The sequence below is a fragment of the Benincasa hispida genome, chromosome 12, assembly GCF_027475165.1.
Source record: "Benincasa hispida cultivar pf3 chromosome 12, pf3_genome.v1.1, whole genome shotgun sequence".
Classification (NCBI taxonomy): domain Eukaryota; kingdom Viridiplantae; phylum Streptophyta; class Magnoliopsida; order Cucurbitales; family Cucurbitaceae; genus Benincasa; species Benincasa hispida.
The window spans coordinates 78,870,357-78,931,304 of record NC_143489.1 but is presented as its reverse complement, the minus strand read 5'-3'; the positions used below and the strand labels follow the sequence as shown (position 1 = coordinate 78,931,304).

Sequence of the window (60,948 nt, the reverse complement as noted above, 5' to 3'; positions counted from 1 at the left end):
TTTTCGATTTTATGCACACCTCCATTGTTTTCAGATATCTTAACTTTAGAGTTCTTATGATTGGACCACAAAAATGAAAGGTACACATTTTTCATATAGATGGTAACTTTGATTTCTTTTAAGCTTTTCTTAACCATACTTTCATATACTCATGATCCTTCTCATTAGGATGTAAGCTCAGTTTATTCATGTCCACAATTAAACTCGGGGCGTTACATCACAAAGTGGGTAACATGTTAATTTGGAGGGAAAAGTGCTCTCACAAACTTTAAATGGAAAAACTATATTCACATTGGATGATTAAATTATTACTTCAACTGCATAACTATGGATTCTAAAAAGTGATCTACTGTGAGAATATAGAAGTTTTTTCTGGTTTCACAAAGGGACATGAGAGTACTTGCAGCATCACATTCCTTTTCTCTCAGTCTTCTTTTTGCAGGTCCCCAGTCTTCATCTTTACTAACTTCTTCTTGTTCATGTGGTGGAGCATCCTTTCCAACATTTAGGGAAGAATTGAAACCTCAACTAACAGAAGATATCCTTAAAATTGATTCTGGAGGATTCCACATGACAGTATTATTATTATTATTATTAGTTGTAGTTTGATAATTACATGACCATATTTAACACCACGAACCATCCTTCTTTCATTTTCTTCCCAATTAAAACAGAATTTTGGTTAAAGATTAATCTGGGAATCACTTAATAAAGAAATTACCAGGTTGAAGATATGAAACAAGTGCAATACCATTCAACTAGTAAAGAAAAAATGTCTCCAAACAAGGCCACAAGACATTTTCCAAGGTAGAAGAATGATACTCAAACCCTTGATCTTAAAATATTGCAAGCTTAGTGAAATCATAGATTACTTTAATCATTAGGTCTTTACATTAGAACTTGTGTTTGCCATTGACAACTTTTATCTCCAAGTTTCTGTTTGACTGCTAATATCAAAATTCTAGTGTTCAAATTGACAGTTCAACATTTTCTTGAACATTCATAAATTCTAATGTGCAAGATGCTTATCTGTTAGTTCAACAGTAATGACTATCATCGATAGTCGTAACTATCACGGATAGATTCCAATAATAAACGATAAAGTTATCATAAATAAATTTCAACAATAAGCAACAAAAGAATAAAACAATAATAAGCTATCACTAAAGCTTTCTACAGACAATTAACAATAAGCAATAAAGCTTCTCTTACAATAAAAAATTGACAAACATTAGTGACAAAACTTCAATATATTATACATCGTTAAACAATTGGTGAAAATTCCATGTTCTATGATCAACACAATGACATCAACTACACTTCATGTGGCTTCTCTCTTCACCCATTGACAATATTCTTTGTTTACGAGGTCGTCCGACTTGACGTTTAACAATTGGAGGTAATACATTCCCATCAACATCCACAGAACTCCAGTCAGAATGATTTCCAATAGGATGAATTGATCTTTTATAGGTTGATGAGAATGTATTTGAAAAATAATAGTCAGACACAAAAGCATAAGAATCTAAATTTAGCTCACTAAGAACAGCACAAGCATGAGCACATGGAATCTCCTCCAAATCCCAAAAACAACAACTACACGATTTGGAGATCACATTTACCACATAATGATTGTCTCCATCAACTACTTTATATTCTTCATTGTTAATAGAATCAACCTAGAAAACAAAACATAATCAATAAAACATAATCAACCATGTGATCAATAATTATAAATAATAACTTGTGACTATTTTTTACCTTGAAGTTTCTTGACTGATTGTGTTGATCTCGCAACTCGTTCTCAGCCCAACTAGTTAAAACAGTCTTCATAGAAGATGCTAATTTACTTCTTTCATAAAACCAATCTTGAAGTAGTTGTCTAATCGAATCAAGTAATGATGCAATAGGGAATTCTCTAGACTCTTCCAAAACAGAACTCAAGTACTCTGAAATATTTGTAGTCATCATTCTATACCTTTTTCTCCTAGAATATGCACGAGCCCACTTCTCAAAACCAACTTCACTGAGATATTCTCGTATACTGGGATATATCGACTCCATCCATTTCATATTCAACTCAAAGTTATCGATTGTATAAGCTTCTGCACAACTATAAAATATCTTATCGATTAAAGAATCTTTATATGTCGTCTTCATATTTTGCAAAAGGTGTCGTATACAAATACAATACTCAGCAGTTGGACAAACACTCATAATACCTTGCGGAATGCTCAAATGTCGATTAGAAATAATGACTAATCCCTCTCGTTCTCCAAAACTGTTCTTTATATTCTCAAAAAACCATTTCCATGATGCATCATTTTCTGAGTCAACAATACTAAAAGCAAGAGGAAAATTTTCATTGTTACCGTCAACCGTTGAAGCCGTCAAAAGAGTCCCAGCATATTTACATTTCAGAAACGTGCCATCAACAAATATATTAGGTCTACAATGCTTCCAACCCTCAATTGATGAACCAATAGCCATATAACAATATTTAAAATGTCCATCTATGTCAGTTTCATAAGCTGTGAATGTACCTAAAATAAGATAAATATGAAAATAAACAAGTAAGCAAACTTATAAAAGGTATATAACTTAATGATGTCTATCAATGATAGAATCTATCACTGATAGACTCCTATCAACGATTAATGTCTATTATTGATAGAATCTATCATATGAGCTCATTTCCTTTAAAACATAAGTTTGAAACAAAAAATAAACCTGGATTCAATTCTTCTAACTTCATCAAAAACTTTGGAATCAAAGCATATGATTCACATGCATCGCCTTTCAATGACTTCATTATGTGCTCTTTTGCCCTCCATGCTTTATAATAGCTGATATTTACTCCAAGTTCTTTACGGACTTTATTTACAATATCTTTAGGAGTTAAGCTATCAGAAGAACTAGACCTAAATTCATTTTTCAAACAATCACCTATTAAGGATGCAGAAGCTTGCCTATGAGAAGTTTGAACATTATTCATAGAACAATCATGAATATCAATAAACTTCCTAAGCATCCACAAATCACTAGCCTTGTAACGAGATGCTCTGACATACCATTGACAACCATCTTGGACGCATCGAAACTCAATTGATCTTGAATTTGATCTTAAAGTCTTAAATTCAAAATTCTTCTTCACTGCTATATAATAAAAACACTTTGATAAAATTTCTTTACTTGCAAACACATCCTTTTCTTTCAAATCACGGGCAATATGTATATCCATGATCACTTGGAAATCATCATCTATCACAGACATAGAATAAGGAACAATAGACAAATAATTCTCAGCTTCACTAGAAACAACACTAGAAGACCCTTCCAAACACATACTAGTAACATGAGCAACCAAAGGATGTCTTGTACTTTGTTCCTTAACTAAAGTCAAAAACCAAGCTACATCCTTATCTTCATGAATTTCAACTATATTTTGAACTTTATTCATACCAAAATCTAATAAAGTTGAAAGTTCTATAGAAGAAATAGATGCATCCAAACGAATTTCCTTCACTATTAAACCCACAAAATCTTCAAAACCCATTATATCATCTACCAAAACTCCAGCAGTCTTGTAATTTACATAACGTTTTTCATTCCATATTCCACCGTGAAAAACAACTATTGGAATAACCATATTTTTAAATTCCTGCACAAGGCAAACAAAAACCTATGAATGACAAAATCAATGAAATTGACACAAGGCTGTTAGTCATATGTTCTAATATCTTACTATCAATAATAAACTAAGGAATATCAATCTACCACTGATAACAGTCTATCATTTGTATTATTAAGCATGTTTATCAAGGGATATCAATGACAAACAATGAGCACATAAATAAATACATAAACTCATTCCACACAAACACAACTTTCAGTGGCTATCATTAACATATTTCGATCAATGATAGCCACGGATAAGTTTTATAAGTTTTAGACTTTTACATATTTATAAACTTGATAACTAATAGATAAGCTTCATCAGCTGAAAATTCCAAAAACCCATGAATGACAAACAAAGAGCACGATAAACAAAATCTGAAATTGCCTATATTTTCCAATATAGTTATTAATATAAATAATATGGAAACATAACCGTTATAAACTTTTACAACATACACAAATCAGCGAAAGTAATTTATTATAAACAAGTTCTAAGTCAAACTATCAAATTCTATATAAACATCCTTTGATGTTCTGCACCAGAACTATCACCTGATCCCTCATCTGAAAATATTTTGGTAAAACAAAGATGAGTACAAAAATACTCAATAAACAACTCCCATATCAAGCTTCAAAATTCATTTTCTTTCCGAACTTTTAGAATAAAATTTCAAATCATTGCAAAACTTTCCTTCAAACTTTTGCTACAAACAATACTTTCAAAATCAAGACCTTTCAAGCAAATAAAACTTCAAAACCAAATGTTTTAAACTGAAACTTTCAAATAGTCTTTCAAGAAAACCAAACCGTTCGAACAAACTTTTAAAACTTATAATAAATAGAACTTTCATACTTTTTAAAACACTAAACTTCCAATACTTTCAATTAGTCAATACTTTATATAATAAAGCTTTCACTCATTCAAAACTTTCAAATGTAGAGTAGGAAAGATGAATAGTTTAAGTAGTCTAGTAGATATGGTTATTCGTCAGTAACACCAACCATAGATTCAGTCGGAGATGTCAGAACAACATAGATGTCTATTAGCAATCAACCATAACAATAGTCAAATTACTTAAGTGTGAGACTATGTGAGTGCAACACATACATGAATCTTCATTCCAGAGAACACTAAACCACAAAAATGTGTCTTCTCACAAATAAGCATCAATCAAAACACATAACGACAATTCCAAATTTGGCTACAACAAAATACCACACAATCCCATAAACACAGAAACTAGCATATCCAGATGGCCCCAATTGAATCATTCAAAAACATTTGAAACAAAACATGTAGTTTTAACTAGCAATTTTGACAGTAAAACTCATCAAATCAAACCATTCAAACTTTTCAAAAGTTTTCAAAAGTAACAAAGTCAAAACATAAACACTTTCAATTCAAAATCAGTCTGAAACACTTCCAACCATTATTCAAAACATCCATATACTTTTATTTGACAAAATCAACTAAACATATACAAAATACTTTCAGTCAATTCTCAAATCACATAAAACATGTTTTCTAATAGGAAAACATTTAGGACATCCAAAACATACTCAATCAGTTTCAAAAAAAGTACAAAACATATTTTCAAGCATCCAAAACATATTTTCATCCAATGATCAAATCACAACAGTAAAAAATACATCATTATCAAAATTTAAATTGTGGAAGGGATTTGAAACTGCTTACCTCGCTCTCAATCTGAAAATCCACTTCCTTGAACACCCATCAATTTTTAGAAAGCCTAAACAATAAACATCATGTTTAAGTGTTATAACTTAGTTCGACATCCTTAGTCCACGCCAAGAGATTTTTCAAAATGAAACATTCTTATCCAAAATCCACCGAAACCTTTAATTAATCACTCCGAATTAACCCAAAACTACAACCAACAAACTTTCACAAGTTAAAGATTGGTCCAAGATACACTAGTCGAGTCCGAAGTAGCCCGAAAAGTGTTCAGCCTTGCTGAACCTTAATCAATTACTTAGAAATTTGCCCAAACAAAACAACAAATGAGTTCCAAGAGTTCATAATAACCATTTGAACACTTAAATCCGTTCCGAAAAGGAAATTAAAGTAATAATCCCTAGAAAATCTTGACCTTAAACGTTATGGATAAACTGATTTGAAGCCAATCGAAGTGTGGGTAACAGCCGAAAGCTTACCCCCAAGTCGAAAACGCTGTTGCAAGACACTCGGTCGTCTAAAGCGTGATGCACAACTTGTTGTTCACGTTGGACTCTTAAACGGAGAAGGAACGATGCTTCGAAAGCCTATTCGAAGCCGTTCGGTGTCGTGCTCACAATGCAAGTCAGATTCGCGAGTGATCGTACACCATCGTCCACTACAGAGCTGGGCGTTCGCGTGGGTGTGGGCTCCACTCGTCGCTGCCTAACGCCTGTGGCTGGTGGAGCGTTGCCGGAGAGGATGAATGAGGAAAGGGGAGGTCGGCAGCTGTTTGACGGAGGGAGAGGCGATTGAGGCCAGGGCTTTTCTTCCTCTTTTTCTTTCTCTCTCTTTTTGCTTCCCCTTTTTATGAGCACATATTCTTTTTAATTTTTTTTTATCCAACCTCCTACTAAAAATTGCAACAAAAAAAACTATTTTAAAGGTCCAAAATGGCAAATGAAAATATAGTATTGTCGATCCTTTTCTTTTTCCTCTTTTCCATCAACGCTATCTCGTCTTTCTCCCTCTTTTTTTCTTCCTTTACGTGCATCTTTTTTTTCTTCGGCTTCTTCTCCTCTACGTATGTTCTTCTTCGATATGAAGAGTCCACGCGATTAGCTCCGACGCAACTATCTGGTGAGCAAGAACGAGAGAGAATAGTGATTTTGTTAGTGAGGAAAGGAAGAGAGAGATCGAGACTATGAGAGAGCAAGACATAGAGAAAGTAGCTATTTGTGAATGAGAAAAATAAGAGAGAGAGCAAGAGAGTGAAGGGTCATTCGACATTTTTTTTAATTAGGTCATTTGATATTTTTTGTCCGATTTTTATGTGTCATATGTACAAATTTCCCAATTAAGATCAAATACAAAAATGCAGCCTAGAAAATATACCTGATAAATTTTGACAACTCATCTCGATGATAAAATCTGGATAAAATACATTTAAATTCTCAAAATTATGAATTTGAGATTTAATTTAAAATCTCCCACCTATAAAATTTTAAAATATCTATAAAATTAAAAAAAAAAATCTTAATATCTTAATTTAATCTATTTTAAATTTAATTTACCAAAAATAGATTTGAACAACTCAGATAAGCTAATTAATTATGTCCGATAATGTACTTCAATTAACAAATTGATTCAATCTAAATTAAACCACAAAATTATTGGATCTAAAAATGTGGTGCATTACAAATTGTAGACAAATAACCTAAATATGTCCATGATTATCTGTCTATAAATGGTAGATCGAAATATATCTTTGTTAATCAATGGATCAAATCTCAAAATAATATTTATTAATCATGAAAGATCAAGATCAAAGTTGTTATCCGTGAATGTAGTTTTTAACCCAACCCACCAATTGCTTGTTTGGCGATCTAGAAGAAATCCTAAATATCAAACCCAAACCATCACCATGAGCTCTGTAAATGCAGCTACGATTTGGAAGAGAACGAAATTGTTGTAACTATAGCGATATGGTAGGAATAAAATAGCGAAGAAACTTGAAGAAGGCGAACGATATCGTGAAGAGCGACAAACAAAACTAGTAAATCGGGAAAAGAAAAAAATTATAATCAATTTGACAAATCAACTTTTGCTCTATCTGCAAATATTTAAAAATGGGGGGAGGGGGGGAGAAGTATCATGGCTCGAAATCTTAAACCTAATATTGCCACAAATTACCCTTTTTTTAAATGGTTTTATTGTAAATTTTGTTTCACCCTATGAAAGGTAAATACATGATCTTGAAAACCTAATGCATCCTTTTCAACCTTCTAGTGTGACAATAAAGCTCCGAGTGTACATGGGTTGGGTTGGAGGATTTTCTGGATCAACTCGAAAGTTGGGTTAGTCGGATTGACTGCTGAAATGATCGAATTAGGTCTCGAACCCAACCCTTAAATTTCGGGTTGGGGATTTATTTGCTTTTTATAGTATATTTTTTATTAACTTAAATGTTTGTTTTGTCTACAACTCATACTAATAACTAAAATTTCATAAAACTCAAATTTAAATATCAAAATCCAATATATCTATTACAAACTTCAAACAAACATCATGAAAACATATGTAAGTGATAATCTATTACTATAGTAAAAGGCATCTCCACATTTTGCCTCTGTTTTTAAATATATTCTCATTTTACCCTCAACTCGTATTTAAGGGTAACTCACGAATAGATTCACATTTTTATAATATATTTTCAGTCAAACATGTCTTCTGAATAACTACCCTGGTCCCTAGAAATCTACAATACAATTTTTTTCACATTAAACGGTGAAAAACTTATCAATCCTCGATCTTATCTTAATCCTTCTAATGGAATTCTATGGTAGAACACCTTTGGTAATGACAAACATAAGAAGGTATGTGTTGAAGGATAAATTTTTGGACTAGTCACAAATTTCCACATCACTTCCTAAATTAATGACAAAATTACAAATCATCAAATTTAGGACCGATTAAAAGTTGACAAGTATCCCAAGTTGAAATTGAAGACATAAATTGGTAGATTTCGATGATGTCACCTATTTTCATCATGACTGTTGGATTGAATAAAATTATTTTGGTCTAATTTGATATTATAATTTGGGTTAAAGTTCAATTGAGCCCAAATACCAATTTAGGTTTGAATCCAATTAATTGGGTCTAAAAATACCAAATTAGGTTTGAATCCAATTAATTGGGTCCAAGGGTCAGGACCATGAATCAACCAAGTCCAAACCCACAAAGCCTACTAGAGAGTTCTATAAATAGGGAAGTTCTCTTCATTTGTGGGACAAAAACTTTACACTCCAGAAGGCCTAGAGAGAACTCTCCCAACAATCAGAAGACTTTCTAACTCTTGAAGCTAACCATACTTGAAGATTGAAGTTTTTTAGAGATACAAAGATTCACCAAAAAATTCAACTTCAAGAACATGACGTGTTCCACTTCTCAAAGTCAAGCATAAGCAATCAACTTAGAGAGAATCAAAGGAACGAGTACTAGAGATCGAACCATATCCACATCAAATCAACATCAACTCAAGTTTGACTCCTCGAAACAAGTTTATCTGGAAATCTTGTGCGAACAAATTGGCACACCCGATGGGACCTCTCTACCTCTCATTTCTCCCTCATCATTCAAATCAACAAGTCAACAAATGGCACCAAAGAAAGTTCCATCCAAATAAACTGCTATAAGCGGCTCATGTACAAGACATGTCACTTGGAGTAACTCAAAGGGGATCTTGCATATGCAATAACAGGGCTTTGTCATCACGAAGAAAATCTAGGAACAGTTGATGGAGTTTCCTAAAGGCGAGATCATGACCAGAGAAAACCCCTTATTCAACAATTTATGCTCCTATTTCTGTTCGATCAGAGAAAGAATCACACTTGGTATAGTGTTTGTCATTATGGCTGACATAATGGTTGAGTTGGTCATGGCAGAGATGAAAATGAGGATAAATCTCTTAATGAAAGTTGTTGAAGAGCAAGACCATGAAATCGTTGCATTAGGAGATCAAATGTAGGCTCAAGAAACTATTGAGACAAGTCAAACTCTAGCTAGCAAAGCCAATGACAAAGGAAAGATTGTCCTACAGGAAAACCAGTCGCAGTAATCTACCTTTGTTGCCTCCCTGACAATTCAACAACTACGGGATATGATTACAAACTCCGTAAAGGCTCAGTATGGAGGATCGTCACGATATTCTTTTATGTATTATAAGTCGTACACCAAGAGGATCGACAACCTGAGAATGGCAACTAGGCGCCAACCTCAAAAGTTCCAATTGTTCAATGGTAAGGGCAATCTGAAACAATATGTTGCTTACTTCATTGAAACCTACGAAAATGCAAATACAAATAGGAGACTTGCTAGTCAAGTAATTCGTTCGAACCTTGAAAGAAAATACTTTTGATCAGTTTATTTGAAGCCAGAAGTGATTGGCAACTGGGACAATTGGAAAGAGAGTTCTTGAACCGTTTCCATAGCACCAAACACATCATTAATATAATGGAACCGACAAATGCCAAACAGCGAAAAAGAGTGACAATCATCAACTACATCAACTAATGGAGAGCTCTAAGTCCGGATTGCAAAGATAGACTCATTGAATTATCTATAGTGGAGATGTCCACCCAAGGCATGCACTAAGAACTTCTCTACATTATGCAAGGGATAAAGCCTCGCACATTTGAAGAGTTGGCAACTTACGCCCATGACAAGGAGTTAAGCATCGCCAACAAAGGGAATTAAAGATTTCCTAGTCCTTGAAGGAAAAATGGATAAGCAATAAATCAAAGGCACTGAAAAGATAGTGAATAGTGCCATAACAGATCTATGATCGTCAATACAACCCTGCTAAGACTTTCCTCCAAAGGAAAAGAAATAAAAGTTGAAAATAAGCATGATAGAGGCGAGAAATGTTGTTTATCTCTGAAAGAAAGGCAGGAAAAAGTTTATCCATTCTCCGATTCTAATGTCGCAGACATGTTAGAGTAACTGGTAGAGAAATAACTCATTCAACTGCTAGAGTCCAAGCAATCAGAGCAGTTAGGGAAAGTCAACGACCCCAACTACTACAAGTATCACCAAGTTGCCAGCCACCTAGTTGAAAAATGTTTTGTGTTGAAGGAGCCGATCCCTAAGTTAGCTCGTGAAAAAAAGATTGAGCTAAAGTTAGATGGAGTGGATCTGACTAACCACACTGCAGTTACAGCGACTTCAAGTGTTCCAAAACTATATGTGTCTTATGATCAAAGAGAAAGCTTGATCTAGTTTGAGACCTTTGAGTCTATGGTTGTTCGGTTCCAACAAAAGATCCTACCGATAGACTCCCAAAACATAGACGAGCCTGTTGAATATGACGGTGAATGATGGATCCTTGTGACTCGAAGAAATAAAGGAAAGTTAGGTTCCACCCAAAATAAGTTGCACTTCCGATGAAATTTTAGAAGATACAACAAGAATTGGAAAAGAAAACAAAAATAAGGCACAAAAGTTTAAGCTTGTTAAGGAATAAGACGATGACTCCCCTTAATTTCTTGGCAGATTTCTTCCTAAGAAACTTCATTGATAATCATTCAGAGGAACTATTAGAAGTTATTGCATGTCATGTTGTCGGCATAGCAGAAGTCGACAGTAACCATATAACTGTTGAAGAAGTTGACAACTCCAAAGAAATAGAGTAAATAACTTCTGTCTTCGATCATATTAAGCCTTTAAATGCTCGATCTTTAGTCTTCTAGAGATTGAGTATGGCTACAAGAAGAATAAAACCCATGTTCAACATCTATTTCCACTCGAACGTCAGCTTTCAAATGGCAAAGTATCTCCACATCAAAGAAAGATCGACCTTCAACTTATGCTTTTGATCGTCTCAAAATGACAAGCGATCAACGTGAAAGAAAGATTAAAATCTTGAAGGCAAAACCATTTCGTGAAGTAAACAATGACGATAAAATTCACAGTCTTGTCCCTTTAGCACAAATAGAAGGTTGTTTGTTGTTATAAGTATAGAAGATTCCTTGACAATATAACCAAAACTCATCGTATTGACAAATCCTACAGGTGAAGAAGAGGATCGACGCCATGATGAAAGTAAAAGGTTTGAAAATATAAACATAATATTAAAAAAAGGTTATAAAATATAAATGTAATAACAACTCCTTATCATATGCGTATAAACTGCATGGTGCTCTTGGCCTGCATGAACTTAAAAGGTGAACGACCCAAAAAAAAAATTGTATTGAACTATGTTGTGACTTGATCCCTATTCATTATAGAAGGTACATAGGCAACTTGAAGGAAAATTCAAGCTCAGTTCAGTAAAAAAGAAAAAAAAACTTTGTATCGAACTACGTTGTGACTGAACCCTATTCATTACCAAGGGTACGTAGGCAGCTTGAAGAAAACTTCAAGTTCAATCCAGTAAAAAAAAAAACCAGTTGAGCCATATTATGGCTTGATCCCTTTCTTAAAGGGTATGTAGACAACTTAAAGAAATTTAAGTTCAATTAGAGGAAAAAGTCACCACCACCTAAAGTGTGACACTAGAAGATTGATAATATTCATCTATGTTAAAGAATGGGACTAAGAATTGAAGACGTCCATCCTTACTAGGGGCAATCCAACAAGTCAAAGAAGTGCAACACTAGAAGTAAGACAGTGCAAGTTAAATACTCATAAGAGCATTGCTCACTTGAAGTTCAACGCTTCATCTTCAAGTCTAAAAGTTCTTCAAAGTCAAGTTCGGAAGTTCAATTGATGCTTCCTCGAATTCAAGTTCGAAGGTTCCACAAAGGATTATTTAAATGCAAGCTTGGAGGCTTCGCTTAAGCCTTATTCAAAATCAAGTATGGAGGATTCGTCGATGTTCCATCTTCATGATCAAGTTTGGAGGCTTTGTGATGCCATCTTTATGCTTAAGTCGCAGAATCAAGCATGACGCGAAAGGCGAAAAGTCAAGTCCAATGCGGAAGGTAAAAAATCAAGTTCAGTGCTCCCGGCTTCACCTCATATGTGAGATTAACTCTGGTTTGCCTAGCTACGCCTCATACGATAGTTCAAATATGGTTCATCTGGCTTCACCTCATGTGAGAGATCAAGTCCGATCCATCTGACTCCACCTCATATGCAAAATCAATTTCGGTTCTCCTAGCTTCGCCTCATATGCGAGATCAAGTTCAATCCCCCTAGCTTTGCCTCATATGCGACTCATATGCGAGATCAAATCCAGTTCTCCTGGCTCCACCTCATATGCGAGGTAAAGTCTGTTCCTCTTGGCTTTGCCTCATATGCGAGATCAAGTTCGGTTCTTTTAACTCCGGCTCATATGCGAAATCAAATCCGATCCTCCCGACACCATCTCACACCCGGCTTTGCCTCATATTCAAGATCAAGTTTGGTTCTACTGGCCCCACCTCATATGTGAGATTAAGTCTGGTTTACAAGGTTCCACTTCTGCCTGTTGGGATTGATGCTCTAAATCTCGTAGGGTTCTATAATTTGTAAATGTATTGAATAAATTTATTGTCTATTTAATAAAATATTTGATATTTATTTAATAAATATATGATATTTTATTCAAATTTTAGTTGCATTAACCACAAACCAATAAACTAACATCCAAGGTCATCTTTTAACTTAAACATGTACGTAGAGACATACGGATAGATCATGTTTAAGTGATAACCTAAATGGTTCGTAATAGATGGACAAGGTTGGGTACTTTATCCCCGTGACACTACAAGTATGGTATGTTTTGTAGGTGTTACAATTGTTATAAAGTGCTACAAATGATCTAATCCTAATCATTTATGTATAGACATGTGAGCAGGGATATTCTATATAAAGGAGTTTGTATAAGATCAGACCACGAAATGTTTAGTCTCATTATATAATACCGTTCATAATAAAGACCTACATTTCACCAGAATGACCATAGGTAACATGACCTGAATCCTGAGTGAGTTGTGAACTCCTACCTATGAGGGTCGGTCCTTTGATTTGTATGGGTGAGAGTGGCCAAATCGTCGATTCAACAAGCCTACCATTTTGGGGATTCGTCTGATTGCAGAGTTGGAAACACAGCTACACAAGAAGAAATTCACTTTTTCCCCGAGGTCAGGGTAAGTAGATAAATTGCTCCCTTAAGGGCTGATTCAAGACTTGAACAATGTAGCGTCAAACCCTCTACTGGCCCGAGAGGAGTTTAGTCATAGTTAGACTATGATCTATTGTTCATTAGAGAGATCAGTGATACTTAATGAGGTAAATGTAACCACAGGGGCAAAACGGTAATTTTGGCCTAGTTGTACTTACGAGCAGTTTGTGAAGGGTCATCGTACTGTTGATTGGTTATATCCAATGGACACACAAATATATCTATAGTGCAAATAGTGCAGCTTTCGGTCTTTAGTAGAATGTTCGACAGTTAATGAATGGTAAATAATTTAATTAAAGAGTTTGGTTAATTATTCATGTACTGTCGTGGCTTCAAGCTACAGGTCCATGAGGTCTCATTGGTAGCTCAATAGGATTAAATTAGAATCAGTTTTTGGATTAACTTGAACTGTTCAAATTAATAGAAGGATTTAATTATATATGATATAATTAAGTTATTTTAATTATATGTGATATAATTAAGTTATTTTAATTATATGTGATATAATTATTATAATGATTTTGATACATTGTAGTTTCAGTGAGAGAAAATAAATATTTGAATATGATTCAAATATTATTAATATGAATTAGATTCATAATTATTAAATTTAATATAACTATGATTTATATTAAATGTCATATGAGAGAGAAAAGAAACTATAGGTTATATTGTATATGATACAATACTAAAACTATAAATTATATGTTATATTTAATATAACATATAATATAATATATATCATGTGATAAGTTAGTTATCACACACACACGCACACACACATATGTATGTATATGTTATTTTTAAACGAGTGAGGGAGTTATAAACTCCCTTCCCCTCTTTTCTCTCCACCTACGTAAGTAGATATATGGATCTTTTAATTATAGATAGGAGATAGTCTAATTCAACCTCACTTACTTGATCTTCATCATATTTTTTTTAGTGTGAAAAAGACAGAAATAGTCATACAAGTTTTGGGTTGGTAAACGATCTACAAACTTCTTCCTCTACGCTCATCTAATTTTCCTCATTCCAAAATAGTCAGAGCCCATCACTCCTGGGTTATCTACCTGAGAATACCGAGGAAACCATTGTGGTTGTGTTCGTATTCTGTTTGAATACCTAAGAATACAGAAAGTCTTCAAATGTATGGTTTTCTAAAACTCTAACTTTTTCTTTTGTTAAAACATGTTGTAGTTTATGTAAATGAATATCTTGTTGTTTATTTACTGTAAAAACTTACATTCAATGAAAAAGGGAAATGGGTTGATCTTGCTTCCGCTCATGGTTCCCTTCAATATGAGATCCTCCACTTTCTTATCTTTGAGATCAAGTCTGGTTGTCTGGCTTTGCCTCATCTGCATGATCAAATTTGATTTATCGTGCTTCACTTAACTGCATGAGCAAGTTCGGTTTACCTAGCTCTGTAACTGGTTTGCCTAACTTCGCCTTACCTACGAGATCAGGTTTGGTCTTTTCTAGCTCTACATCATCTGAGATCAAAGCTAGTAGAACACCAAGGTCAAAGTCACTAGAACACTGGAATCAAAGCCGATAAAACACTAAGCTCGAAGTCGACGGAACACTCAACTCAAGAACTTAAGCCAAAGTTGATGGAATCCTCAGGTTGCAGACTGAGATCGAAGCCAATGGAACACTGAGATCAAGCTAACAATAAACTAAGATCAAAGTCAATAAGACACCAAGCCTAGCAAAAGGCTTGAACTACATCACTATTACGATCATATATGTGCAGAAAAGCCACCATTGCACCAAATAAACAAACATCATAAAGGAATCACTCGTTTCAATCTACTACGAACTCAAGCCACTCCCAGTAGAAATCAGTAAAGCTAAATTCCCCAAGGACATTCATTATGACGTTCTTTTTACTTTTTTTTTTTTTTTTTTTTTTTGTCTTTTATATATTTGTACCCCCCCCCCCCCCCCCCATTTTTTTTTTTTTTTTATTTTTTTTTGTTTTTTTTTTTTTTTCCCAACCCCAAAATTTAATATTTTTTTTTTTTTTTTTTTTTTTTTTTTTTTTTTTGTTTTTTTTTTTTTTTTTTTTTTTTTTTTTTTTTCTTTTTTTTTTTTTTTTTTTTTTTTTTTTTTTTTTTTTTTCCCCCCCCCCCCCCCCCCCCCCCCCCCACTCCCCCCCCCCCCCCCCCCCCTTTTTTTTTTTTTTTTTTTTTTTTTCCCCCCCCCTTTATTTTTTCTTTTTTTTTTTTTTTTATTTTTTTTTTTTTATAGCAAGTCTGACCCTCATTTATACAAAGTTCGAGAGTTAAAACTTGATCAGGATTAGGGGCCTCATCGTGAATAGAAGATTGTAAGATCCACACGTTTTTCCCCTGAGTCAAAGGCACTTTTGTTGATAATTTAGGAAGAATCATGTTGTTATCTAAACTTGGCCCACGACCTACAAAAGAGCCAACCAATGACTTTTCCACAAGAAATCCAAGTCCATCTTTTATTAGTCGACCTCTATCTACAAGAATCACGATGTCTTTCACCAAATGACATGCGTTCAGTAAAGTGAACCATCATTCAAAAATTACCACCATAAAAGAACGAGTCTCAATGGCATAATCCAAAGGAAATTAGACATGAAAGACTAAAAATATAGTGAGCTTCACGAGGTTTTATTTTATTCTAAGCCTAAATGGATAGAGAGTGCTAATTGATGTGATGTAATGACCCGACCCCCTAGCACTCAAGTTAGACCGTTACTAAATACATGCATGCATGGAACTTAAAACGACGCCATTTTTTTTGGTGAAATAAATGCTAAATAAATAATGTAAGTTCAAAAGTCTTTCATTAAATTTAAATATTAAAAACAAACAATAAGGCACCCATAAATCATAAATGTTGATAAATGAGTCGAAAAACAATTCTTTATAATAAATTTCAAACATCAAAACTGAAAGTTAAGCAAAACATGAAAAGAAATCTAAATCTCATAAGCGGAAGCATAAAACTGGTCCCAGTGGCTCGATCACGGATTCTGCTTGTCAATCACCAGTGCATCTCTACCTTTACCTGAAACAATAGCATGAGAAAGGATGAGTATAAAATACTCAATAAGTAACCCCACTACTGGGATCGGGCTAGGCATCTATGTCCTCTAGATGCCTACCCCTGGTGGAACATAAAACTACTTTAGTCATCATGGGACACATACATACATGAAAAACTGATTTCTATCCTATTGTTGTTAAGTATGCCCACTATCTCTAGTAAGTCCCGTAGGACCCACAATCTCTAGTGAATCTCGAAGGAAACACAATCTTTTACATACACATGATTATGTATACATCTCTTTCGTATACACATAACCCACTCGATGTGGACCTCTTTCGTACACATGGTTATGTATACACATAACCCACTGAGTGTGTACCCCTTTCGTACACCTGGTTATGTATACACCTCTTTCGTATACACATAACCTACTGAGTGTGTACCTCTTTCGTATACCTGGTTATGTATACACCTCTTTCGTACACCTGGCTATGTATACACCTCTTTCGTATATACATAATCCACTGAGTGTGTACCTCTTACGTACACCTCAGTACCCTCTAGGTATGTATCACTTTCATATACACCAGCCCTAGTACATCTCTTTCATGTACTAGCGCCCTTGGACGTGCATCACTTTCATGCAGTCACATAGTATGGAAAAGAAAATAGATTGCATCTAACTTCATATTACATATAACCCACACCATCACGAGTCCTTTAAAATCTCCTCATCAAGGTCATGTTAATTAACCTCAACATACATAATTAATCTAGTGTTAATGGATCTACTCTAGTACATCACTTTCATGCACTACACTATGTAAACAATCAAGTATTCGAGATTCATAATATATAGTACAGTCTACACATTCTCATAATAAATCACATAACTATATGAATTAGCAAATGTTGAATCCTCATCTAACTTTAAGACATTACAGTAGGAGTGCCACTTAATCTATATTCAAGGGTCATGCTCAATCATCCTTTTTAATATAACTCATAAAATTCTAAACCATGCTCATACATTAAAATGCTTCAGACATATTCTCACATGCTCATATATATTTTCTAAACAGCCCATTAATCGCAGAACATTCAAAATTATTCTTGTAACTAGTCTTAAAATCCTCAAAATAAATCATAAATTTATCGTCCTGCACAAAGGCGATTCCAGTAGTAAGATTACTTACCTTGATGACAAATCTAACAAAAAGTAATCCACACCCTCCTTTAACTTAGTAAAATTCTCAAATCACACCCTGAATCAAAAATAAAAATTAAGTCCGACATTTAGAACTAAATTCCAAATACAAAAATACCTCAAACACCACAAAACATCTTACCCAAAATATGTGATAATCCATAAATTTGTTCCAAGCTTAGCATGGAGATACCAATCTATTCATAACCCAAAATTAGGAATTTAAAACCAAATTTCCAGCATATTAATCCATTCCAAAGAGCTCCAAGTTCACATTACCTACCATTCACGCTCCAAAATTCCCTAAAGCCAAACTTTAATCTTACTAGACAGTGGTTCCTGACACCTTGAAAGTTCAATCCAAGCTTCACAACATAATTGGTATAACTAAATTAGACCAAAATTCAATGGGTGACCAAACCCATTCAAGAAACACACAAACCTTAGATCTTACCCCAGATTCCAAGTTTCCGACGAAAACCCCACGGAAAGGCAGCGGAGAAGGATGAACTGATAACTAGTAGCTGCTACGCCAGCGGACAATGGCTGTAAGGGCGAATCGGAACAGCGCAGGCAGATTTGAATGAATGGCGGCGTGCAACTGGAGGCATGGCGTGGCTCGAGCAGACGACGCAGGGAGAGGCGGTGGCGCGAGGCAACTTCGCGGCTGGGGTGGCAGACGCACGAGTATAGGGATTTGGACGAGCGGCTCGGTTGGACGGAGTGATCAACTGGAAGAGGCGACGCGACAGTGAGCGGCGTGGGGTGACTGGCGAGATCTGGTCGGCCGAAACCCCTGAACGGCGAACGACATGATTTGAGAGCAGATCGGTAGCTGGGCGGCTGGCGACACGCGGGGGTGGGGTTTCAGGCGATGTGAGGAAGAGAGAGGGATTTTTTTTTTTTAATAAAAGATAATAATAATAATAACAACTTAAAAGAAAATATAATAAACTTTTATTTTAAACTCTTCCTTATTCTACTTTATTTTATTAACTTCTTTTCATTCTCAAAATGAAATTAATTCCTGCCATAAAATCTAAGTTGAATAATTTCAACATCAATCCATTAAATTTTCGTAATTACACTTAAGCCCAAAAATTCTAAAAATACCCTCAATTAATAAAAATTACTGAAATTACATAAATAACAAAAATTCGGGGTGTTAAATGTGATCACCAAAATATGCATCAATCTTATAATATCACCATCCTTAGTACATGATATAATAGGTTGTTTAGACCTTTCTAGGGTCATCCATAAATGGATCAAGGAGTGATATAATAGGGTTGTTTAGACCTTTTTGAGGTCATCCCTATATTGATTAAGAGGTGTTATAGTAGGATTTTTTGGACATTTCTGGGGTCATCTCTACGTTGATCAAGAATTGGTATGATAGGGTTATTTAGATCTTTCCAGAGTCATCCCTATGTTGGTCAATAATTGATATAGTAAGGTTGTTTAGACCTTTCTAGAGTCATCCCTACGTTGATCAATAAGTGGTATGATAAGGTTGTTTAGACCTTCTAGGAATCATCCCAATGTTGATCAATAAGTGATATAGTAGGGTTGTTTATACCTTTATGGGATTATCCCTATATTGATCAATAAGTGGTATGATGTGGTTGTTTAGACCTTTATGAGGTTATTCTTGTGTTGATCAATAAGTGTTATAGTAGTGTGTTACGACCCTGCAATTGTCTCGAGTATTTCCTGCAAATTATCTCTTCCTATAAAACAGTATTCGCCCACAACTATACGAAATAGGAAAAATTCCAGACAGCTCACAAACAATCAAATATGGATATATTCTCATTCAATACGAAGATACTTGAGCACAGAACAACTTAATGATAAAGCTTTCACAAGAAAAGAAAATAAAAATGTTGAAAACAATGAAAAGAACATATAACCCTTCAAGGAAGCTCGGAAGCCCTTCCTCTAGGAAAAACTTCCTTATTTTTCTACTTGCCCTTGAATTTCTTTCTTCTTTCTTTTTAAATCTGCAGCTGTGGGCCCCACCTTAACTGTTTTCATTCCCCATTATCTTATTTGCCATTCTAATTGTTGATTCATCACCATCTCTAACCGTATTCTCTCCCCTTCTTCCTATTTTACCCCTCCTCTTATATGTGTAAACATTTGGAGGTCTTACAATTCCTTCCCTCTCGAAACACACCTTGTCCTCAAGGTGAAAAGTTGGGAACTGTTGTCTCATTGCAGGTGCGGACTCCCACGTCGCCTCACTTTCGGGCAGACCCCTCTATTTCACTAACCATTCTTGCATAGTTGTTTCCCCATTCCATCTTACTCCCAGTACAACTTCCGGATTGATTTAGAGTTCAAATTCTTCTGTTAAAATAGGCAGAATATGGTGGACTTGTTGAGTTTGGCCTAACTTCTTATTGAGTTGTGACACATGGAACACGTTGTGAATGGCTGCCTCGGCTAGTAAATTCAAACAGTAGGCCACCTCTCCAATCTTCTCTACTATTATATATGGTCCATAAAATTTAGGGGATAACTTCTCACTTATTCTTTTAGCTAGAGTTTGCTACCTGTATGGCCTTAATTTGAGAAATACCTCATATTTCACCTCGAACTTTAGTTCTCGACGATGTAGATCCGCTTGTTTCTTCATACGATTCTAAGCAATCACCAAGTTTTCCTTGAGAGCATTCAAAGCCAAATCTCTGTCCTTTAGCTGCCTTTCAGCACAGTCATTAGAGGATTTCTGATCTCCATAGTGTAATATAGGGGGAGGGGGACGACCAAACACTGCTTGGAAAGGAGTGGTTCTGATGGATTGATGAAATGTCGTGTTGTACCATAATTCTGCCCATGCTATCCACTTGTTCCAACGAGTAGACTGTTCATTACAAAAACATCTTAAATAAGTCTCTAGGCAACGGTTGACTCTCTCGATTTGCCCATCGGCTTGTGGGTCAAATGTCGTGCTCCTTTTAGGTTTTGTTCCCAAGGATGTGAACATCTCCCTCCTGAAATTACTTAGAAAAATTTTGTCCCTATCGGTTGTGATTGATTTAGGAACACCATGAAGTTTAACTACCTCTTATATGAACAGGTCTGCCATTTGTTTCGCAGTAAAAGGGTGTTTCAATGGCACAAAATGGCCATACTTGCTAAGTCGGTCAACCACTACAAGGATAAAATTGAATCCTCCAGCCTTTGGCAGCCCCTCTATGAAATCCATAGTCCATTCTTCCAATGTCAACTCGGGAATTGGTAGCGGATGTAACAACCCAGCCGATGAGAGTGACTCTGCTTTATTATGTTGCCATATCTCACACCCTTCAACATATCTCTGGACATCAGATTTCATCCCTGGCCAATGTAGCTCCTCATTCATCCTCTTGTATGTCCTTAGAAAACCCGAGTGGCCACTCAATACGAAATCATGAAAGGTGTGTAATATCGAGGGGATAAAATATGACGTTCGTAGGATCACCAACCTACCTTTGTATAGCAACCTTTGATTCTTCCACTGATAAGGTGGTTTCCCTTATGGATTCTCCTTAAGTGTAGGTATGATCTTTTGAAGTTCTTCATCCTCTTCCACTTCCTTAAGGATCAAATTTACATCCACTACGACCGAAGATATTAAACTCTATGATTCAAGTGCCTCTTGAACCCTCAAGTGAGCATCTACTGCCTTGTTGGTCAATCTCGGTTGATATAGAATCTCGAAGTTGTACCCTAGAAGCTTGGTTAACCAACGTTGAAATTGAGGCTGGACCTTTCTTTGTTCAATGAGAAACTTCAATGCCTTCTGATCAGAAATGACGGTGAACTTCCCCCCAAGTAGATAGTGTCTCCATTGCTGGACTGCTAATACCACGGCCATTAGCTCCCTTTCATAAATAGACTTGGCTTGAGCTTTTGAGAAAAGCTTTTGGCTGAAATAGGTCATCGGTTGGTCTCCTTGAGTAAGCACTGCCCCTAACCCTATGCCGGATGCATCAGTCTTTATGATGAATGGTTTGTTGAAGTTAGTAAGGCTAACACTAGGCATGATATCATCTCTCTTTTGAGATCCTCGAAGGTTTCAGTGGCTTCCTCTCTCCATCTAAAGTAATTTGGTGAGAGGGGTAGCTCGGGTGCTATATTCCTTCACAAACCGACGGTAGTACCCTATTGGTCCCAAAAACCCACTTAATTCAGTTATGTTCTTCGATTGTGGCCAGTTGACCATTGCTTTAATCTTGTATCCATCCGCCTCTACTCCTTGGGAAGAGATTAAAAGTCCCAAATACTGAATTCTTTCTTGACAGAAGACACATTTCTTTTGGTTGGCATACAATTGATGATCCCTAAGGATGCTGAACACTATCCTCAGGTATGATTCATGTGTAGACATGTTCGGGCTATAAACTAAAATGTCATCAAAGAAAACAAGGATAAATCGATGTAAAAATGGTTTAAAAACCTGGTTCATAAACGATTGGAATGTGGCTGGTGCATTTGTGAGGTCAAAAAGCATGACAAAAAACTCATAATGTCCCTCGTGTGTGTGAAAGGTTGTTTTTTCTATGTCTCACTCCCTCATTCTGATCTGATGGTATCCCGACTTGAGGTCTAATTTGGAGAAAATCGTGGCCCCATATAATTCATCCAATAGTTCTTCTATCACCGGTATAGGAAACTTATCAGCTACCGTGGCTTGATTGCTTTCTTTAATCCATACAAAAATGCCATCCTCCATCCTTCTTTTTGAATAATAATACCGAACTCAAGTAGGGACTTCTACTAAGTCGTATAAAACCAGTCTGCATCATTTCTTGAACTAACCTTTCTATTTTTTCTTTTTGTGTGTGTTCGTACTTGTAAGGCCTTACATTGATGGGGTTAGTTCCTTCCTTGATAAGAATGTGATGATCTATTGATCTCTGAGGGGGTAGGGTGGATGGAAGCTCGAAAATGTCCTGATTCTATTCCAGAAGAAACTGAATCATTAATAGTAGTTGAGAGTTCATATCAGTCCCTCTCGGCATACTGTTCTGTCTCTTGCTCGATCTTCAGCTGCTGGAAGTCTACTAGGAATCCCAAATCCTCTTCTTCCCACTACTTTTTCAACATTTTGAAGGATACTTCAGCCTTGGTTAGCGATGGGTCCCCTTGCAAAATTATATGAGAACCCTCAGCCCAAAAATCCATAGACGGCCAGTGTATTCCCATAAATCATGTGGAACAAAGCCACGGTATTCCTAAAACTACATTCATCCGACCCAATTCAATTGCCAAAAAGTCTGCCTTCACCTTCAACCCAGGCAAATTAAGTTTTACCCCTTTGCAGATTCCCTTTCCTTCTATTTCACTGCCATTTCCGATCACAACCCCAAACCTTGTGTGTTTCTCTGTTGGAATGTTCAGCTCTCTGGCCATATCTTGGTGGATGAAGTTGTGTGTCACCCCAGAATCAATGAGGACGAGCACTTCTCTTCCCTTGATTTCCCCTTTCAACTTCATGGTTTCTTTTGCTGAGAATCCTAGCAATGAGTTCAGTGCCAACTCTGGCTTCTCTCCTACTTCTGCATTGTTTAGCTCCAGCTTTTCTTCTCATTCTTCGCCTTCCTCTCCCCCTGATTCCTCCTCTTCATTACTAATGAACAACATTAGTTGGCGATTCTCTCGAAACTTACATTTATGGCCGGTGAATATTTCTCGCTACATCTGAAACAAAGTCCCTCGTCGAGCCAATCTCTGAATTCGGCATCAAATAGACTTTTCACAGATGCTTCCTTCTTCGCAGGAAAAGATTTAACAGGTATTGTAACTTGTTTCATCGGTAACACTTCATTTCCCTTCATTTGGGCCTTCTCGGTCAGTTCTCTCTTCCCCTGATGGGCCTCACGTTCGCTCAGCCCATTAACTCCCAGATCCTTGAGCGCGATTTTAAGAGCCAAATTCTTATCATTGACCAGTTGGGCTTCTCTCATACAATCGTCCAACATTTTCGGGTTGCGACTGATGACTTTAGCTTGCACGGTCGGCTCTAACCCATCCAAGAAGGCATCTCGTAAAACCTATTTAGATAACTCCGGCAGCGGCGCAGAGTAAGTTACAAACTTCTTTACACAATCCGAGTAAGTCCCTTCTTGTTTGATTTTTAGTAATCGGGCGCACAAACTTCCTTCTTCCACCTTCCGACAATGGTCGAACAACCTTGTTTTCAGTTCTTCCCAAGTGGTTATTGCTTGGCGATTGTTACTCCAATGAAACCAATCCACTTCATCAGGAGCGAAGCTGACGATGACCACTTTCACCTTCTCGGCATCGGTGAATTTGTGGATTTCAAAATAATGTTTCGCTTGATAAACCCAGGACTTGGGGTTCTCACCTGTAAACATCAGAATTTCAAGGCGTTTATACTTACCTTTGTCTGCTCTGGTTGCAAGTCCTGCGTGGGATGGCTCAGTCTCTTTCGCTTTACCTTTCGCCTTGGTCACACTACTATCAGCGAGCGTCGACTCCTCTCTCTTCCTGGTAGTGTTTCTCTCCCTCACTTCCTCGGTTAAATCTCTCTAAATTTTTGCACAATCCACTTAGCAACTCTCGTATTCCAGCCATCTCCTTCTCGGCCGACTCCATCCTTTCTTTGAATTGTTTTTTAGCCATTCTTCGTGTCTTCCCCAAGTTTACGGCTCTGATACCACATTGTTACGACCCTGCAATTATCCCGAGTATTTCCTGCAAAATATCTCTTCTTATAGAACAGTATTCGCCCACAACTATATGGAATAGGAAAAATTCCAAACAGCTCACAGACAATCAAATATGGATATATTCTCATTCAATATGAAGATACTTGAGCACATAACAACTTAATGATCAAGCTTTCAGTAGAAAAGAAAATAAAAATGTTGAAAACATTGAAAAGAACATATAACCCTTCAAGGAAGCTCGGAAGCCCCTCCTCTAGGAAAGACTTCCTTATTTTTCTACCTGCCCTTGAATTATTTTCTTCTTTCTTTTTAAATCTGCAGCTGAGGGCCCCACCTTAACCGTTTTCATTCCCCGCTATCTCCTCTACCATTCCAATTGTTGATTCATCCCCATCTTTAACCGTATTTTCTCCATTTCTTCCTATTTTACCCCTCATCTTATATGGGTAAACAATTTGAGGTCTTACATAGTGTTGTTTATATGTTTATAGGGCTATCCCTATGTTGATCAAAAAGTGGTATGATAGGGTTGTTTAGGCCTTTATGGAATCATTCGTGTGTTGATCAATAAGTGTTATAGTATAGTTGTTTAGATCTTTTTGATGTCATCCCTATGTTGATCAATAAGTGGTATGATAGGGTTGTTTAGACCTTTACAGGGTCATCACTATGTTGATCGACAAGTTTTATAGTAGGGTTGTTTAGAGCTTTATGAGGTTATCCCTACGTTGATCGAGAAGTGGTATGATAGAGTTGTTTAGACCTTTCTGGAGTCATCCCTATATGTGTCCAGGCAACAGTCACGTATCAAGGCAGGAAAAAAGAACCACCCACCTTTTGCAAGATATGCGGAAGTTAACAAAGAAAAGTTACTCATTCAAATGCAAGTTACCAGTAGCCTTAATTCCTGTTATAAAAAGGGGGGAAGTAATAGGGGCAACTGAGCAAACTTAAAATAGAAATCCTCCAAATTTAGAAAATGAGTGAGAAGTAAATAATAATAATAATAAAAATAAAAGAGTTTAAGTGTGAAAAAAGGTATAAAAAAAAAGAAATTAAAAGAAAGAGAGGAAAAAAATAAGAAAAAGAAGAAAACATAAAGAAAAGGAAAAAAATAATAAAGAAAGAGAAGAAAAATAAAAAATAAAGAAAGAGAAGAAAAATAAAAAAAAGGTGAAAAAAAAGAAGAAAAGAAAAAGAAAAAGGGAGAAAAAGTTTTTTTAAAAAAAGAAAAAATATTTTTAAGAAACCCTCAATTTCATTTTTCCCCCTCTTTCACCGAGTTGTCGCCTTCCTCATTCTCTCTCCCATCTCACACACACATTATCTCTCACTCTTAGCCATGACCAATGCCTGTAATGATTCTCAATTGTCACACATCAGTCGCCACCTGTCTCATTCCCCCCCCCCCCAACTTTTGCCAATGTGCGTCTATCGACTGTTTGCTTTGTTCACTCAAGCCAGCCCCCGTCGTTCATTTTTCTGCGTGAGGACTTATTATTGCTCGATGTCAAATTGAGCCAAGCCTCCATCTTCTTCCAGCTTCTGGTTGTGTGGGCAATCGTAGCCCAGTCACGCTGCTCTGTCATCGTTCTCGTCCAGTCACCATCCTCTATACGGTCGTTGCCCCTGTGGTCGTCCAGCCGCTTGACACTCCACCTCTGACAGTTGGCAGAAACTCGAAAATGTCTAACTTCGATGAGACCTTACTCCTTACCCTGACAAGTTGAATAATTTCCAACATAATCGCAATGAATGTGGAAGGTAGAAAAGCGGAGAACAACAGGTGCTATAGACACAGTATTTGGTCAGGCTCAATTTTTAAAAATTACGTTTTGTTTTGTCTTTCTTTTTAATAGAGTTTTTTTTATTAAAAAAAAATCTAAAAGGATAATAATTTTTTATATAGAGAGAGAAATAAAAGATAAATAAAAAGTGTTGGGATCAGTGTTCTAATTATCCCGGAGTCTTGTCTTTTGTAAATTGTACACATTATTATGAATAAAATCAGAGTTATTTTATTTTGCATTTACTCATATCCAATAAACAAAGCTTCATGGTTATTGTATGTAAACTTAAGCATGTATATGAGATATACATATAGATCATACCTTAAGGATGACCTAAAAAGGTTTGTAGTATAAGGATTAATAAGGGATACCTGATCCTGGTGACACTACGGATACGGCCCATTTTGTAGAGGTTTGCAAGTGTCGTGAACTACTACAGATGGTTGATCCTGATCATTCATATGAAGACATGCGAGTGGGGGTGTTCTATACAAAGAGTTTGTATAAGACCGAACCACGAGATGATTCGTCTCTTTATATAACACCATTGATACTTGAGACTTACATCTCACCTAAACGACAATAGGTGACATGACCTTAATCCTTAAGGTTTTGGGAACTTCCTGCCTTTGATGGTGGTTCCTTTGATTGGTATGGATGAGAGTGGCCAGATTGCTAACTCAACAAGCCTATTTTATGGGGATTTGTTTGTTTTGGGAGCTAGGAACTCAATTACACGAGATGGAATTCACTCATTCCCCAAGTAGGGGTAAGTAGATAAATTGCTCCCTTACGAAGGGATTTCAGATCTTAAACATTGTGGCCACGACTTATCTTTGGAAGAGATGACTCAGTCATAGTAGGACTATGACTTATGTTCATTAGAGGGATCAATGGTACTTAAGGATTTAAGATGTAACTACAAGGGCAAAACAGTAAATTGGCCCAACTGTACTTACAAGCGATCTGTGAAGGGTTATTCGCACTGTTGATTGGTTGCTATAGACACAAAATATATTTGTAGTAAGGAGAGTGCAGTTATCGATCTTTAGTGGACTGCCCGACAATTAACGGATGGTAGATCCCGTGACTAAAGAGTTTAGTCAGTTATTCACGTACCATTGGAGCTTCAAGCTACAGATCCATAAGGTTCCCTTGGTAGCTTCAATAGATTTAAGTTGGGAATCAGTTCTTGGGGTTGATTTTAAATGTTCAAATTGATAAGAGGAAAATTCGAGTATATGTGATATAATCGGTGTGATGTATGAGATATATCAAATGGAGGATTAATGTAAATATGATTTACATTAAGTATCATAAAATAGAAAAAGAACTATGGTCTGTATATTTCATGAGATGAGATATTAAAACTATAGGTTATAAATATAACATGGTAAGTTGGTTATCATATTTATTTAGAATAATAATAATTATTGGAAAATTATCTATTTTTCTCTAATAACTAATTGAGTGGAAGGTTATTGGTGGTGTTATGGTAACAGTGAGTTAAAAGGAAAAATATTTTCCTAAATTTAGGAGAGTTGCTTGATTTGGAAAAAAAAACTCACATATTGCTATCAAGTGAAATCGTTTCACTAAACGATAGCTTATAGAGAGACTAAACGATTGTAGAGTGTCACTATTCGTAGTTCATTCAGCTAACCGTAGCTAAACGATCGCAGAGGCATTGTCTATACGATAGACTGCCTATAGGATTGTATCAATAGCAACGGAATAACTAGGATCATCTAAGCATTCAAATTCACTAATTTTGGCATAATATAAGCATGCTTTTGCAGGAAAAATGGATTTCGAGACATACCTCTTGTAGAACTTCTTCAAAGCTCCATCTTCAGCTGCAATCTTCTCCATATCTTGTTGTAGACCACCTCAAGATCCTCCCCACTATTCTCTTGGTGCTCTAGATTGAGTTGTGGGACTCAAAACAAGCTTGAATCAAGGGATGAAGGAGAAAAGCTCACTATAACAATCTTGTTGAAGAACCATTCTTCTAACCGATTTTTCTCTCAAAATTCTGTAGATTGCATGCCCGATTTTCACTCCAATCTTCTCATTATATTGCAGATCAACATGAAAATAGAAGAGCTGCATGAGTTGATCGTAATAACGGCTGAAAATAGACATACCTCTTGTAGAACTTCTTTAAATGTAGATTGTTCGTAATAACGGCTGGGTCAAATATCTATTTTACCCCCAAAATTACGTCTTATTCCTCGAGTCCCTACTGATCTTCTAATGAAAAACTGGTTTGTGATCCAATCACCAAAACAAACTCTCTCAGCCTAGTGAGAGGGTGGAGCCCCTTGTTCAATACCTGGATTCAATACTTGAGAAAACAGCCTTTCTCTTATCCCTAAATTGGGTAGGCGGGAACTTTGTCTTGCACCTTATGTCCCCAGCTATCTATCCGGTCTTACCCCTAAAATGGGAGTCTTATTAAGTCGGCGATGTTGAGCGAACCCTCAACTATGTAAATCTAAGGGCAATCCTGAATAAACAGGAATTCATAGTTAGCTTAAGATTAAGATCGAGTTACCTAGGTCATCTAGGTGAAATAGTCAGTCTTAAACAGTAAACAACGTTATAAAGTAAGAGTGACTTATTTATTGGTCCTGATCTTATGTAAACTCATTGTATGGAACGCCCCCACTCCTCATATCATAACATGTACGAATTAGGATCACGCGTATGTAGCACTTTACAACTCTTTGTAACAACTACAGAGTAGGCCGCATCCAATGATGTTACCAGAATAAGGTGCCAACCTCATTCATGTACCATAGATCATTTTGACTATATACTCGAATGCGATCCACTCTTATGTCTCCACATAAAGTTCAAATCTCATATAATAGTCATGGGTATTAGTTTATTGGATTTAGACTTTCATACAATTTATGATATCAATAACAAGTATATTGATAATAGAAAATGTTTATCATTTTACAAACTGCGAGTTTTTAGGACATAAAACCCAACACTGCCTTCTTCTACACGATTGAGCATTCGTCTATACGATGGACATTTCTCATCTCCCACTTGCTCAATCGTCTACATGATTGTTGTTTCTCCAGTCTCTTCCTCTAACCAAGTCCATACAGAGCCCACACTTCTGGATTCTCACACAAAAAATCTAAGGTAACCATTGTGGTGATGTTCTCACTCAACTCAACGAAGGTTGAGGTTTTGGAGGCCGTTCGTTGTGTGTTCACGTTGTTCGTGTGGTGGTTGTTATTGATCGTGTTGTTTACGGTTATTGTGTTCGAGCGTTCATGTATTGCTATCTTGGAGACTGAACGAGCGTTCGTGATTGAGGGAGTTTGAAGAATGAGTCTTCAAAAGTATATGTTTTAATTTCGTGATCGTGTTGTGTTACGGTCATTGTGTTCGAGCGTTAATTTTATAAGCATGTTGTAATTTCGTATTGTGCATGACCTGTTAGTTTATGTTTTGTGACTATAATTGTTTACACTCAATTTCGAATGGAAGTTGGAACGATCATTTCGTTGCTCATGGAAATATTCATGTCTGATTTCCTTTAATTGGTATCAGAGTCAGGTTGTTATGATGTTTCAAATTTCATTTTTGTTTTGAACTTCTTTTACAGTCGTGGTGGGTTTTCTGCATTGCGGTTAAGTGTTAAATGCGTTTGTAGATGGATGTTGATGAATGTTTACGGATTACTTGCCTCTGTTTAAAGCTTTCTTTAAAATTAAAAAGTATTAATTTGTAAGGGACCCCTGTGTTTTTTGGCATAATTAACAGGCAATCAAGTTTTTAATTCAAAGTGTTTGAGTTGGTTGAGTCATTTGTGATGAAGTTTCGAAGCATGGAGATACGATTCTTAGTGAGGAAGAAGACCAAAGTTGGTCGTATTGTGTAGCCTCAGGTAAACGATTATTGTAGATTTTTCTGCACGATCGTATAGTACTTACTAACGATCATTTAACTAATACTAAATGATGGGGTAAAGTGTTTGCTCTATCATGTAGTGTTGGTTGCCCGATTGTGTGGACACTGGAGGTAAACGATCGAGTGGGAGCATTTGATGCTTATTGTTTAATAAAAGGCGTGCACTAAACGGTCGTGTAGTTAGCGTGCTTTATTGCATAGGTACTGACTACACGATCACATACCTCGCGCTTGCTTAGCGATCGTTTAGACAATCGTGCTTCACCGCATTGTTGTCCTTTAGATGATCGTTTAAGGCTTGTGTTGCACGATCGCGTGCCTCATGCTTCATCGCATAGTAAAGGCATACGATCATTGCTAAATGATCGTTTAGCTCAAAAAGGGTAGGTAAATGATTGAGTAAAGCGTTTACTCTTTCGCATAAGCGATCGCTCAGAGTTGGTACACGATCAGTGGAGACGCGTTTCTTCGCTCGGACGATTCAAGACCCGGTTCGCCTGTTTGAACCGATGACTCTTTGCTATATGTAATAATTAGCTTTAGTTTTGGATTTGAGGCTAATTATCCCGATTCATCAACCTTTGCTTAATATACATGTGATGTATGTGGATTATATGACATAATGTATGACATGTAGTTTTTGAAACTCACCTTAGGTTATGCAATTATTCATGCATCATATACTATAAGTGTTATAATATGGCATGATAAAATTACAAGAGAGCATGCGCATGCATCGTGAAATATAAGAGTTATATTTATGCATGCAATAAGCATATTCATGCATCATCTTTATATTATAAGCATTATAGTATAAGGGTGAATGGAAACATGTTTGCTTGGTTCATTTCTTGTTTGTATAAGTGTTATATAAAAGAAGTAATGAATGAACAATGTATGGAGCATGACACTTAGGCTTGTTTATAAAAGTTATGAATGCCTTGTATGTGTTTGCTTCATATTGTGGATGGTTTTGGTTGTTTCTGTTATAAGCGTTATAATTGAAATTAGAACTAAAATCAATAAATCAGAGTTGCATGTGGACTTAGGTGAACTAATTTTTTAAAAGAGTTTTAAAATATGATTGAGATTGAGCAAAGTTCAAGGTTCTAATGGGATTAGCAACCTAGTTTAATATTTTTAAATCGGTTTAATAGGATTAAATTGATTGGCATAAAAGATTAAGATTGTATTAAATATATCTATAAGAACCTTTTGTCTAAGGCAGGTTATGTCTAGGCTGGAGTACTTAAGCTGACGGAAACGGAACACCCTTACCTGGGAACCTACCTAGAAAAGTGAGTTAGATAGATTTTCAGCAAGCATGCAATTTTTGGTCGAAAACTCCGTTAAAAAGTTTAATGGATGATGATCAAAAGTTGTTCAACTATCCATGGTAAAAGTTACTCTTGGGCAATCCTAAAAATTCACTTAATTAAAATTCACAGCCGTGTTTTTTCTAAGTAAACTAAACCCTAGGTTATAAAATACTCGGTGGGAGGAAGAGATGTATATGATATGTCAATGATTCCACTCACGTTTCTCCCTAAATGTTCACACTGCAAGATTCATGTTTGCCCTCGTTGTGCCCTGAGAGCATCCCCCTTCGGATGGTGTTTATATAAGTCAATATCAAGTGGATGGAGAGAGTGTTTATAGTAAGTAGGTGAAGGGTGTGTGTCAACACATCCGGCGGTCTCCTTCACTGGTTCGCACCGTGAGATCATTCTTGCACTCCCTCGTGGCAACCTGGGAGCGTTCCCCTTCTGATGGCTTTTGTGTAGTTGGTCAATATAAAGGTGAACTCCATAAATGGATAGGGTCACTTTAGTTTATGCCCCAATTGGATTTTTTTCCCCTTTATATTGGCTGCTTGAGGCGAAACTCTAGGGCCTAAAATGATGGATCACACTTACGGGAAATTATTAAGTAAGTTAAAGATTTATTGACCAAATCAATGATGGCTAGTCGTTATAGGAGCAAGAGTTGTTATGGTATTAATGGCTAGTTGAGAATGTCTCAATTCACAGGATGGATAAATTGACCACCCTTCGGCGGATTTTGTCCTACTCCTAAACCTTTGAAACGTCATTGTGAAACTAGATGTCACATGGGGTTCATGTTAGCTTTGCTAAATCGTATTGGATGTTGTATGTTTTTTCAATGAGTATTTGCTTAAAACCTAACGTAGGTCAATGTGTTTTGGTTTTCAGCAACATGTTTAATTTTCCATTAAATTCCACTAGTTTGACGATTTCATATAGTGGAAGAGTCCTTTAAAACATATTTCGTGGTAAATGACCTCGAGTTTGTCATGGTTGAGGAGTGTCCTTGAGTCTCGACCCTTGACCCACCACGAAATGTTCGTAATGCATATGAGATGTGGATGAAGGCTAAATCATTGGCCCGACTTCACATATTGGCTAGCATACCTGATGTTTTGGCCAAAAGAGTTGAGAACATGGTCATTGCACGTGAGATCATGAACTTGTTGCAAGAATTGTTTGAACGTCAGTTCTTACCTTTCGAGTATAGAGGGATGGATGACAAAAACACCAGCAGTGTCAGTTCCCAAGTTAATCTCCAAGAAGAGAAAGCAAGTGTTGCTGACTCTGTTAAAGTCCATCGAAGTGTTCTCTAAAATGGAATTTGGAGATTATCTAGGTTCTGATATTGATCTCACTACTCTCCAAAAGAGGAGGATGTCTAAAGATAGTAAAAATGATTAATTGGTCTTTGAGACGTGTTTGATAGAGAATGACGGTTCTGCCTAAATCTTTAATTCGGGTTCTACTAACTAAGTCAATTCCTCTTACCAAGGATTTAGTTCCTGGCAAATGTTGCCACAGAGAGAGATGACTCTTCAGTCGGTACCGGTAACGTTGTTTTAGCTGTTGCTGTGGGTAGGCTAAAATTATTTTTGGACAAGAAACGTTATCTGTTACTAGATAATGTTTTCATAGTTCCTCATATCAAGAGGAACTTAATCTCGGTTTCTTGTCTCATTGAACAAGGTTATACCGTCTCCTTTTCTGAGAGTAAAATATTTATTTTCAAAAATGGGATAGATATTGGTTTTGGTTCAATGGAGAATAACTTGTATGTACTAAGGCCATTAGTCATAAAAGCCTTGTTTAATATTGAAATGTCCAGTACAACGACAATAGCTAAAAAACCAAAGGTTTCTCCTAAGGAAAACGCCCGTCTTTGGCATTTAAGATTAGGTCACATCAACCTCAATAGGATTGAGCATTCGTGATCGAGAGAGTTTAAAGAATGAGTCTTCAAAGGTATGTATAATTTATCCCTTGATCTCATCTTATAAGCATGTTGTAATTTCGTATTGTGTATGACCTGTTATTTTCGTTTTGTGTCTGTAATTGTTTATGTTCAATTTCGAATGGGGTTTGGAAATGTTGACATTGAACTATGAAGAAGTTAAAGCTCACATTATGTCAGTTTTTCAGAGTTTCTTATAATGAAAGTTAAATATAAGCTTGAATTTGAAGCCTATCCACAATACAAAAGGAATGATGATGATGTTTACTTCCTTATTTTGCGAGAAGAGCTTAGTAAACTTTAGTTAGCTATAGTTGAAATCGAATCATGACGAAAATATTGGAATGGGGTTTGGAAATGTGAGTTATGATGATACGACTGTGGACAGACAATACAAGGAATCCTATTAGTTTCATCAAGAAGAGGATGATATTCCATTGTCTACCAACACTGTACCATCAACTTTATCACTAGACAATGACCGTATTAATCTAGCAAGATTGAATTCAGAATTGGGCGGTACTTCAATTGTTGGTAATGAAAGACCATCTAGATTTGATTATATGGATTGTGGTCATCAAGAGCAAAGTTGTGGTTCTTCAGTGGATATGAATAAGAAACCAACAGGATTGAATGAAATAGATCGTGATCATGGAGATGTGCGTCGTTCTACAACAGCTTCAGTGGTTCCACCATCTGTGTCTATAAGTCATTGGACAGAGTTGATTATGCCTAGCACCTCTTCATCTGGGATGGAGGACGTTGAAGTTAGTCAACTATTTTTTAGCAACAAGGACTTGAAAACAAGATTATCTATTCTGTCCATCAACAAAAAATTTGAATTTAAGATCAGAAAGTCAACCAAATCTCTGTTCACTGTCAAATGTATTGGGGAGACATATAAGTGGAGCTTTCGTGCAGTCAAAATGGAAGGGTCTGATATATTCAAGATCACAAAGTACTGCAGTTCGTACACGTGTTCCATTGAAATTCTGAATCACGACCATAGTCAAACAACTACTACGGTTGTTGGTCAGCTGATTAAAATAAGTTCACGGGAATAGGACGTATTTATAAACCTTGTCATATCATTAAGGATATGAGGAGAGATTATGGCGTAAACATAAGTTATGATAAAGCGTGGCGTGCAAGGGAAGCCACGTATGATCTCACTAAAGGTACTCCAGAATACTCATACTCCATACTACCTGCTTATTGAGAAGCGTTAAAAATAGATAATCTAGGTACAGACTTTGAGATCGAACTTGAAGATGAGGTGCATTACAAGTATATGTTTATGGCATTAAGGCTTTGCATTAGAGGTTTCGCAAGTTGTCGGCCTGTGATAATTGTTGATCGGTCGCACTTGAAAAGAAAATACAAAGGCACCATGTTGGTTGCGATTTATATGGACGGGGACAATCAACCACTAGCATATTCAATAGTGGACAATGAAACCGATCGATCATGGAAGTGATTTATGTCAAACTTGAAATGCAGTATCGAAGAACCCGATAATCTGGTGTTTGTGTTTGATCAGATGGTATCTATCGGCAATGCTATTCGTGCTTTTTTTCCCACGACATTCATGGATTGTGCACATGGCATATAGAACAAAATTTTGTTACAAACTTTAAGGATGGCATAATTGTTGGGAAATTTAGAGATGTAACAAGGGCATTTCGTATGGCAGAGTTCCAGACAAAATGGGACGAACTCCATAGTTTTTGAGACGTTGTTGTCACGAAATATCTAGAAGACGTCGATCTTCAAAGGTGGGCACAGGTTTACCAGATAGAACGAAGATATGATAACATGACATCCAACAGTGAAGAATGTTTCAATTCGTTAACTAAAGAGCATCAACTATTGCATATAGTATGCTTGATTGAACATGTTAAAGGAATGCTCCAATCGTGGTTCTACGAACGGAGGAATTTGGGCATCTCGATTGACATTGCACTCTGACTACTGTGAAACCCGATTGGCAAGTGAGACGATAAGGGCACACAATATCGGGTCGAGCCTATTGATTTTTATCGGGTCTACGTGCGAGATAATCGATTGGACAGTATTGTCAATCTTCACACGAAGGAATGCACGTGTAAGAAATTCGACTCACTTGGTATCCCATGTTCACATGCAATTGTTGCTGCCAAGGAATTAAATATACCCATCCAGAGCCTCTGTAGTCGATTTTATACAGTTGACTCTCTAATGACTGCGTATACGAAGCCTATAAATCCACTTGACCACATATCTGAATGGAAAAGACCTCTTGGATATGTAGAAAAGACCATCCTTCCTCCGAAGTTTATGGCACAAGTCGAGCGATGGAGAGTGAGAATAATACCATTCAGAGGAGAATTTCACAGACAAATGAAATGTGGTAAGTGTGAGAATTATGGGCATAACCGCCAAAATTGTATCGAACCGCTCACAACCGTGCGGCGTGCTGAAAATGCCAAAGACCGTGACACAAACACCCCTCATCTAGCTTAGTTTATAACCAACTTATAACATTTCATTTGTTATAAATACCATTGATCACATTTTCATACATCATACTTTTTCATACTCGTAACATACTTCATACTTTTTTATACTTGTAACATACTTCATACTTTTTCATACCTGTAACATACTTCATACTTGTAACACTTCACACTTTATATTTTCATCTTGTAAACAAAAAACAATAACAAGATGGAGTATTTCTATAATAGCATTCTTCGTATTCTCTCAATCTTCATACTTGTAACAAAAAACAATAACTTCACACTTTCTCAAAATCCCACTCTCTCAATGTTTGAACTTTGAACCTTGAACTTTGATATAATATTCTACATACCATTGATACAATGAAAAGAGCAGTAGCTCAATTATACATGTTCTGATAAAATTATGATATTGAACTTTGAACTTACATAAAAAAATATATGTTCAATTATACATGTATGCCATTGATACAATGATATAATGAAAAGAACAGTAGCTCAATTACAAATGTTTTACATACATAAAAAATATATGCTTTACATACATAAAAATACAAAAAAAAAAAAAAAAAAATACATGTTCTATACAAATAAAAAATATGGAGTGTTCGCCCATAGTTGACACGCTAATTGCATTCTATATCCACTCATCTTCGCCTGAGTGATTATGGACAGATCAATACCAGTCACTAGGTGTTCTAGTAATTTTATTGCAAAGATGCCACATCCCGTGCTCTATGTCGACGTGCACAGGTCGTGAGGTTTTCCAACGGGCTGTGGATAGGTCCGACTTTGAACGATCTACGTCACAGTAGTGAAGTAGGAATGGTACTGTGACAGTCAATGACTCTGGCCAATTCACCAGCTTTGTCATTGGCGTGTATGACGAAAGTGAATCGAACATGAATATGTGGCCTCTATTAATGTCCATTGCAAGGACCATCCAGTGCTTACTGATATTCATTATCGTATAAACAAAATCCACATCTGCGCATCTGACATTGAATTTACCAGTGATGTAGTCCTTATACGTGTCTTCATCCTTCCATACTAGAGCAACCTCCAGAATTGTCTTATTCTTTATTCGTTTAAATACCCCGCCACGAGCATTAAGATGGCTCTATCAAATACAATGAGAAGTTAAGTAACGAAATAAAATAAGAAGTTAAGAAACGAAATATCAAAATTTATCATTACACCAATTGGCAAGGTGGTGAACTTATGCATGCACATGTCGGGCTGGGTATAAAATTTTCTTTCATAAAATAAAATAAAAATATTTATGGTCTACACAAAACATTACCATGTCAGTAAAAGTACAAGATATCCAACATGCAAAGAAGTCAAGACTAGGAAACTTACATCGCACTCAACCCACGAACTCGAGGAAATAAATTCCTTGAAGAATTGCTTGGCGAGTGGTTTAAAAGAGTTCTCTTGAACCTTGTTGTCGGTATTCTCGTTCGAGATCCAGCCCATCATTTCTATAACGATATTGTGTGGAACATCATGTGCTATGTTGTATGCGATCGCTCTGGATAGTGACGTGGCTACACCTGGGAGAGGATACTTAACCACACTTTTCTTTTTTACTTGAGCTGGAGGTGTATATTTATCAATAGGTTTCCTCTTATGACTAATTCTCCAAGATTCCTACATAAATAGATAACAAAACATTACTCATTAAGAAATATAAAAATATAAACAAAGATTATTAATCAATAAATTACTCATCAGTGTAACTTCTTCTGTGGTCGTAACAATCCCAGAAGTGACGGCCTCTGGGATGCCAGACATGTCAGCCTCTGTATGTGGCATGGTAAGTAAGGAAGACATGTCGGGCTCTATTTATGGGACGTCGGCCTCTATAGGTTCGACGTCAGTTGGTGATATTGTGGTGGTATCGGGCTCTAGAAGGGGGATAGGAGTAGGTGAAGTGGTGGTATTTTGAGGCTCTACAGGGGGGATGGGTGTGTCAGAGGCAGTTGTATTATTAGTATCAGAATCCCGAGATGGGACGGGTGACCTTGTCATCTCCTCAGTCACCATGGAACCCTTCAATTAGTAAATTAAAATGATGAGTTCACGAACACGTAAAGACATAAAATGATAGTAAATGCAAACCTTGCACATAGATTGCAACAGTGACAGGATGGCCGACAATTGTCCTTTCATGTCTGTCATGTTTTCCTCCATATTGGATACACGACTATCTAACCCCGATATACGACCATCCAACCTCGATAGTGAGTTATCAATGGTCCACAAGTACGAATAAATAGAATTGTCGGGATTGGCTCCCTCCCTACAGCAAACATCACACTTAAGACACTCCTCATCCACATATCGTTCTCTACGGGAGTCCACAAGATAGACATCAAGTTGGTTCAACTCGCCCTCATCACGTACGTCCCTTGTCACATCATGGAACATATCATCACTAGGTGTGTATGTCCCTTATTCTACCCTTCCACATTCAGCATCCTCGTGCTCATAATGCTCGTGTTCATCCCTTCCTTCCACCCTAATAACTTCATCATCCACAATGATCATCACCGTCACGTTCACTTTCAGAACTACCCCCATCATGGTAAATGGAAAAGAGAGTTTAGGTGGAGACATTTTAGAGAAAATAGTATAAGAAAATCATGGTAAATGTCTAATATTTCGGTGATATCCATCACTGTGTAAACTCCAGCGGGATCCCCATCGACGCGCACAACCTCCGGCGAAGGGCCACCGCTCAAAGCCATGAACAACTCCGACGCAACCCAATCACAACTCCCAACAAATGAAACTCGAACGGTGCGGCCCACGATCTAACCTCGATAGCGAGCTCGAGGCTCCGATAACATTTTATGATGCGACAACCTCCATCGATTGAGATAGAAGAAGGAAGAGAAGGAGGCTGAGGAAGAAGAGGTGAAAAATCATGAGACGAAGAAAGAAGAAAAGAGGAAAGAAGAAAGTTGTGAAATTAGTAAAGTTGGTGGGGTCCACCCATTTTTTCTTCTTCTTCTTCTTATTATTATTTAGTTTTGTCCATAGTACTAATTTCCAATTTTAATTTTGGTTGGTTTTCTGGTTAAATTTTAAATTGGGTTGAATTAAATTGTTTACTGAAAAGCTTCAAAGTAATTGCAAGTAAATTTTATTTTATGTCTAGTTTAGAATTTCTATATAAAGTTGAATTTGGCTTTTAACTTGCAAATTTTCTTGGGTTTTAATATATGCTTTCTAAATTTCAATTTGGAGTTCTAAAAAAAAAAACTCGAATATCATTTTGGTGTCTAGCCTTTCAATTTGACTAAAATGAATTTTGAATCATTTTAATTTTGCGTTTCTAAACATCTCAATTCTAACTTTAATTTGATACTTTCATAAATAAATTTTAACTTGGTTTTAATTCACATTTGTCAATTGAATTTCAATTCCATTCAAGTTTAATTTCCAAAATATTTTGAATTTATTTTAATTTAAGTTCCCTAAATAAAATTCAATTTGATTTATATGATTTTAAATCATTTCAATTTGGAATTTCTAAAAAGGCCAACCTCAATTTCAATTTTAATTTGAATTTTTCATAGATTTTTAACTTAGTTCTAATTCAAAGTTTTCAAATGAATTTCAATTTCATTCAAATTTAAATTTTCTAAATAAAGCTTCAATTGGATTTCACTTTGGCTTACAAAATAAATTTCAATCTTCCTTTGAAGGGCTTAGACCACTCATAAGGATTTATTCATATTTTACCTCTAAAAATATGTTTTGATCCACATGAAACAATTCTTTAACTATCATGTTAATTCTTTGACGGAGTTCAGAATAAATTAATGGACTTTTATCCACTCACAAAGTGTTAACTCCACTTTATTATTTAAAGTAAGAGTGAGAGTTAGTGGGACATTGTCTACATTTATTTTGACATTTAGGTGTTAATAAAATGTTCATCTTCTAAATTGTATTTAAAAAATATACAAAGTTTGACAGTGAATTTTAAATAAAATTAACTATATGCAATAAGTTCTGTCTAGGCTGAGGTACGTAAGTTGACCGTAAGGGAACACCTCGAATTATTCATTGCTTGTATTTTATTTAATTTTATTAACATTTTTTAATAAACATTTTTAAAAAAAATAAGGATAATTTTCTATAAAATAAATTGGATAACAAAAATAGGATATTTTCAAAAGGGTGTTGTAGAGTGCCAATAACTTTCCTACGCTTAACGACCCCCAAACCTAACTTTGGTTAAGTAGATAACGTTTTATTCTTTTAAAATATGTGACCAACATACCATAATGATTAGTGGGAACTCCAAACTTTTCACCTCAAAAGAAACCCTTATCGAAGGATGTCTGTCGCTCCGCATCATTGTGACAGCTTGCCAACTCAACTAAGAACTATCTTTAAAGGGTCAAAGCTGTTATATTTTATTTTTGTTATCCATGCATTTCTGTCGACCTATTTTGTTTGTTATTTAATTATTTATATATCTTTTTAATTAGAAATAATTTTGTGAATACTTTACTTATTATTTTCTCACACACTTTTCATAAGCCTCCTACCCGGATTGTACCCTTTAGGATTAGATTCGGAGGCTGGGTAGTGTGATCTTCATGGAATCTAATTCTCGTGTAGGCACATGAAATTCTCCACTCAAGTATGTGAAAGAAGTTGGAAGGCTTAGAACATATTTTCTTTAGGATATACTAAAATTTAACCTCATAATCATGCATGCATGGATTTATTATTTGATTTTGGTTTTGTTGGTAAAATGTTTCGTGATGTTATCTTTTTTTAGTTATTATTCCATGTTTATTATTTTTCTTTATAATTATCTAGGTAATTAAAATGCATTTATTCCTTTTTAGTATTGTCATGCATTCCACGTACATTCACGAGCCTCCTAGCCGAGTTATTTCCTATGAGATTAGATTCAAAGGCTAAGTAGTGTGACCTTAGTGGAACTTGGTTCCCGTACAAGCGCATGAAGATCTCCTCACTCAAGTTAACTTACTGTGAATGTAGTCAGAAGGCTCGAGGACCATTTTGAAGGAACCCTAAGAAGGGACCATTAAGTGGAAAGCAAGATCCAACTCAAACCCAACACTTACAGAATATAAATTTTACAGCAAGAGAGAACAAATCATGCATTTAACAGAAATTACAACATGCCATTAACAAAATTACATACAAATAAATAGGGTTCAGAACCCATACCTTTGAAGAACGAACCTTCAATTGAATTCCCTCAAACTTCAATTGGGCACTACCATGGAGGTGATCTTGATATTCTCTGGATGAGAATCCAGAAGTGCGTGGTGCTCTAACTATTTAGGTTTTAAGAGGGAATTGAGAAAAGTTAGGAGGAGGAAGGAATTACTGTATCATATTATATATATTAAACTATGTGTTATATCAAATATAACATATAACCTATAGTTTAATATCGTATCCAATATAATATAACATGTGGTTTAATTCTTTCAACAACAATGTTTAATATAAATCTAATTTATATTAAATTTAAATAACATGGTCAAGGCGACCTCGACTTCTCTGGTGTCAACCACACTAGCCAAAATACTTCAAGTTTTGATTAAACAACTTTTGGCTTTCATAGTCGATATCACTTTGGGCAAGACCATGGTCTCGTCCTCTTTAATCTTAAAGCTAGCTTTCGTAGGAAGGTTAAAGATCACCTTTTTATGGGAACAATCTATGCTGACATGGTTGATAGCCAACCAATCCATACTTAATATAACATCAAAATCTCACATGTCTAAAACTATCAGAGTGACATCTAATGTATGGTTTACTATTACAATTTGACACGTTTTTATCTTTTCATTTGCTATTATAATTTTCCCATACGGAGTAGAGACTGATAAGACATAGTACAAAGGCTTTACTTTTAATATGACATGTTTCACAAATACCGATGATATGAACGAATGGGATGAACCTGAATCAAACAATACCAAGGCATAGTGCCCCAAGATTAGAAGCATACCTGTCACCTCTATACCAGACTTCTCGCCCTCTTACCGATTGGTAAAATAGACATGGCCTTGTTGTCGTTGACGGTTTGCATCCCCCTGATGGGCATTCAAAGGTGACTTCTGCCACTACAAGACCGAACACCAAGGCATCGATCAACCATATACCCCACTTGTTTACATTTGTAGTAAGTGATTAGGCCAAATAAATAATGCCCTCAATGTCACTTTCCACATGAACTGCAGACGGGCCTATCTCTCAAAGTCTCTCTATACCTGGTGGCCTGCTATTTAAAGTGTTAAAACGACCTATCTGTGTGCCGACCCTTCAACTGAGGCTCAAAAGTCTTATACTATGCCTTCATTTCTACCTTTTAGAGGTCTCTACTCTTAACGATCTTCTATACTCACCCCCCTCCTAGGAATCAACACCGATCCTCACGGATGCTCGTAGTAGCGCAACATAGGTTTTAGGCTAAAGAGCATGCACCATACCTTGCAACTCGCTCCTCAAGCCCTGAACAAAACGTTCCGTCCTTGCCACCTCAGTGGCCACTAACTCGGGGGCAAAGTGAGACAACTTGTCAAACTCTTACTCATACTCTTCCACCAATATCACCCATTGCTTCAAGTTTAGAAATCTAGCTTGTTTATCGTATCGTGCATTGGCAGAAATGTATTTTTCATAAAAACGTTATTCGGACTAATCATACAATGCTAACCCCCGTTGGTATCAATCATCTTTTATACTGAATGCCATCATATCTTTGTGTTATCAATCAACATAAAAACTGCACAATGGTGTTTTTGGTCCTCTGGGCACTTCATGTAACCGAAAATTGTTTCGATGGAGGATAACCACATCTCTACCTTCGCAGGGTCTTTTAGTGATCCATTGAAGGTACAAGAGTTGAGTTTCCTAAAATCCCTAAAGTGTTTGGCTTCAAGGGAAAAATCCTACACGTTCTGGTTTTGGAGTTGGGTAAGATGCACCTAATCTGGTGGTATTGGTACCTCTCAAGTCCGATTAGTTTGAGCTACCTGCTCTGCCACAACACTGCAAACTAGTTCTTGCATCCTCCCCAACAAGGATGATGTAACAACTTCCCTAGTTCCGGCTGCCATTGTCTCATCGTCAACCTGAGCATAGGTGGGGTCGGAGCTACTAGAACATTCTGACTCTCCCACCGACTCCTTCTCTGAGCTCCCGACGCGGAACGGTTTTGGGCTTGGGGATCCCGAACTTGAGGGTTATGAACTTGTAGATCCTGAACCCCTCCTCTAGCCTTCCTTTTTACTCTGAGCTCGGGTGCCACATCCTAACATTCACAAATAGTCAATCATATCAAATTCTATCCCAATAGAAACATGGCAATTACAACTGTAAATCAAACAATACTTCATACATATAATTATAGATACCATTTTTTATTTTTTAAAGGGTATACCTGGTGATGACAAAGAATCCATTGGTGGCAAATGAGATAAACTGGACTTACATAATAAGTCAGTCTACATAACCCAAAAAACTTATGCTCTGATACCAACTATAACAACCCGACTTTCTAGACATACCATAAGGATGTTACTACATGCATGCATATCACGAAAATAAGAACTTTTGCAAATTTAAGTAAAAGTAACAAAACCTTTTTTTTGTTAAGTGATGCGCTAAAAGAATAAAAACATAAATTCATTGTTCGGGATACCCCTAACTCCAATTTAAAATAAATAAATAAATAAGTTAAACAAAGAATTTGAATGTTTGACTTCTAACCCAAAACATAAAAATTGGACAAAATATGTGAGAAAGCGATGTCGAGTCCCAAACGCTTGATCACGGATTCTTTTTGTCATCCATCGTCCTGTCCTTTCTTTACCTAAAATATATGTAGAGGAAATAACGAGTATAAAAATACCCAGTAAGTGTCCCACTACTGAGCCCACTAGGTGCACTTGTTAGCCTTCCTATCGAGACAGAAGTGTACATCACGTAACATGGCCATAGGCATAAAGGGCGAACCCGAATGCACGCTTTCATAGGTAGTGATCCCAAAGAGTCACAATCATAAGCATAGGTGACGATCCCGTAGGGACGTCGAAGCATAAACACAAAAAATGAATTGAAAGTTCATAACATGCAATGTACACAAATCGTTAGGAGTGCTAACAGTCACCATCAGTCTACCCATGCAACATACAACATTCAAATTCTATACCAACGATAAACATGCTATCATGATCATAGTAACATAACTCATCGATTTCTAGAACACCTCGACAGTCTATTCATCAGCCCATTATGGCAAATCATTCCATCATAGCAAATTATACCATCACAATCTAAGCATCCAATCAGCATATTCGCAATCTTAACATCAATTGAGGTTTAAGGGTGAACCAGTAGTAAATTACTTACCTCACATTTTAAGTCTTATATGATTAGCAAATCCAACCTTATTCTTAAATGAAAGTATTCTTGGATCAAACTCCTAAGCAAAATCACATTCGAACTTAAGTCAAATCCTCAAAGCCTCACCCCAACATACAATTTAACTTATATAATTCCAAATTACTTACCCAAAGCGTGGTTGAACCAAAACCACCTCAACACTTCCAAATCAACACGACCCAAAAACTAAACGCAAAATTTTGCTGTCAAACTCGATGTACAACATCAATAGTCAATATAATCATCCTTTAAAATACTTATAATCTTAAATATTTACCAAAATCGCCCAAAATTGATCCTTAATGTTGCTGGACAACGGCTCTACAGGCTATAAACCTTCAATAAAAAAAAAACCAAATCATAAGATTCAGGGCAGTAACTTATTAGGAATTAAAGAGTCAAACAAGAACAACCCAAAACGTCTAAAATCTTACTCCAAACGAAAAAATCTGACAAACTCCGGCAAGCAAAGGAGGTTGTCAACGAAGCAAATGGCTCACGCGAACCGACGGTGGCTAGACAATGTGAAACAACGACTGGTGGAGTAGCACGAACGTTGGTTAGACGAAACCTTGCACGACTGAACAATGATGAACAGCGTGGAACTCTGGCGGCATGTGACTGCGATCCGACATGAACGACGACTGGCTATATTTTTCCCTCTCTTCTTTTACCTATTTCTTTTCACGTTTTCCCCTGGAGTTTTGTTTAACTTTATTTCTATTAGTTCAAACCACGTTCATTGCACGTGTTTCATAAGTTGAAAATAAAATGTATATGTATAAGTTGAAATAAGATTTTACACTTGATAATCATTTTTTCTTTATATATATTTTATGGAAAAAAAATCATATTACTCACAATAAATTTGAATTGATATGTTTTTTAAACCCTTTTTAGAAGTTTTTTTAATTGATTTTTTTATCTCTTGGTTTAAATTTTTGATAGTAAGAGAACAAATAAAACTAATAATATTTGCATTTCTCAATAAACAATTTTAAAATAAAAGCTAATCACTCTTATTATAAATAAAAAATTGTTTCTAATATATTTATAACTAATATTTAACTTCCTTTAGAAAAAGGACTATTCGTTAATATATATATATATTCAATCTGAATATCAATCTCACACAAAAGGGTTAAAAAAACACAATTTTGATGGAACACGAGACATACACAGAATAAGGACCTAATTACACTCTAATTGCTTTTAAATTAAAGGAAAATAGCATGCAATTTGAATGAAAAACAGTAATTAAAATTACTTTTGTAGCTCCCAAAAACCGCTCTTCTTCGTTGAATCTCGACCTGAACATGAATGGACCACCACTAGAGTTGACCTACTATCCTTTGGACTTAGAACCGGGTTGTGGGACCTAGTGGATGAAGAAAACGAGAGAGAGAAAAGAGATGGAAAATAAGATGGATCTTTGGGTTGGGTTATGATTTTTTTTTTCCAAGAAAATAGTTTTTTTTAAGCCCTTGATTTTTTTTTTTTTTTTTTTTGCAAAAATGGGCAAAAGTCTTTTAACTAAATTGAAAAGTCCAATTTTTAGAAAAAAGGCATGCAACAATTGCATGAACCAAACCTATAAAAACCCAACACCTATAATCCACTATCTCAGTAGACTTAATGTCTTCACTATAAGCCAGCACCTAGCCTACTATTTTATTGATGGAATTATCCAACAAAAGTTTGGATTTTCCCACTAATTTTAGTTAAAGGGAAAAATAGTTATTTGGTCAAAGTCAAACATTGACTAATTTTGACCTCCCGAACATGAATCCGCATTCATTTTCTCGAAATTCAAAAGGTCGGTCAAAGTTTGACTTTTCAAAGTCAAAAGTCAACTCTCTGACTTTTTACATCTTTGACCATTTCCATCATTTCCGAGCTTTCGAATATGAACGTATTCATATTCTTGATATTTAAATCACATTTAAATATTAAAGTTGTATCTCTAAACTAAAAAACTGACTACTATATCACATATACTTGTCGGTTTCTCTCTCTTCACTTAATTCGAACAATTCGAATTATTCTATCATACTGTTCTAAGTTTATTCCATATGAGCTAGTAGGAGAACCTAATGGACATATAGATCATGCGCTCCAACGATCCGAGATTAGCTGGCTAAACTCTTTAGACGGAGCTAATCAATATTCGTTAACTAACGGGTCATTCCATTATAGTCTTGTAGTTGCACTCCCCTCATTATAGATATATTTGTGTCCATTCGATATAATCATAATCAGTAAGTTATTCACAGGTTGTTCGTAATCTCGACTGGGTCATAAAAACCGTTTTACCCCCAATACTACATTTTGTTCTTTAAGTTCCACTGATCCTCTAATGAACAATTGGTTTAAGATCCAACCTATAAACTGAATCTCTCTCTGGCCAAGGAGAGGGTGGGCCCTTGTTCAATACGCACTAAAGGGAACAACCTATCTATTATCTCTATAACGAGTAGGAGTGAATTTCAGCTTGCACCATATGTTCCCAACTATCCAACCAATTTTACCCCTGAAATGGGAGGCTTAATGGGCCAGCGATGATGAGCTACCCTCACCTATGTGGATCTAAGGATAATTCTAGGTGAACAGGGGTTCATAGTTAGCTCGGGATTAAGATTGAGTTATCTAGGCCATCAATTAACGAAATAGTTAATTTTATACATAAAACTAAAAAGTGACTATTTCATGATTCAGTCTCATTGCATAGGATGCCCCCCACTCACATGTCTCTATGAACGATTTAGGGTCACATCGTTTGTACTAACTACAAAATGGGCCACATCCATAGTGTCCCTAGAATAAGGGACTAAGGCGCCTAACCTTATTCACATACTAGAGCATTTTGGCTATATATTTGAACTTGATCCACATTTATGTCACTACATAAAGTTCAAACTACATTAAATAGCCCCAAGACCTTAATTTATTGGATTCAAGACTACAATTTCAATAACGAGTTTTAGGACATAAAATCCAACAAATTTATGATAAAAAAAAAAAGAAAAAGAAAAAACTGAAAAATATATCATATTATGTGATACATAACTACTTCTAATTTTAAAAAAAGGAAAAAGGAAAAAACGTTGAAAAAAGAGATACCTATAATAGACAAATTGGAACTTGGGAACAAGAAAAACTTAAAATGTTAAAGAATAAGGCAAAAAAAAAAAAAAAAAAAAAAAAAAAAACAAATATGTGACAATAATGCTAAAATAAATTAAAAGAAAAATATGCTATAAAGATAGTTCATACAAAATCAGGGAGGGCAGGTTAACAAAATTAAAACCAAAAGAAAAAAAAAAAGAAAAAAGAAAAGGAAGTGGAGATATCTTATAGAAACTAAATGATTAACTAAAAAAGTAGATTTTAAATTTTAATTTGATTTTACAAAAGTAGTTTAGATCGATAAATTTCCCTTTTTTTAAAAAAAAAATAATAATAATTTCCATTTATTCTGCATATCAGTTAGAAATAGAATGTGATTTTAAAAGAAATTTCTTTATGTAACGTGAACTAAATATTAGTTAGAGGTAAAATGTGGTTTTTTTTAAAAAAAAAAAGTAAAAACTTTTTTATTTATTTAACGTGAAGTAGATCCTAGTTAGATATAAATTATTATTTTTTTAAAAAAATACTTTTCTTTTATTTAATGTGAAGTAAATATTATTAAATGTAGTTTTTTAAAATTTATTTTTTCCAACGTAAAATAGATATTAGCTAGAGATAGAATGTGATTTTTTTAAAAATATTTTCTCTTTATTTACGGTGAAATAGATATTAGTTAGAGATAAAATGTGAATTTGTTTTTTTTTTTAAATCTTCTATTTAAGGTGAAGTAGATATTATCTAGATATAAAATACGATATTTTTTAAATTCTTTTATTTAAAGGTGAAGTTGATATTAGTTTGAGTCAAAATTTTGGCAAATATTAGCTAAAGATAAAATGTGATTTTAAAAAATATCTTTATTTAAATTGGTTAGAAATAAAATGTGATTTTTTTAAAAAGAAAAAGTTCGTTTATTTAATGTGAACTATATATTAGTTAGAGATATAATGTGATTTTTATTTTTATTTTCTTTTAAATGTGATGCTCAAGAATAGAGAAAAAATACTCCTTAAACTATATGTATTGCACGTGTTTTATAAGATTGAAAATGATATGTATATGTATAAGTTCAAATAAGAGTATGTTAGATATAAAATGTGATAAAATAAATTTGAGTATTGATGAGTGCAAGAAAAAAGAATAGATGTAATTTACACTTGATTTCAAATTGATTTTTGAAAAAAGAATCTATTGTATTGATGATCATTCATTTCCAAATTGGAATATAGATTTGATCTTAAATCAAATCTTAAAATAAAATAAAACAATTTTTTTTTTTTTTTAAAAAAAAACTCTTTTGTATCTGTGATCATATCTCCAAGAGATAAAATCACAATTTGCATAAAATAGATTAATGATAATATTTTTTAAAAAAATTATTTACATTAAATGAAAAATAAACAAAATTATCTTTATATGTAAAGGAACAATAAATTTATTTACATTATGAAAAGAAGCTTCATGCACTTTTCATAATGTATATAAAATTATGGAAAAAAAAGTTTTAAGAACACAACCGAACAAATGGGACTAAGTACCTCGAACAAACAAGCAAAAAAAACTATAAGAAAAAACTAAAACAAACAAATGGGACTATAGTATCTAAAAAAAAAAAAACTATAACAAAATATTTAAAAATAAAGACGAAAGAAACTGACATAGTGTTTGTCCTATCGACCTCAAGTTTAGAGGTTCAATTCCCTTCCCTCACTTTAATTACAATACATTTAGGAAAAAATCGATTTTAATCAAATATTGGAAAAAAAATCAAAACTAAAACTAATTTTCTACATAAATTATTGTTTTTTTATATATAAATAAAATGAAAATCAATTATCACCTTAGCAAGAATCTAAAAAGAAAAAATATCTATCATACTTTAAATCATTAAATAAAAAAATCCCTAATTTTAGACATTCAGGAAAATTCTTATAAATAGAAAAATCTAAAAAAATATTTACATTTTATACTTTTGGAACTTTTTGCTGTAAATATAAATATTTTCAAATATTTTTTTATATTTAAAAAGAAAAAAAAACATAAAAGCCACATTTTGTTGGTAACAATTCCCATCTCCGAGAAAATAAATAAATGATAAAAGTGGCTATAAAAATAATTTTATAAAGAACCAAAAGCATTAAATAGAACTTGTGGAAAACTGCTTAATGCAGTTGATTTGAAGAGAGCTTATGAAAATTTACTTTATGAAATTGATTTTAAAAAATCCTAATAGACAATTGGAGAGTTAATTTAGTTCATGAGACAATTTAGATTTTAAATTCTTAATACAAATTTAAAAAATTAGTAAAGACAACACATTGGGAGTTGAAACAAAAACCAAAAAACTTAAAGGAGAACAAACAAAAAAATAATAATAATAATAATTCAACACAAAATAAAATTGGATAAATTTGTAGTTGAAAAACAATCCAAACAACGTAAACAAATAGGAGCTACAAAAATTTTTAAAAAAATAGTAACGAAATAAAAAAGTAGAGAAAAACAATAAACAAATGACATACCTTAGAAAATTTGAAGCAATTTGTAAGCCCTAAAATATTATTATTTTTCTTAAATACATGAATCCAGCAAAATTGAAAAAGAAAAAAGTACAATCTCTAACCTAAACTCGCACTTATATTTATAAAATCGAAAAATAAAGAAAAAAATACTTATAAAATTAACAAGGGTGTGTTTGGAGTGTGATAAAAGTAGAGAGTAGAGTTGAGTTGAGTTAATTTGGTAATTATTATTTGGAGAGTTAAATTATTTGGGAATTAAATTGGAATTTTTTTAAAAAAAATAATGCTATTTTAATATTTATTGACAAAAATAGGGTTGGTTTGAAATGATTGACAAAAATAAGGTTGTAAAATCGTGTACGATTTTTGAGTCCGCACATAAATTGTGTACCCATCTACGATTTAAGGTCAGCCACCAATTAAGGCTACTTTTTTTTCACATTTTATCTGTCTTCTTCTTATATTTTTTTAGTGTTTTTTCATTTTCGAAGAATCTTTTATTGTGAAATTCAAATTTTCAAAGGCTTAAAATAAAAATTGAATCAAATTTATTAAATCTATTTTTACATTTTCCCTAACTTCTGTTTCTTCTTTTCTTTTATTTTTTTTTGTATTTTTTGAAATTTTTTTACTGTAAAATTCAAATTTTTAAAGTTCTACGATAAAATAAAAATTGAATCAAATTTCTAACAACGAATTAATTCTATTTTTTTTCCACATTTTCCCCCAACTTCTATCTTCATTAAAATTCAAATTAAAGACCTATAGTAAAATAAAAATTGAATCAAAATTCTAGTCACGAATTAAGACTAAATCTATTTTTTTTCACATTTTCCACCAACTTCCGTTTTTTCTTTTATTTTTTTTTACCTTTTTTGAGAATATTTTACTTTGAAATTCAAATTCTTAAAAGCCTACGGTAATAAAAATTGAAGCAAATATCTAGCCACGAATTAAGATTAAATCTATTTTTTTCACATTTTCCCCAACTGCTGTCTTCTTTTATTTTTTTTAGTATTTTTTTGTGTTTTTTGAGAATTTTTTACTGTAAAATTCAAATTTTTAAAGGCCTATGGTAAAATAAAAATTGAATTAAATTTCTATACATTAATGAAGGCTAAATCTATTTTTTCACATAGATTTGTTTTACCGTAAATTTTTTTTTCACGTAGATTTGTTTTACCGTGAAATTCAAATAGATTTGTTCCCCTTTGTATCCACTTGAATAAAAAAGCAATAAAAATAATAAGAGCAATAAAAAAATAATAAAAATATGGAACTCGTGGACCCCGTCCCCAAGTTCGTTAGTTGACATCAAAATCGTGTACCGGGTACACGATTTTGCTACTCTATTTTTGTCAATATTTTTTCCCTCCACCTTACTTTCTTTCCTATATATCCTATTTTTGTTATTACTTTCAAAAAATACACTATTCTTGAACTTATCCAATTAAATTGTCTGTGTTTGTTTGTTGAGTTAAGTTGGTAATTATTGTCTGTGCTTTTTGTGCAGAGTTGAGTTGAATTGGGGGATCTAATGTAGTTTTTTGTGAATGAGATTAGTTCTATTTTCTGTTTGTTTTTTATTTCATTCTTTTATTTTTTTTTTAGTTTTATGCTTTTCTATTGTCGATTAATTTTCAAATATATACGTATTTTCTCAAATCATTTATGACATAAAATTGGACAATCTCAAATTTTTTTCTCAATCTGTAGAACATAATAGATTATTTTTCATATTTTTTTTCAAAAACTTTACTAATTCTAATTCTCTTCAATCTGTAAAACATACCAACAAAATATATTTCATATTGTTGTCGATTAATTGGTATATTGTATATTGTATGTACATATGTTGAAGGTAATTATCCCAATTACTTATATTATATGTATATATTGAATCTTGCTAACTTAACATTATTATTTCACATATCTTACCGTTTATTTTTATATAATGTGGATAGTATATTTGGAATTGAAATTGTACATAAGATAATTACCTTTCATTTGATTATGATGGTGAGAATGTGATGTAGTACAGTAACATTTTTCATAAGATCACAAAAATAATATGAAACGACCGAACATGTGGCCATTTCCAAAAAAAAATCACAAAATATATGTTATTTTCGATACTTATAATATAGGCCTAAGATAGAACATAACATAAAATCATAATGGTCCTTGGAAGAAATCCAATAAAAACAATGAACCAAGTCATCATATCAAATTTTTGTGGAGTAACGTTCCAAAGGTTTCACGATTTTAAAAAAATTAAAAACAAAAAATCAGATATGGGGGAGAATCCAAATGGCAAAGATGAGAGAAGTGGGAAAAAAGTGGAAAACGTAGTTTTAATAACCCATAGTTTTTCTTTATGGGCTTAACAAACATAGTAATAAATACTCACCCAATCCAACAACTTATACCCATTTATCAAACACCCCTAAATTGCTTAAACCTTTGGTGCAATGATTTGTTGTTCCACCCTCCTCAACACGTGAGAATCATTTGTGATCTTTTCTCCACCATCTTCAATATGTGAAAATCACATCAATCTACTTGTAAAAGAAATGCTAAAAAAATAAAGAAAGAAAGGAGAAAATAAATTGCATTAAATCTCTTCGATCTTTTTTTAATTTTTAATTTTTAATTTTATTCTTATTTTTTCATGATCTAAATGCGAATTTACTATAGATAACCCTGTAACCAACCGCTAAAAGGGGCAAAAGGGAAAATTGAATGTTTCTTCCCATTACAGTATAGATGGATATCTTCCATTTTTTCATAATATGTTTCAATCTTTCTCTCTTTCTTTTTTATCTATGTTTAAATTTTTTGTCCTTTTTTTCTTTCTATTTTTCTAATTATTTCTATATCTGAAACTTTCTTAAGATGTCGAAAATTTCCAAATGTAAGAGAAAATGTACATAACTTTCACATGGTAGAAATTTGTAATTTAGTAAAAGTATGACCTACAAACCAACGATAATATTAGAACTGAAGAATGTTAGCACTGGTTTGGTATTTTTCCTCCAATGCGTGAGTTAGTAAGAAGCCTGATTGCACCATAAAAGTGTTGTCTTCCTTAGTTTAACTTGGGCTCATTCATGGAATTTTATGTGTTATTATGCTATTTTGTAGATCTTGAGCAACTATGAGGTAGAACAGACGTTCGGAGTCAACACAAGACCTAAATGAACTAAATTGGAGCTTTGTAGCATCAATTGTAGAGAATGGTGCAAAATTACCAAAATGTCTTTGGAGAGTGTCGCTACCCTCCATCCATGCGTAATGCCACGTTGTAAGACAGAAGCATGAGGATCGCTTATAGCATTGTGATGCTAGTGTTACACTGGTACACTGCCTTTTCTGAGATCGTCACACACTGCATCTAGTGTTGCGACGCTATAAACTCCAACAAAGTATCCACGTGCGCCTAGGCTGAGAGCGGAGTTTCTACGTTACATGTAGCGTTGCAACGCTGTGACTAATTTTCTTCTTTTTTTTTATTAACCTAGCCACTCACGCTTTAAGGGACGATTGGACATGATTTGGGAGCAAAATTATCACCATTCTCTTATATTTTCTTTATATCTCTGCTTTCCCCCTCAATTGAGACTTTGGTAGATTGTTATTTGGTGTATTCAAGCATGTAGCAAAGCTAAGGTACTATAGTCTAGCTCGGGATTTATATCTTAAATTGTTTGCTCATAAGATTATGAACTATTGTGGTCTGTAATTTTAATCGTTACTAAATTTTCTCACTGATCTTATTAATTTGGTCAAATGTGTTTGAAATAATCTGACAAATTTATCAAGCACGTTTAATTCATAGTTATAGGTTTACACTTAATCCGTAAATGTTAGGTTCTTAGACCGCCAAGTAATGGACGTTAAGTTAGAGTTGTGTATTGATTTGACTTTTCTAATCAAATAGCATTCATCTATCTGACTTAGGATAAATTTGCATCGAATACCTAATTAGGTTGTTCCCAATTATTTTGTTATGCTTAGCAATTTCCCTAGATCTCAATGCCAATTAGGTTGTATGTTTAGGAGGCTTTTCCTCTAAGTCTAAAAACTAATTTGATTCATCGGACTTTCTTCTAGATTTTCTAGAAGAGATTGGCTAAATTAAAACTAACTGAAATTACAAGGCACTTTTCTGATTGATTGATGATTGAATAGAAAATTATGCATAAATTCGATCTACCCTTAGCTAGGCTTTTTCTTATTGATAGTTTCCATTAATCAAGCATCAAATTTTGTGTTCGACCATTACTATTTATTTAATTTAATTTTCTCGCAATCGCTTATCAATCGCCTTCCCCTTTGGTTACTCATAACAAGTAATTTAGTAGAAAAAATAACCGGCTCTCTGTGGTTCAACCTGCCACTACCCTTAGTACTAAAAAATTAGAGTAGGAAATGGAGATTGGATCGAAAGTCTCGATAGCTTTTGGAACCGTCAAATTGACGTCGTTGTCGAGGAGCCTTTTCGAATTCCCCTAAAGAGGCTTTTTTTTTTTTTTTTCCTTTCACTTTTGTTTTCTCTGTGTTGTATGACTCGTTCCTTTGAGAACTCTAGTTTGTTCTATTTTGTAGATATAAAACGAGGTGAGAGGCGATTCAAGGAGAAGCAAGAGTGCGAGCTGCACTAATTGATTAAGTCAGTGTTGCAAAACCACAAGGAGTGGAAGAGAATTCAGATGAAAACTTTGAGGAGGTTGCAGTAGAACCTGAGATGGACGAGCCACGTGAACGCACTTTGGGAGAGCTAGCAGCTCCTAATACAACTCAACAACCTCTATGCATGATTTATCTTGAGACAACAGGTACGTTTGAGTTTTAAAAAACAAAATTAATTCACTTACTCCCTATTTTTCATGGTCTTGCAAATGAAGACCCACATAAGCATCTCAAGGTTTTCCAAATTGTATGCCATGGGATGCGATCACGTGGAGTCACTGAAGAGTAAAAAAATTTAAGGGCGTTCCCCTTTTCATTGAAAGACGAAGGAAATGACTGATTATATTATTTGCCACCTGCAAGTATAACAACATTTACTGAGATGAAGAAGCAGATTCTTGAGAAGTTTTTCCCAACTTCCCATGCCACGAGCATTAGGAAGGATATATTCTATCGTTCAATACTAGGATGAGTCATTCTATGAGCATTGAGAGAGATTTGATAGAATCCATGGAAGCTTCCTTAACCATCAAATTCCAGATCAAATGCTTATATAATATTTCTATGAGGGATCGCTTTAGCAGGATAAGAGTAATGTGGATGTTGCTGCAGGAGGAGCTTTGGTGAACAAAACTCCCATTGAGGCAAAACAACCCATTGCTACCATAGCTGCTAACACCAAGCAATTTGGGACCAAAGGATCGATCAACATTAAATATGCATCTGAGGTAAGTGAGTTAAAAAGTCAAATTTATGACTTGGTTACTATTGTGAAACAGATGGCATTGGAGAGGAATCAATCGAATATAATTTTTCCTTAAGCCTAAATTTGAACATTTCAAATTCTCACTTCACCTAATTCTTCAATTTTATCTGTAGTGAGCTAGCAAGGAGACTCGATGGACCTACAGATCATGGACTCCAACGATCCTAACCAGTTAGACTCTTTAACCTAGTTAATCAACACTTGTTAACTAACAAGATTGTCCACTATAGTCTGTAGTTGCACTCCCCTCATTGTAGATATGTTATATGTCTATTTGATACAACCATGATAAGTAAATCAACTCTTCATACGTTCTTTGTAATAACGGCTGGGTCAAAAGCCGTTTTATCCCCGAGATTACATATTGCTACTTGAGTCTCACTGATCCTCTAATGAATAATTGGTTGGTGATCCAATCACTAAACCGAGTCCTCTCGAGCCAATGAGAGGGTGAGACCCCTTGTTTAAGACTTGAAGTCAATACTTAAGGGAATAACCTCTCTACTATCCCTAAAAGTGGGTAGAAGTAAATTCCGTCTTATACCCTATGTCCCCAGCTACTTACCTAATCTTACCACTTAAATGAGAGACTTATTGAGCCGGTGATGTTTAGCCAATCCTCGACCGTGCAAATCTAAGGATAATCTCGAATAAACAAGAGTTCATAGTTAGATCAGGATTAAGGTCAAATTACCTAGGTCATCGCTTTGAAATACTCAGTCCTAGACAGTAAACGATATTATAAAGTAAGAGTGACTTAATTCTTGGTCCGATCTTATGCAAACTCATTACATAGGACGCCCCCTTCATGTCAATATATGAACGAATCAGAATTACTTCGTTTGTGACACTTTACAACAAATTGTAACAACTACAGAGTGGGTCGCATCCGATAGTGTTACCAGAATAAGGTACTCAACCTTATTCATATACTATAGACCATTTTGGCTATTTACTGAACGTGATCTACTCTTACGTCTCTACATAAAGTTCATGTATTCATATAATAGTCATGGATCTTTAGTTTATTGTATTTAGACTTTATAAGTGCAATTCACGTATTCAATAACAATTTTATTGAATAAACATCAACAACATCTTTATCGATAATGGAATATGTTTAACATTACAAATTGCAAGTTTTATGACATACAACCCAACAAACTCCCACTTGGACTAAAACTCCAGTGGATTATATATATATATATATATATATATATACACACACACAAATATATATACAATGTTGAGTAATGAGAGAATAAATATAATAAACTAGGGCATCAGATACCCAGTACTTTTTCCACTTGCCTAGTTCTATCTATTTCGCAGTCCTAGTCCCATTAGGTGACCCTCGAACACTTTAGTAGAGAGGACCTTTGTAAATGGATAAGCCAAGTTGTCTTCAGAAGCAATCAGCATGACAATCATGGCTCCTCGATGTACGATTTCCCTAATGAGATGGTATTTGCGCTCGATGTGTTTTTCGCACTTGTGGCTTCTAGGTTCCTTTGAGTTGGCAACTGCATCACTATCATAATACAAAGCGATAGGCAGATGTATATTTGGGACGACTTCCAAATTAGTCAAGAACTTTATGAGCCATACTACTTCAATTTGAATGAGTTACGTTTGATTTATGTCCAATAACAACTCAATTGAGTTAAATTTGACAAATGTTTCAATATTTATGTTTATTTAATTTTATTTTGTAATTTGGAGAGTTGCCATGTTGTTAGTCTATAAATAGCAACTTATTCTTTCTTTATTCCTATTGTTATTGAGTTGAGCTGAGAGCAGGTATCCAAGAGTTCTGCCATATCCGAGTAGTTCGAGGTTGTAATTATACCAGAGTTAGTCATTGTAACCTACTGTGGCGATTGTTGTAGTCTGCTGGTCTTTGGTTATTTTCATATTTAAGCTTTGTTACACAATCTAACTTTTGTTTGTGTTTGAATACTGCATTGTTTTGAGGTGTAATCAGTTTGCTGGTGTATTAAATTATATATATACCACTTTTCCTAACAAATTATAAAATAAGATAACCAAGTTTTAAACTAATTTAAATTTATGTGAATTATATACTAATTAGAATGTAATATAATAGATAACCAAAATTTAAAGCAATTAAAATAAAGCGAATCATAAATCAATTAGAATCAAATATGTAATACACCAAATTTATTAAATTCACCTGAATTATAAAACTATTTAATATGAATTTTTTTAATGATTTAAATATAAAATTACCTAATATGATCCATAAAACAAGGGGTAAGGGGAAAGTAAAATGTTTAACCTATAATCTAGAGATTTTTCGATCTACAATTTCATAAAGAGGACAAACGATTAATTTCATAAATGATTGATTGTTGCAATGTGTCACAATCGCACTTTCCGAAGCTTCACTTAGCGATTGTGTGGCACTTGTTCCCGCTCACGAACAAGTCAGCTAATTCGAATACGAACAACCAATTATACACTAGGTGCCTTTCGCAACCTCCACCCCTATTTTAGAGAAAACAGTTTTAGAAAATGGGTTTGGATAAAAGGTTTTCGCAAACAGTTTGATTGTAAGAATGGAAAAGAGAAAGATTCTAGTAGGCTATAAAGTAATAAGCAACAACAACAGCTTTATAACATACTACTCTGGGTATGGGAAAGTGATGGTTAGTCTTTTCCCCATATAGTGTATTATGAACAAAAACACATCCGCTACCATTGCATATGGAAATGGGCGAGCGGTCACTCACTAAGATAAGTACAAATAAACCTAACTACCTAGCAAAAGGAAATACATGGGATGAAAGTATAGTAAAAGAGGTGGAGGCGGTCATGTGGCTATGGGCAACACGCCCTGGACAAGCATGACCTTGACATTCTCCCCCACTCAATTGGTTGACGTTCCTGTGTAACTGTCTCTGCTCGAACTCAGCATATTGTTGAGTAGCTGCCCTTGAGGCCTTCCATGAACTCCCAACGAACTTCTCTGTCTTTGAGGATTATCCACTTCTCTAGGAACTCTTCCCAGCTTGGTCCTGGTCTTTTCGCTCTGTCGGTTTTTCTCGCAAGTCTCTCGTTAGCTTATTATTGTGCCATTCTCTTCGCTGTGGCCTGCGGACGGGTCACCACCCTACATCTCTCCTGGGCATGATTGGGGATGATAAGGTTTCAGTCTACTTACGTGGATGACAAGATGAACCTCCATCCACGATGGTAACTACACCTGATAAGATGTTTTCTCAACTCATTCGATGACTTCCATTGGTCCTCTAAAGCTGCTCACAAGGCGATGTTCTCTTTGCCCTCGACTTCAAAACTGTCCCAGGCACAAATTTACTCAAACCCAGTCTCCTGGTATGAACTCTCGGTGTCTAGGCTTCCTTCTTATTTTTCTGGAGTCGAGGACTTGTGAGCTGTTTGGCTCAACAATACGACACTGCTCTAAGACGCGTAGAATGTCTTGGGGGGCCTTCTCTTCCGCGACTTCTTCTGACTGGTGGGTAAAGTCCTTCTTCAACTGGAGGGCCGAGATCATCCTTAATGACATTCTCTTAACTGAGAGAGTCAAGGGCAGCTCTTACCCTGCCCTTGACTCTCTTCCTTCATGTTGTTTTGGTGAAGACTGTGGTAGTGGTTCTTTGCTTGGTTAATTGAATATCTCTTTCCTTGCCTCCCGAGAGTAGCCTTAGTTTTAATCCACCTTGGCTTGACGAACGCGTGAAGAAGCGGGAGCAATAAAACAACAAATCTCTGGCTTAAGGCTTTTTATCATAAGGGGCAAAGAGAAGCGACAAGCTACCTTTTTGAAAAACCTTTTTGTTTAGGGATAAGGGGGCGCCATACGTAAAAAGGAAGAGACTTATAGAATGGTAGAGGCAAATAGAGCTTTTGCACATTTTCGTTAATCCATGAACAGGATGCCCGTTTGGCTCCTCGTGGAGTATAGCTCACATCCAAACATTTGATTGGGGAACGGGGCAACGCCTATGAAGCTCCAGCGGAAAGGGAAGGCCTGCTAGGCCGTATGCCCATGGGTGCAGGATTCTTCGAAAAAGCGCGGGCTGACTCGGAGACCTGGGACCTTAGCTTAGCAACGAATGGGGAAGATCTCTCTTCCATATTCAATTATCAGAAGAAGATTATTGTAAGATGCTTCTACGCATCAGACTAACTAGAGTTCATATTTCTTGCGTGAGACAAAGGAAGCCAATTTTCTTACTCGGCGGGAAGGTAAATGTTGGACTTTTTCTCCCTCTCAAAAGAAGGTTTATTTCAGCTATATATAGAAAAATAACAATCACATTCGGCGAAGCCTCACATCCTGTTCCTGTTATGTTGCCTTAGACCAGGGAAGATTAGTTTCTAGTGGAAAACAAAGCTATTGATCTAGTTGAGACAACTCAACATGTTAATTCTAGCATCATTTCATAGGTTTTTGCTGACTATCTCCTCTAATAAAAGAGTTTACCATATGGACCTGGAGCTTTCTAAATTCCTTTCCTAAAGCTTTTGAAGAAAAAGTGAATCAGAGCCATACGAGGAATCCCCTTCAGCCGTCTGATCTCAACATACACAACGGTGGGCGTAGACCCGGTGATCACTAAACACTTGGTGAGGGATATTGGTATTACCTCGTGCTCAAGTAAGAAATCCATACCCAACACCACGTCAAAGTCATCTATCTTAACGATCACAAAATCGGCAGGGCCACTCTAGTCCCCCAACTTTATGACCGTCCTCTTTGCCATTCTTGTAATTGGTAAGGCCTCGGAGTTCACTGCTTTTGTTTTACCTGCACCTCCTTCCCAATGGAGATTCAACCGTCTGGCTTCTGTTTTGGACTTAAAATTATGGGTGGCCTTTGAATCGACCATGGTACTTTTGGTCGATCTATGGTTGACCCAAGCATCGACATACAACAGCCCCCCTCCGTGGGATCCCTTTTCTTCTCCTACATCCTTTTGGAGGGCAACTAAATATCTCAGGGCCCCAACTCGTGGGGTTTTATCTTCCCCTGCTTGCACATTCTTATATTCTACTTGAACAACTTTGCCTTTCCAATCCGAAACTAATGAGGCTTGGAAAGCATTAAAGACGGCTCGTTCTGGACATCCGCTTACCTTGTGTGGACCCTTGCATATATAACAGGATAAGGACCAATAAAAATTCTTCTCATTCTGCCCTTGCCATGTATTTCCAGACGTCTGCTGAGGGGGTCTACTATCCCCATTGTTGTCTTTATCTCCCTCACTGTTTCTCGATGGGCTTGAACCATTGCTCTTTCTCCCCCTATCAGGGGATCTCAAGTGTTGCCTCATCTTTTGAGATTCATCAATCAAGTCAGATAACTGTTCGGCCGCTACGTATGCGGCTGAGAGATCTTGTATTCTCTGCTCATACAGTATTGTTTTTACCCACGGTTTTAGGCCTTCGATAAAACAGAAAACT

The 60,948-nt window shown here is 35.3% G+C and overlaps 1 protein-coding gene and 1 long non-coding RNA gene across 2 annotated transcripts; both read right to left on the bottom strand.

Moving 5' to 3' along the window:
- Window positions 1–1,235: 1,235 nt before the first annotated feature.
- LOC120092945 (uncharacterized) lies at window positions 1,236–6,360 on the bottom strand. The gene is made up of 5 exons (XM_039051206.2): window positions 5,854–6,360; window positions 5,375–5,429; window positions 2,731–3,661; window positions 1,762–2,543; window positions 1,236–1,679 (listed from the first exon to the last, which is right to left on the bottom strand). Exons 3-5 carry the CDS (start codon window positions 3,647–3,649, stop codon window positions 1,311–1,313), a joined length of 2,070 nt encoding a protein of 689 aa, XP_038907134.2. The 5' UTR covers window positions 3,650–3,661; window positions 5,375–5,429; window positions 5,854–6,360; the 3' UTR covers window positions 1,236–1,310.
- Window positions 6,361–16,321: 9,961 nt separating this feature from the next.
- Window positions 16,322–18,687, bottom strand: LOC120092946 (uncharacterized). The gene is made up of 5 exons (XR_016525024.1): window positions 18,206–18,687; window positions 18,035–18,116; window positions 17,894–17,948; window positions 17,741–17,809; window positions 16,322–16,562 (listed from the first exon to the last, which is right to left on the bottom strand). It is a non-coding gene; the product is annotated as an uncharacterized LOC120092946 (long non-coding RNA).
- Window positions 18,688–60,948: the final 42,261 nt, after the last annotated feature.

Coding starts and splice junctions, on each gene's coding strand:
- LOC120092945 (XM_039051206.2), bottom strand. CDS start 3,649: ATGGTTATTCCAATAGTTGTTTTTCACGGTGGAATATGGAATGAAAAA. Junction 2,544..2,730: donor GTTAGAAGAATTGAATCCAG/GTTTATTTTTTG, acceptor ATCTTATTTTAG/GTACATTCACAGCTTATGAA. Junction 1,680..1,761: donor ATCAGTCAAGAAACTTCAAG/GTAAAAAATAGT, acceptor TTTGTTTTCTAG/GTTGATTCTATTAACAATGA.